This window comes from Lytechinus variegatus, chromosome 19 (assembly GCF_018143015.1).
Source record: "Lytechinus variegatus isolate NC3 chromosome 19, Lvar_3.0, whole genome shotgun sequence".
NCBI classification, from domain to species: Eukaryota; Metazoa; Echinodermata; class Echinoidea; order Temnopleuroida; family Toxopneustidae; genus Lytechinus; species Lytechinus variegatus.
In genome coordinates, this window is record NC_054758.1 from 4,998,860 (window position 1) to 5,070,948 (window position 72,089).

The window sequence follows — 72,089 nt, forward strand, 5'->3', positions numbered from 1 at the left end:
TTTTGTTTTTTCTTGTTTGAATTATACAATATTTCATTTTTTATAGATTTGACCAAAAGGACTAAGTTGACTGAACCATTTAGTATTAAACAATACTAATTCCGCATGTTCAGGAAGGAATTAATCGTTGTATCACTTGACAATGAAGAGAACATTGGAATATTTCTTATATAATAAAATACAAAAAATAGTGAGTGGATGACGTCATAGTCCCCTCATTTGCATACCACACAGGATGTGCATATAACTGTTTCGTGAAATTAAGCGAAACTTAAAAATGTCATAACTTTCTTACATTACATCCGATTTTGATGAATTTTCAGTATTACGCTTGTTGGATTTTTTTCTCTTTTTAATCAAATCAACTATTTGTAGGGGTGGACTTGTCCTTTAAGTACATCACGAAACAGGAGGGGGGGGGGCACACTTGTGTATTTTTTAACGGCAATGTTGCTTAACAAATTTTGATTATGCCTCTCAAAAGGGGGACAGGAGCCGGTTGTACCCCCGTGGATATTTCATATCATTAAATACAAAAGAAATAGTGAGTGGATGACGTCATTATTCTCCTCATTTGCATATCAAACAGCATATGCATATGAATTAATGGTTACAGAACTATATCACCCCTGAACCCCCTAGGGCCCGACGTCGATAAAAATACAACGTTTATGAAAAGGTCCAAGACAAGGAAATCGCAGCAGGTGGGGAGGGGGTATGAACACTCAAACGCAGTTTATTACGGTCAACACGTAGTAAATTTAAGTCTGTGCTTGGAGACTAAAAATTAACGCGCAGCAGGACTAATTCTCGAACGTACGTACGAGAGCGTTTCATGAAAGGAGTTGTCAGACGTTTTATCCGACAGATACCAAAGTAACACTGCTCTTTAGCCAATCAACATCGTTTTTGAGACGAAAAATAATAATCGATTACAAAAAGGTAGGTCATTACTCCTTATTGATTATATTTTTATTTGCAAGTGAAAGAATTTCAACTTATCTATCATGAATTTACATTTTTTAAAAAAATTTCCATACTTTTTTTATGAGAATTTTTTTGGTTGAAAAATATTATAAACACATTTTTTAATCTATATTTTGTATAAACCACTTAATATTAAAGTTTTTAGTGTATAATGATATTGTTTGTTTATTTCTTTACATCACTAGTTGTCCCCCAAACCTGTTCGCTCTACAGCGAAAGGTAGGGAAATTTTGACAGGATTTAATTTCACAAGTAATCCTATAAATCGATTCCATCATAAGATCGAAAACGTGTAAATCTTACCGCGAACAATATTTCAAAAAGTCTTCAAAGATCATTTGCTTCGCCATTAGATATCTATACATTATTCCAAATGCCAATCACATCACTTTCCCGCACTAGTAGCACTTAATAATACATTCCCTACTAAATGGACATTGCATTATATGTTTCACCTCATTTAATGAAATGGTTCAGGGGCGGATTCAGGATTTTCCAAGGGGGGGGGGGCACATTTTCACAGAAAATATTTGACAAGCAAGAATAAAAAAGATTTCGACCAACAATTAAGTACCTCACGAAAAAGGAGGGGGCACAATTGTGTTTTTTAACGGCAATGTTATTCAACAAATATTGATAGTGCCTCTCAAAAGGGGGGCAGGAGTCAGTCGTGCCCCAGTTGATATTTCATATCATGAAATACAAAAGAAATAGTAAGTGGATGACGTCATTAGAATCCTCATTTGCATATAAGAGAAGGGTGGGAGGTAGAACATCACTGTGTTTTTGTTTTTTAGTTTTTATCATTTTTTTCCTCTCTAGTCATTTAATACGTCATATTAATATTTCGTTATGTAATTGTGGAAACGCTATATTGTCCGGTATCTTTGAAGTTTGATGTATATTTGTATAATTATATGGGATATGAATTTATTATATAATTAATATTCGTGATCAAAATAATTTGTACAACTTGTTCATGAAATGTAAATGTTTCTTCTGAGTAAAGAGAATACAATGAAAATATACCGTTTTGTGAAATTAAGCGAAACTTTAGAATGTCATAACTTTCTTAATTAATATCCGATTTTGATGAATTTTTTCAGTGCTGTACTTTTCTCTTTTGATTCAAATCGACTTATGTAGGGTGAACTTGCCCTTTAAACTTCTTTCCACTAAACTACATTCAGGACGTAGATGAGAACAACATGTTCCAGTCGTTCGTAGTGTTACATGTCCAAGTCATAAATATGTAATCGATTATAACAGAGTGGTTTGTTATTTCGTGAATGAAACGGGATTTTTTTCATTCATCGTTTTCATGCTAAAACGACTTGCTTTTTTTTTAACCCAGATTAATTCATGACTGTTGTTTAAATGAAAGAACAATAATTTGATGAATAAACAAAATTATTTCGATCTTTTGATATAAACTAGTTTGAAAGTGAGTAATTGAAAATATAGTTATCTTTAAGGAAGCTTAGATTATTTGCTTCCTCCCCCGTCTCGTCCATTCCAGTGGGAGGTCCCACCCCTGAACGAGATGAAATATATGTCGGGATCAACATGCGCTGAACAAGCCTCATCCCGACGAACAATACCCGCCTTGCCCTCAGAGGTCAACTCCACCCAACACAAATATTGATTTGAATCAACAGAAAATCTAAGAAGCATAAACGCAGAAAAAAATGGCTGTTGTTGGTTTTAAAGATGAATTTTCTTTTTAAAACAATGTCACACCTTGGTACCAATAATGCATATAGCATTTCCATGTATTTGAAAGCAGGATGAAAGAGCATTGTAGATTAAATGCCTTGCTGACGGGCATAGGTGCCGCGGCCGGGGATCGAACCCCGGACTCTTTCATGTATAGCCAGGCGCTTTAGACCACTCGGCCACGGCACCTCCACTTCCTGTTGGCGCTCTTTCATCGATATATCCGATGGTTTACGCGAGAGGGATTCCACCTTCCCCTGTATAGCTCTCGTTATTCGTTTTTTACGCTATTTAATTGCTCTGGGTGTGAGATATACTGGACCACGGGGATGTAGATTTACTTAGGAAAGGCGTAGTGTAGTATTAGACGACTCTACTATTTTATTTAATAATCACCGGTTGTTAGATTTGACAGTTAGTATTTGTGCTTCAAGGACCAAATGTCGGTTGATTTTAATAATGTGTCTAAAGTGAGTGTCTCCGATGTGAAATAAGGAAGTTATATAACATTCTAAAGGTAAATTTTATTTGTTGGGAACGATCTCAAAATGACTTTTTACAGAATTTAATATAATGATCACCAAAGTGTCTGTATGAATGAAAAATATGTGCCAAAGGATTCTGGAAGAAATTGTGTAATTCCTTAGAAATAAGCAAAATAAGCGCAGATTCGGTCACTTCCGTCGGGTCTTTATTCCATCAAATAGTAATTCACTATCCCACGTGTGCCTGTCCCCCCCCCATCTGTGCTTGCGATCTTCAGTGTGATAGTTTTCTAGCTTAGATATTATGATTTCACAAAGTTCAGTTTATGTAACTGTACCAGATCTAGTTCCACGATGATATAGTAATACTTAACCTTGGTTTTACAGACTTTCTCACGAAATCAGTGTTTTACTGCAACTACTTTAATTTAGCGTTAACGTTTCAGTTTTATGCAAAACTGATATAAATGACTGAATCAGTGATGTCCCTCACTCACTATTTCTTTTGTTTTTCTCATTGTTTTTATTATATAATACGTCATGAATGCGTCCCCTCATTTTCACTCTGACTTTATGGACGAGTGATGACCCTTCATATGTGCTACACTGCATATCCATATACTATCATGTGCCAGTTGTTCGTTATGTCACTACATGTATGTGCAGGGTCAGAAACATGTAAACACGCCGTTTAAAAATTCGCGAATTATAGAGAATTTTCAGCCATTGATTCGGAAAAATAAATATGTTTGTTAATTCATTTTGAATTATTTATTATCTTTTAATTCTATTTAAATCAAGATATTGAAAATAAAATACTTTTGACACAAAAGAAACCATTTAATATTTTTTGCATAAACTGTTATTAAAATTTAAATAATTAAATATAAAAATAATTCATTTCTCTCCTTAGAAACTCGGTCCCCGCCCCCAACCGTAAAACACCATCCTTCATTCGTTCAGCGGGAGGTCCCACCCCGGACGCGATGAAGAATTTCTGCAGGGATCACTGCGCTGAACAAGCGTAATCCCAAATTATATTGTCATCAGTCAACCTAAGGAGGAGCGGATCCATGTTTTTCAAAGGGGGAGGCACATTTTCCCGAAAAAATGACAATAATAAGCCAAAAAAAAAAAGAAAAAGAAAGGTTCTCACCTAAAATTAAAGGTAACAATGTCCCACAAAAAATTGACCCCCCCCCCGATTCTCGCTGTCAAAGGGTGGGGGCACATTTGCTATGAATTAAAGATTGTATTTTTTTTTATCAAAAATCTAATCATGCCTTTCATAAATATGTAGTCGATTATAAAGCCTTGGCTTAAAATCTTGCGAATTAAAGAGAAATTTTAGCCATTGACTTGATAACTTAAATTCTGTGTACCAATTCATTTTAGATTAAAAAAATGATTTTGACATCTTTTTTAATTAAAAAGTAAGAAATTAAGTACTTTTGCAAAAAAAAACTAATTCTATCTTTGATTCATAAACTGATTTGTATTTGAGATATTAATAATACTTTTATATTCAAACACTCCCCCAGTTGCTACTACAGTCCCCCGACTTTAAAAGCACCTTTCATCCGTTCAGCGGGAGGTCCCACCCCGAACGAGATGAAGAATTTCTGGAGGGATCAATGCGCTGAACAAGCGTAATCCCAAACAACATCACAACAACGTTTTCAATCAACGTGAGCCAGTCGTTCGTCACGTCAGAAATGTATAATCGATTACACATGTGCGGTTTGTACATAAGCGGCCGACGGAGGATTCCAGCGATAGTTATAAAATAAAAGCTATGAGGAAATTCATTTTACCAAAAGCATTATCGGAAATGTTATTTGAATTGAAAAAATAATCTAAATACATAGACGAACAAAGACGTAATTTCATTTATCATGAATAAACTGATTTTTATTTAGATATTTAAATATAGTTATCAAATTCACGTCAACGCGTTTTCACTGAAGACCCTCTAACACCATAAAAACCCTTCATCCGTTCAGCGGGAGGTCCCACCCCGAACGCGATGAAGAATTATTTGTCCCTAATGTTGTTCCACTTTTATCTTTCCTCGACTCGAAATAGAAAACTCGATGTATCCGTCGCCTCGCACCTGAAAAATTCAATATATGGACATAAAGCCTCTTGTGGCCTCGCCCCTGAAAATCTACTGCTTCAACGCAAGAAGGGACTTCGAGGTAATTTTTAAAATTCTTATCATTTTATGCCCTTTTTAATTTGCCTATAATGTGAGTTTTACTTGAAATTGCGAAATATATTTTTTTCATCTTTGGATAGCCTGCGATGTACTCTTTTAATGTATGAAATAGAATGAAACATAATAATTTCAAAAGTTACCGCAGTCCGTTCCTGAGGCATGCCGCGGAAATAAACGAACACAAAATTTTTTTTTATTCATATCAATATTTTTTTGTCTAGGTGGACTTGACCTTTAAGTTTCAAGTATGATTCCGTGCTTAAACACTTAACTGATGGCGACTGACCTGTGATGCCGCCAGTTTCATATTTTGTGTTCAATAAGGTCGTGTACTAGTATGTCTGTGTGTGTGTTTTGAAGAATGGGGGGGCAAAGACGTTAACGATCAGCGCGCTGAAGCATCGATTATAACGATTATAACAACAAAATTAACAAAACCATCGATTTTATTACTATGATTATAAGAAATTTATGCAAATATTTGCTAAAGAATAAGATTAGATTTTCCAAATTAGTAATAACATTTTTAAAAAGGAAATAAGTAATCGCAAAATCTAAACTTTTAGAGATCTTATAACATTTATCAAATTAACCATTTTGTACGTGTAATTTGAAAAAAATTATAAAATTCGTAGGTTCAAATTTGCGCCAGTCGACTCTTCAAGTTCCTGCTGTCGTTCTAGCGGGGAAACCCCTGAACGAAAAGTAGAATTTCTGTCGGGATGGCACTGAACAAGTGCTATCCCCAATATATTCGGGGTAGAACTGCCACGACAGAGACACCGTAATTATGATGAAGAGTTTAGTTGCAAAAGGGTTTAGGTCCACTTTGGACCATTCCGAGAAAAAAAACGTGTTTTATTATCACTTTTGCAATATTCTTTTGAAAAACTAAATTGCCATGATGTACTACCATATCATGCGAACATAAAAGGGTATAAAAGAAATCTACCCGTCTTCAATTTTTTCTATATATTTAAAAACAATTATCAATGTGGACCTATCTCCTTTTGCAAGCAAATTGAAACGAATCCAATCTGTTTTTATTAAAATAGTGATTTTCTTTGCCACTTTTATTAAATTTTTCTTTTGAATTTCAAATTTTCTTTGGTATCATCAATGCGACTAAAAATTTAGAGGTTTTGAGACAGAAAACATTACAACGTATATAAAAAAAATAGACCTAACCCCTTTTGACAAATGAGCTCTTCAGAAGAGTTTGGTTGCAAAAGGCGTTACGTCCACTCCAAGAAAATCATCTTTTTTTAAAAAAAGGTGATTTTTCTTTGCCATTTTAGTTCATTTTTTTAATGGGAATTTCAACTTTTCTTTGGTATCATATAGAGCTCCTTTAAGGAGAATGAAACCATTGGAACAAGATAGCTTGTGTGAAAACAGAAAAATCAAAGAAACCAACGAAAGCTTGAGAAAAATCGGACAAATAATGAGAAAGTTATGAGCATTTGAATATTGCCATCACTAATGCTATGGAGATAGCAATTGGCAATGCGACAAAGATGTGTGATGTCACTTGTGAACAACTCACCCCATTACTTTAGTATATATTTCACTAGAATTGCCTCTTTTATCACATCTATCCATAAATCGTATGTTTTGTCTACATGAGGGCATGTAATACATATTATTTAAGAATACATCATGGATAAAGAGTTTGTAACATCATAAGAAAAAGCAAAAAGAGACATTTTGAGGGTATTTTAGAGTCCACCAAAGGGAAAGTTGTTCATCAGTGACATCACACATCCTTGTCGCATTGCCAATGTGAGGATCTCCATAGCATTAGTGATTGCAATATTAAAATGCTCATAACTTTCTCACTATTTGTCCGATTTTTCTCAAACTTTCTTTATTCTTATTCTTTGATTTTTCTGTTTCTACACAAGCCTATTTGTTTCAAATGTTTAATTTCCCTTTAAATAAGGAGACTGATGATGCAAACAGTATTAATCATCACCACCACCTCATCATCATCATCATCATCATCATCACCATCATCATCATCACCATCATCACCATCACCATCATCACCACCATCATCATCATCATCATCATCATCATCATCATCACCATCATCACCACCACCACCACCATCATCATCATCATCAATCATCATTTTAATCTTCATGTTTGTTGCCATGATTATCGGAAACTCAAATAAAAGATAAAGAGTGCAATTCATTTTGAAGCACGGAAATCAGACCTGTTTGTGGTAACAGTCACTAGAGGCAGAGGGGAGGGGTCTAGAAAAAGCTCTGTCATCTTACGAACGCAATCGATTGTACGAATGGGGAGATGGCGCTCGTGGCGATCTGGGGAGCTAGGGGGTCCGGTCGGGGCGGCGCGCGCGCGGCCGGCCGGGCCGGCCGGGATCGGAAGTAACACATAGAGATGTATACATCTCTATCGGAAGTAACACCGCTCTCCTGAATTAACCAGCGCAGCATATAAAGATGGGTGTCTTTCGTTGGGGTATATGTTCTGCTGGGAAAATCTCTCAAGATTTCTGCTATGCCGTCCACAATCTCGAAAACCACAGAATCCAGGCAATCGCAGCCAGGTCTCGGGAGGATGCCCAGAATTTAGGAAGCAAAGTAGGAGCTGAAACGATATACGAAGGTTACGCACCGCTTGCTAATGACCCAAATGTTGGTAAGTTAACGAACCTTCAATCTTGCAAACCCCGGCGCCGCCCGCCTGGACGTCCAGCAGCATTCGCTAGTCCTATGTCAGAAAGGTATTGCTTTGCTTTGGTGTGTGTGCATCTCAGCCCTATATACCGGTACTGTCACTTGTTCACTGCTACCACCCTACCTGTGGGGAATCTACAGGTAGGACTATGGTATGCCAATGTTGTACAGAGCACACACTGTAAAAAATCATAAAAATATCACTTTTGTGACCAAAATTACTAATTTCCATACAGTTACAATTTATTTTTCATTAGTAACTTGGGAATAATTTTTGTATTCACCAGAGCGCTCAAAAACTTGAATTTTGGGCATATTTTTGTGTACGCCCTCTATTGATGGAAAGTAATATGGCAAGATAATTTTCATTTTTTGATCTCTGTTTTTAATCAAGAAAAAATGATTTAAAGAATCAAATTTGAATAAGAGTCAAGTAGTATGAATAATAGGTGTATTGGAAACTACTGTCAGTGTAAAATAATCAGGCATTTGCCCCAAAGAAAAAGAGAAAATAAGCCAAACATTGCCACCCTGATTTTGTCACACATGGATTGTCCTTGGATTCGAGATATAACTGAGAACAAGGTTATATCATAACCTTGGGCCTGTTGCATGACGAGATGAGCGATACGTAGGAACGTCCTAGGACCATTCTTCCGAGATAGGAAGATTGGCGACAAATCAGCGCTTTCCGTTTCACGAAGGCAATGTTGTCTTTCAAGTCCGCGACGTCGTTTAATATCGATAGTATCGAAAAAATATTTAGTCTTCATCGTCACCTGAACTTTTTATTTTGGAATGACGACTTTTCATAAATTCATTTATTTCAATAAAAGGAGATGAAATGATGTTTTATTTATTACTGATTGTTGAATTGATGTATGGAGCTTACTTTTATGAGGTAAAAAGAGAAAAAAAATTGAAGATTCACAAACATAACTGAATAAAATCGAAATTGTCATTATTTCCCTTATTTATAACACAGTGTCCTTTCAGAGACACCTTTCATTGATATTTCAACGAAACAGACCCTTGTCCGAAATAAAAAATGATTTAACTAAGTAATTTCGACATTTTATTTGTTCAATATTCTGTATTTTTATAGCATACTTATATATAGTGATAATTTTGCAAATTACGTGTTAATATGTTATTTGTAGAGGTAAAAATAGGGTTCGAATGGAGTAAACAAAATCAACAGTGTCTGATTGTATGAGACTAAAAAGGAAAATATGAGAGGCTGCGTGTGAAAAATCAAATTTATTTATTTTATTTGTTAGATATAACGCAAGAATACAAATGTGAGTATGTAGAGTATAAACATACCTCAGTTGCATGATAACTAACCGAAGACAAGGAACATGAATATTGCTGCAAACATGTCCAAGTGAATAAAGTCCTGCTTTGCAATAATAATTAAAACATAGAAAAGTTGTGCAATCCGCAATGGAATTCAAAAAATACTATTAACAGAAATAATGCTAAAAATTACAACGATCATAAACGTGGTCATATTTAAAGTTGATCACTTAATTTATGGAAGCTTATAATTATAATAATATAAGATTTAAGAATATACAAAATATGTTCAACATTTCAATTATTTTAACATGACATAATACATAGGAGCCGAAAGGGGCCTACCCTACGATTTGAAATGCGCCTATTCGCATGGACTTTCCATAATATTTCATTTGATAAACTTATCTTCATTTGTAATTATTGTAGTATGGATTCGTAAGCTATATGTCTAATCTGTATCTTAAATTAAATTAACTATACTGCAGATTTTGTTTGTTTCACCGTATGACGTATCCCAATCATAATGAAAATGAAATAAAGATAAATAAATGATTTAGCATGTTTAACATCTTAGTTTTGTATTGTTCCTTTTTTTTTAGCTGAACGTTATAAATACTTTTTTCCTTACATAATTTCTTTTAAAGAAATTGTTTTCAAGTTGTTTAATTGTCTACAATGAGAAAGCATGAGCGGTCAGAGAGATAGTGCAGTGCTGCCCATTTCGATAGTTCAAGTTTATTTTTTTAATGGAATAGGGTGGGGATAGGATGGAGGGAGAATAAAAGAAAACATACTAAAAATTGGGCCTACATTGCCCCCGGAGAAGTTAAAATGACATCCGTTTTGGTCGTCTTGTCGACCTGAAATTGATGACAACTAGCCCCCATATAAAAATAACTTGGCGCCATCCCAGATAAAATGTATCATCAACCCCCTAAAAAATATGTTTAGAGGTGATATGTCAGTGTGGCTTGCCGTAAACGCATTTTCTCTCAATGCCGACGGTGGCGGGCGGTGTGCAAAGAAGATCATGCCTACGTAGGACATGTCTGGAGGTGTCTTTCCAAGGACCATTCTTCGTATCGCCCAAATCGGCTTTGTGAAACAGTTGAGCGATATCTCGTTCTTACGTAGAATGGTTCTACGAAAGACCATTTCATGCAACAGGCCCCTGGTTCATTGAATGAGTGCTACCACCCTGCCTGGCTGTGGGGAATCTACAGGTAGGACTATGGTATGCCAATGTTGTCCAGAGCACACACTTTAAAAAGTGATTGAAATATCACTTTTGTGACCAAAATTACTAATTTCCGTAGTTGCAATTTATTCTTCATAAGTAACTTAAGAATAAATTTTGTATTCACCAGACTCCAGAGCGCTCAAAAACTTGAATTTTGGGCATATTTTTGTGTACGGGGCTAAAAAAAGGGGCTAAATTTTAGGTCCCTTTTTTCAAAAATTTCAGCTTGTGCTTGCATTATTATCTAATCCTTACAAAGTAACCAGTCTTGTGAAAATAAAGCCATCATTATACCTCAAACTTCAATCTTGCATACAGACATTTGGGACCCCCCCCCCCAAAAAAAAAATTCATGACCAAGAAATAAAAGGCTGAAATATAACATTGTGTCAAAATCTATCACATAATTAGATTTTGTATGAAAAAGGTGACAATTTGGCTCACTCACTTTGCTCGCTCATTTTTTTAAAATAAAGTTTGTTCCTTTCACCATGTCTACCAACTAAAATTTAAGATACAAAGCCACTGACCCCCCCCCCCCCCTCCTTAAACTGCAGAAAAAAAATTCACAGAGAACAATACTCTGTCAGCCATCCCCCAAACCCAGCAATCGACACCATTTTCTCAGCAACGTGGGCCTAATCTTTAGTCGAAATCAATTAATTTGATACCATACTTCTGATTACTGATATTAGATTGATGTTACATACAACAGACCTAAATTCCCAGCATATTTTAAAAGTTATTGTAAGTAAGGCCAGCATAATTTACTCCCTATGACACCTCTCCTAGGCCGTGTTTATGCTTCCACTTTTCAGGCCAGAATCAGCATATTCAAACGTGATTAGTCCAAAACACGGTTGCATCCATTCTTACTTTCATTTAAACACTGTTTCAAAACGCCGATCGTAAACTCCCAAAAAGGTGCGTTTATAAACGTCGTTTGACCAGAATCAGGCTTTCTGGGGAAGTGTAAAACAGAACCATGATCGTAAACGTGTTTAAATGACGTTATTTGGTACATGCTTCCGGTGAGATAAAAATCCGCGGGCAAATACAGTCGCATTGCTCCACGTTATCTCTACATAATAACAACACTCTGGAAAAAAAATTTCGAAAGAAAGGCGCGCCCAATTTGACCTCGCTTTCCTGCTCTATGAAAATTATGATGTCGCTTCTGAAAAGTTAAGCATAAACAGCACTCCCAGAACTACGTTTACGATCGGCGTTTTGAATCAACGTTTGAAAACACTGATTCTGTCCTCGCAATGGAAGCATAAACACACCCTTAGCCACTTTGAATAGCCATCTTTAAGCCTAAATTAATGAATGCAAGTGAAAATTGTTGCTAGCCTTGAATGATGCATCACTTACCGTCAGTTTGACCAATTTCATCAAAACTTGATAAAATGGAATCCATACCAGTTAATGTGTTAAAAAATACATACATTGATTAAACCTATATCTTCTTTTTATTTAATTGACATTAAAAAAACAAATCAATATAAATGTAGGAATCCCCAGTATGAATCTTTTATCAAACAGAATGGTATAGACTTTAGGCCTAAACGCTAGTTGTGCTGCCTAGTGTAGAGCCGTGTGTAAGACTAGTGCCTGAAATGGGACCCTTTTCTGTTTTTGATACTTATTCTGGTCACGGGTGTGTACATGTAGCAGGCCATGTGGAGTTTGACCCCCCCCACCGGGTCGTAGAGGAACTGGTGATTAGACGAAGTGATGATTGGACCAATGTTTCAATGAAAGTACCCTGTTTAATTCCCCCCTCTCATTTTATCTGCCTTTGTGTCACTCTTTTTTAATTTATTCCAGATATTGTGTACATTGGGTCCATTAACACTGCACACTTTCCCTTATGCAAGCTGTTCTTGGAAGCAAAGAAACATGTCCTGTGTGAAAAGCCCCTTGGAGTGAATGCCAAAGAAGTAGGCCAAATGATAGATCTTGCAAAGAAGAGCGGCGTGTTTTTCATGGAGGTAAATATTGATAAATCCACATTTTAAAACTTAATAGAACCAAAAGTTCAGGTCTATGCCAACATTAAGTCAAGTCAACAAGACCTGTCTGTTTATTCAAGATATGTCAATTGTTGTATCAAGACCAAACTGTTTATCTCTATGTTTTATTTATTCATCCACTATGATAATGATATGATTTTAGGATTGTATTTTTAATTATTTCTTTAAATTGTATTTCATTATCTTTTATCTCATGGGGAGGGAGGGGAGTGTTGGATAAGTAGTGCTATATTTGTAAACTTTGAGTGCTAGATTGTACACAATTCTGTAAAATTGCTGCTGAATTTTTCCTTTATTATATGTATTCTGCATCTTGTTTATTTGTTCTTTCTTTTTTGGGAAAGGTTTTATTAATGTCATTCCAATTTCAAGTTACTCATCATATTTTCGCCACTTATATCATGGAGAGTTTTAATCATAGTCTTATTAAACCACCTTTATTCTTCATCATTACAAAATGATATTTTTTTTCTAGTAACCACTCATGATCTGTTATGTTCTTCATTGTGATTTGAAATAAAATAACCTAGTCTACAGGAAGACCCCTTACTCCATAATTATACTAAACATATCTTATCTTTCATGTTATTATGTTGATCATTCCATATGAGTTGCTGTTTGGGAGCCCTATTATATATTACAAACTATTAGAAATTGTTCACGGCTCCCAATGGACTCCGTAAACATTTGTAATTTTGTGCAGGTCTGTATCATGCTTTGTTGTACATGTATTGTGCACCCTCTCTAGATATTACCGGTATTGTAACAGGTGACCTGACCGAACCACAGAATTTGACCCATTGTCCTGAATGGGTCAATTGTTAAAGGGGAAGTTCACCCTGACAAAAAGTTAATTGTAAAAATAGTAGAAAAAATAATAAAAATACTGCTGAAGGTTTGAGAAAATTAATCAAAGAATTAAAAGTTTATTAGAATTTCAATTACCAGATTTGTGAAGTCATATGCGAGCCGCATTCCGACATAGTGAGTGGTAAAAAATCAATGAAATGCCATTTTCTCAGAAAATTGAAAGTGGTTTCACTGTACCTTTTGTATATCAATAGACAAATCATTTCACACCCGATCATGAATAGAAAACAAAATTAAGTCATCAGGGACCATACCAAATTTGAAATTCATACATTTTATATTACATAACACATGGGGCGGCTGCTCGTTTATGATGTCACAAATCCAAAATTTTGAACTCTAATAACTTTCTTACTCTTTAACGGATTTTCCTCAAACATTCACCAATATTTTTTACTATTTTTTCTGCTATTTTTACAACAAAGTTTTCTTCAGGGTGAACTTCCCTTTTAATATATATTTTAATTCACTCCCAGGCAATATGGAGTCGATTCTTCCCAGCCTATGAAAAGATCAGGTCCCTCGTATCCAGTGGGGAGCTCGGAGAGGTCAAATGCATCACAGGGGATTTCTGCATAGCTGCTAGCCATGTAGAAAGATTGATGAATAAAAGTAAGGTCTCTTGCTTTCTACTCATATATAATATTGTAGCATTGTCTGGGGCTCTGGGGCTTTACGTTCAAAAGAAATATAGAACGGATTTGTTAATTGCAGAAGCGTGGAATTCATATTATAATACATTCCACATATCTCGCCCATAGTCTACCTTTATTAAAAAATGCAGGTTCTACCTATAAATGAACAAATCATTAGATACATCTATTTTTCTGTTTAATCTATCTAATAATTGTCTTCCAAAAATTTATAACTACATCTTTACTGTGACCTGTTCTATTCATAGTCATAATACCAGGAATACTAAAAATATTCATCTTCTTCTTAACCACACATCAATAGCACAAAAGTCAATTTTCTTTAATGGTCCAATGCTTTGGAACAATCTCCCATTTTATTTTAAAAATAGTAAGACTATTTTAAAAAGTAGTAAGACATGTGGAAGCGTTGTGGTGTAGTTGTTCTGACTCTTGCCTTGTAATCTGCGGGTCGTGTGTTCGAATCCCACCATGGCCTAGCGTCCTTTGGCAAGGCGTTAATCCACACTTTGCCACTCTCCACCCAGGTGTTAAATGTCCAGGACGGCACTGCTGTTTTGATTCACCGATAATCGACAAAGGCTGCTTTGTTTTGAAAGTGTCTGTGAAGTGATTCCTAAAAATGCCATTTTATCAAAGAGGTTTTTTTTTAATAATCCTGAACCTTGGAATGGGTTTTTGAAAAAAAACATAAAAAAGCAGAACTTTGCATGCGGATCATGTTCAATTCACAAAACACATCAGTACTAAGTTCACCCTGACAAAAAGTTTATTGAAAAAATAGCAGAATAAATAAGAAAAAATATCGATGAAGGTTTGAGATAAATCCATAGAAGAATTGAAAAGTTATTGGATTTCGATTATTTAATTTGTGACGTCATATGCGAGCAGCTTTCCCTCATAACGAATGGCAAAATATCAATGAAATGTCATTTTCTCTGCAATTTGACAATGTTTTTACTGTACCTTTTGTATATCAATAGATGAATCATTTCACACCTGATCATGAAAAGGAAACAAAGTTAAGTCATCGGGAACTATTAAACCATGGAATTCATGCATTTTATATCATATAACATGGGGCACCTGCTCGTTTTTGAGGTCACAAATACAAAACTTAAAATTCTAATAACTTTTTTGATCTGTGACAGATTTTCCTCAAACCTTAACAAATAATTATTGTTATTTTTTCCCCTTAAATATTTCTGATTTTTCCTGTTTATACAGGTTTAGCTGGTGGGGCCTTAATTGATATTGGGATCTACTTGGTCCAGTTGGTTACCATGGTATTTGGTCCTGACCCTATCCTAGTCCAAGGAGTTGGAGGTCTCACAGAGACTGGTAAGAATTAAGTATAGCCCACCCACCCTGAAGGGTTTATTCACTTTGGCCTGTATTCTGAAGTTTAACTTAGACCATGGTCTAACTCTTTGCTGAAATTATGGGAAGCCAAAAGTGTAAACATTTTTATTTAGCTGTATGTTTCTTATGTTTACTGTGCTCTTTCCTGATTCATCGATGGTGCAGACAATCCTCTATTTTATACTTCCTAGATTATTATGAATGATTTGAGAGTCAAATGAGCTGAAATGTGATATCTCTACTGTTAGTGATTTATGTAACAATTGGCTATCCATACTTAAACCATAACTTTAAACCTGAGTTTAAGTTAAACCCAACTTCAGAATACAGGCCTTTGTCTAGAAGCAGTTGGTATATTTGTCATATAGACTGCAAATGTACCACCTGGGCTAAACCCATTTGGTCTTGCTCTAATTGCTGTTTGGTCTACAGTCTACACTGAACTTAGTCTAATGTCATCTTGATCTTATATAATATAAAAATCTAAATTGTTATATTCTCATTTGGTCACATTTGTACAAATCCCCATTTACTTTTCTACATACTTTTACTTAAATTGTTACTTTAATCAATTCTATAGTATAGATGGTTGGTTTTTTATGACAGGATATGTAATAGAGGTTTTATACAATATCATTTACAAAGAGCTGGAAGTATGATTAGAGTCAACAAAAATTAGATGTTTTGGGGTGTATTTTCAATGTACAACTGGCTTATACAACTCTCCCCTTTGTACATGTACAAAGGGGAGAGTTGTATAAGCCAGTTCGTAGTTCCTTTCTGCGCATGATCAGAGATTCTACGGATGATCAGAGGAAGGTCATTTGTACTTAAGTGACATTGTGGTTTAAAAAACTAATGAGATAAGCACCAACTTTGATGTCTTGATTATTCATATTTTCTTTTGAATTGTGGTTTTCATTTACAGCCACAAAAAAACCAATGCGTCCACAAACGACTGGTATTTCACAGTTTGCCAAGGACATTGTGCAACATGCTATTATATGCATTCAAAGTAGGAATGCAACAAATATCTTCATAAAGTGTTCATTGGCATGATTGGTGTGCTATTCTAGTCAACTGGTCTATTCAATTTCTTCATCCTGCTATGTAAGGCAAGCTTACGTAATATCTTGCTTTGAAATCTGTCTATCATAATGAAAGAAATGAAATGTTTTTTGACTAAAATTGTCCCTGAAGTAACTACGAACTGGTCTATTTCTGTGACATCGCAAATCTTGGTTGCAATGTTATCGGGAGGATCCCCAAAGCATTCATAGTGATATTTTTTATGTATGTTTGTATGACAATTCATACTTAGTGATTTTGACATTCCATTGCTCATAACTTAAATATTCATTCAATTTTTCTCAAACTTTCATTGATTTTTTCCTGTTTTCACACAAGCTAACTTGTTCCTAGGCTTGCATTCTGCTTTGATGAAACAATTGTAAAAAAATTCTACCAGTTAAAGGAAAGTTCACCCTGAAGAAAACTTTGTTGAAAAATAGCAGAAAAAAATAGTAAAATATATTGGTGAAGGTTTGAGGAAAATCTGTTAAAGAGTAAGAAAGTTATTAGAGTTCAAAGTTTTGGATTTGTGACGTCATAAACGAGCAGCTGCCCCATGTGTTATGTAATATAAAATGCATGAATTTCATGTTTTGTATGGTTCCTGATGACTTAATTTTGTTTTCTATTCATGATCGGGTGTGAAATCATTTGTCTATTGATATACAAAAGGTACAGTGAAAACCATTATTAATTTTATGAGAAAATGACATTTCATTGATTTTTTTACCATGCAATATGTAGGAATGCTGCTCGCATATGACGTCACAAATTAAATAATTGAAATTTAATAACTTTTTAATTCTTTGATGAATTTTTCTCAAACTTTCAGCAGTTTTTTTTCTGCTATTTTTACAATTAAACTTTTTGTCAGGGTGAACTTCCCCTTTAATTATCAATATTTTGTTTCCAATATGTTGCAGGTGTTGACGAGACTTGCAGCATCACGTTACAGTATCCAGGAAACAAGGTTGCAAGCTTGTTGACCTCGCTCACTATTCATGGCAACAACGAGGCATCGATCATTGGCACTAAAGGGAGGATAAACGTGAGTTTTTTAATCTTGTTCTTTGCTAAAACTTGTCAGTTGGACCAAAGTTATAGTTTATTTAGAATTGTCGTAAATCATGTACTTTGTAAAAAACTTGTCAGTTGGACCTGTCTTATAGTTTATTGGGAATTGTCGTAAATCATGTATTTTGTAAAAACTTGACAGTTGGACCTATATTATAGTTTATTGGGAATCATAAAAAATTATGTACTTTGTAAAAATTGTCAGTTGGACCTGTATTATAGTTTATTGGGAATAGCCATGTCCACTCCAGTTGAGTTGCATAGATGTTTATATTGTGTCAATGTTTTATTTTTTATTCAATTTTGAATGTAATTATTTCTAATTGTGCATGTGTTCTGTCATGTGGCTTATGTCAGTGTATGTTTTTTTATTATAGTATTGAATCAGGTGACGGTCCACTGTGAAAAAAATGCACATTTAGTCATTCATAGATTAGATAAGATTGAAATGATTTGAATTGAATTTAGTTTGAAATATCAATTTTTTTGGTGCTACATTTAAAAGAGAGAACAAAGTTTCCAAGCTCCCATTACTTTTATCACCATTTCAGCTACGAGACACCTTCCACGCTCCCTCAGTCATTGAGTTGGTACGAGGCTACCCGGCTCCTGGGCTACTCGAGAGAGAAGTAATTGAATTCCCTGTACCTACCACTAGTCACCCCACTAATTTTATCAACTCGGGTGGACTTGGATACCAAGCTGAGGCCATCAGAATAGCTGTCGAGGAGGGTGAGTTGCGAATAATTCAAATATGCTTTTTATTGTTAAAGGACAAGTCCACCCCAACAAAAACTTGATTTGAATAAAGAGAAAAATTCACCAAGCATAACACTGAAAATTTCATCAATATCGGATGTAAAATAAAAAGTTATGACATTTCAAAATTTCACTTCATTTCACAAAAACAGTTATATGAACGAGCCAGCTACATCCAAATGAGAGAGTCGATGATGTCACTCACTCACTATTTTTTTTGTTTTTTGTTGTTTGAATTATACAATATTTCAATTTTTACGAATTTGACGATTAGGACCTCCTTGCCTGAAGCACAAAATGTTAAAATAATGGAATTCCACATGTTCAGGGAGGAATGAAACTTCATTTCACATGACAATGACGAGAAAATCAAAATGGTGTGTCGTCCGTCCACAATTTCAAAATGGTACTTCTTTATTTGTTGACCGATTTTGATTTTTTTATTCCATCTGGTAGAGCTTCATGAGGTTCATCAAATTTCTACACAGAATTTTGAAATTTTGACTAGAACAATTTTTATGCTAATTTATGTGAAATTAATTTATTCATATTTTAAAGAATTCACATAAAATGCTTCTTCTTTATTTGTTGACCGATTTTGATTTTTTTTCTTCCATCTGGTAGAACTTCATGAGGTCCACCAAACTTTTACACAGAATTTTGACATTATCAGTAGAAAATCATTTATGCTAATTTATGCAAAATTTATTCAGAAATCTCAGAAAATGCCTCTTCTTTATTTGTATACTGATTTTGAATTTTTTCTTCCATCTGGTAGAACTTCATGATGTTCACCAAACTTCTACTCAGAAATTAGAAATTTTCAATAGAAAATTATTTATGCTAATTTATGCAAAATTTATTCAGAAATCACAGAAAATGTCTCTTCTCTATTTGTTGACAGATTTTAATTTTTTCTTCGATCTGGTAGAGCTGCATGAAGTTCACCAATCTTGTACACAAAATTTTGAAATTTTGTCTGGAAAATTATTTATGCTAAGTCATTAAAAATTTATTTATATATCACAAAAAATGTTTTTTCTTCATTTGTTGATCAATTTCAATTTTGTTTGCTTTATATGATAGCTTGAGGTGGTGATACAAAATTTCAACACAGAATTTTTAAATTCATTAAATATGCTAATTTATTCATATATTTTCAAAACTCACAAAAATTGCTTATTTATTTGTTGATTGATTTTGATTATTTTTGTTCCATCTGAGAGCTACATGAGGTTCACCAAGGTTCTACACAGAGTTAAGAAATTTTGACTAGAAAGTTATTTATGCTTAATTTATATGAAATTTATTCATAGATCACAAAAAATGCTTCTATGTCATTTCTTCATCAATTTCAATTCTATATCCTCAATTTATGTCACCAATATAATTCACTACAGTGTCAACTGGGCTGAAATTAAAATTGTGTTAAATTTTGTTGCGAGATGCCGGATGAGCTCCACATCATTGATGTACTAGTATTATAATCATTAGCTTAGCTTCTAACATATAGATAACAAGCTTTATAAAACAGGGTTCCGAGGACCGTTTCAGCAATAATTTTGTTTGACAAGTTGTCAGATCTGACATCTTTCCTTGATTCTGTTGGCTGAGAGGCACTGTTACTATGGTAACCGTTGGATGAAATGGGACTTGTCGGATAAAATGTCGGACAAGTGCTGTTTTATCCGACAGTTACTATGGCAACGGTGTGTCTTAGCTATTCATAATCAAGGAAAGTTATCAGACCTGACAACATGTCGGACGAAAATGTTGATGAAACGCTCCTCTCATCTTCACTCTCTTTGTTTTACAGGAAAGACGGAGCATCCCCTAGTGAGTTGGTCAGAGAGTTTAGCCATCCACAGGATCATGGACAAATTGAGGCACGATGTGGGCTACTTCCATCAAGATGAGGAAACAGATAAGGAAACTTCTTGACTCAAGGATGTTTAGAGATGGTGCGGGTTCTGCCCTATAAAGAGTCATGATTGATCAAATCAATACGGAAAGACAGCAATGTTAACATCTAACATGCATGTCTCTTTCAAATATTTTCTTGAATTGCTGTATTTTCATTCGTTCATTGTTTTCTTAAAAATTTAGTGTACTTCTCTTTGTTTACAAAATTTTGTGCAAATTTTCTGTAAGAAAATTCTGACATTGCTGGCTTTCCATACAGTTGACCAGATCGATTAAAATCAATCAAATTGGTAATCACTATACCCATGGAGACTTCAGGTTGGCCACATTTGTGATGTCAAAGCGAAATAAGGCAGTTACTACTCTTCCATGTAATCCAAAACATAAAATGGCTAAAATGTCATTTTTTCAGAAGTTTTACTTCAAATTATATTTTTCTTTATTTGAATTACTGCCCGGAAGGAAATGGGTACTCTTAGAAAGCCACAATTCCCTGATGAGTAGGAACATGGCATATGGGAAAGTTGTCCTTGCCCTTTGTCACAATTTACTCACCCAGTTGCCAATTTGAAATCTACAGAGTCTTAGGGATCTCAATTTTAAAGCAGCCTTAACTTTCTTATTGCTTGTCTGATTTCTTTCAAACTTTCATCATTCTGTTTTATTTATTTTTCTCCTTTCCAACACAACATTTTATGACCAAGGCTGGATTCCCCTTTAATGTATCTCCCTGTAATCTAAAACATATAATCAATTCTGTTAAAAGTCAAACTGTAAGTCTATGACAATCATTGTACAAATAGTATGGCCCGTATTCTGAAGTCAGGTTTAAAGTTGTAGTTTTAGTATGGGAAGCCAAAAGTATCAAAATTTTTATTAAGTTGTATGTTTCCTATGTTTTCTGTGCTCTTTCCTGTTTCATCAATTGTGAAGACAATGATACATTTATACTTCCTAGACAATTATGAATGAATTGAGAGCCAAATGAGCTGAAATATGATATCTCTACTGTTAGTGATTTATGTAACAATTGGCTATCCATACTTAAACCTGACTTCAGAACACGGGCCTATGAATCTAGGATACACCTTAAATATTACAGGGTATTATGTTTTGATATTATTTACATTGTATGATGTATGAAAGAAAAGTAGGTTTATTCTAAACCTGCTTCTTGTGCTACTAGTCACTCAGGAATTCAATCTCAAAAGATAAAATGTGCTTTTATTTTTTTACATGTCCCATATTTATATTGAATGGTTTTGTATTTGGTAGGTTTAAGCTTGCTATTCATAATGTCCATGATGACCATAGCTCATGAAGAACATTACTTTTGCTTTTGACTTCCCGGTCAGAGAATCTGAATTAGGACAATTAATAGCTTTTCTTTTTATGTGATTTCCCCTTTTTGACAGATAAAGCTCATTACACACCCCTAAAGGCCTATGGTGAATTTTGTATGTTCCTACTACCTATTGAAAAACTCATTCAACCATCGTACACTTTTGTTTCACTGCCTTTTTTTGGGGGGGGGGGGGATTTCATCATGTGCGCTTATGGAATACAGGTACAAGAATTTCCATGATTATTCCAATAATCATAAAGCAATTAAAGGTGTTTCTAATAATGATGATAATAATAAGGTATTTTGTATTGTGCACATATCCACTTTGTTAGGTGCTCAAGGCCTTCTCCTGTAATACCCCAATTGTAAAGCCAGGGTACCACAGAGCTCACAGCTTATGCCGGGGGGGGGGGGGATTTTCCCCTTGACAAATTTTTCACTACGCTGCTGCATAAATTTTTTTGACTGCCCCCCTCGCTGACTTTTTGTCTCGCCTGAACGAATTTGGATAGAGACCTGGTTATCACTTTTCCTGTTGGTCTGTTACAAAATTGTTAAAGTTTTTGTTCAACTTACTTTCCTTTCTTTATTTCTTCATCAATTATGTTCATACTCAATTACATAATTCTTGGGTAATACTACATGTTACTTTATGAATTATGAGAATGATTTGGTCAAAGAAGAAACCCTTCTAATAATCTACATTTATTAATTAAAATGATATTTCAATTTTTGTATTGAGATGTATCACAAAATAGCTTAATATCATAATAATTATGATAAAATTAACAATGTGCAACAATAATATAGTTCTTAATGAAATGAGTTGAATATCATCTGCGACAATCACTTTCTTTAAACACTTGAATAACGATACCCAACATCGTTTGATATTAAAATTATCTCCTTTTATATATTTTTTTAATATCCAATCATGCATTATGACCCCTTCTCCCACAGTCACCCCTTCTTCATGATATACTGGGTACCGTAACACAAAGGTTAGCGATTAATCGTATACTTGATTTTCATTATTGATTGTACATTGTAGTCAATGCAATCAATCGTAGGAAAATGTTCTGCAGTCATTGCTAAGGCTAAGCTTTGTGTAACAAGCCCCTGGTGGTGGTTTGGATAGGGAATTGTTGAATAATTAGTGGATTATATTGCCCAATTGGCAAGATGAAAGGTTCTCTATTGGTAAAACTGTTATCAATTATGGCATGACAATTGTGATATATTTTGATACTGCAAGGTTTTAAAGTGGTGAAATTATATTTACTCAAATGATATTGAAACTTTAACGGGAAATTGGTTTTAAATTATATGTTTTCTGTAATTGGAAGGTGCTGGAATGGTAAAGTCTGAAATTATTTTAATTCAACATGTAATGTTATAATGAAAAGTTAAGTATTTTTTGGTCAACTTTAAAGTCTTGCTGTTGTATTTTCAATTGCATGTTTAACTTTTGTTTGGAGTAATAGAGGTATAAGCAATAAATAAGTATATTTTCTGAAATGTGTGTGTACAGTCTTTTGCTTTTGTGTTTATTTCATTTTCCCCATTGCATTACCAGTTAGGGGTGAAGGATTTATTTTTTTATCTGAATAGCATTCAATCAAGAAAAAAAAATCATGTAACTACCATTACACTATGAAAAATGAAAACACATAAGATTTACTTGAATTTCCAATATACCTGTTTTATTGTTCAAAAATTATGTCAATTATCTTTAAGGGGAAGTTCACCCTGACAAAAGATTTTTTTGTACAAATAAAAAAATCCATTAAAGGATGAAAGAGTTAGAATTTTAATGATTTGATTTTGTGACATCATTATGCAAGCAGCTTTCCTACATATCATTTGGTAAAAAAATAAATGAAATGCTATTTTCTCAGAAAATTGAAAATGGTTTAAACTGTAACTTCAGTATATCAATAGGCAAAACATTTCACACCCGTTCCTAACAAGAAAACAAAATTAATTCGTCACAAACCATTAAAAATTTGAAAATTTAAGCCTGTGCATTTTATATTACTTAACATATGGGGCAGCTGCTCGTTTATGGCGTCACAAAACTGAATATTCTAATAAATTTCTTAATTTTCCTCATTTTTTCACCAATGTTCTTATTATTCTGCTATTTTTACAACAAAACTTTCTTCAGGGTGAACTTCCCCTTTAAAGAATAATTGAGCGGGGGGGGGGGGTTGGAAAAGCAGGGGGTGGACAACACTGTACGGGTGTGATATAAAGAGAGGATTAGAAGTGCAGAGAGAGGGAGACAAAAAATAAGGGGGAGACAAAAAATAAGGGGGAGAGAGAAGAGGAGAGGGGTGTCTAGGTTTCGTTCTAATTGACAATAGGAAAGAAAATACGGGGATTTCCTCCTATTATCTGCCACTTTCTTTTCTTTCAGTTTCACAAAATGGAGAGCTGTAGTGTGAAGAACATCTATATCAACATAGTACTAGATTACATAAAACACTTGATTACGAATATATCGGGGAAAATCATTTTAAAAAACGTTTGTATTGATTTGTCATGCTTGATATAAACCCTGTTGATCATGTTTATATTCCTTTGTTTGCCTGCAAATTTAACCCCCGGCCCATTCACTTTACACTTAAACGCCAGCTTCATCACTCCTTCGAAATTTGAAAACTCAGCGAGTGCAATATATTAATACTGTATTTTTTTGTTAAGTTTGAAACATATGCCCCACAGACCACGCCTACCTATACCAAATCGGCCAATGAGAAACGCACCAGGGGCCCGTTTCTCAACACCGTCATAAGTCTAACTTCTTGACTAAATCGGAGATAGTGAGCTACTTGTCCGCTAACCATTTCACGAAGCCCTCTTTACCAAGATCGGGTACAACAACCTCACTAAATATTTATGACACCTCCGAACTTGTCCTAACTTCTTTCTTAATGACGTAGTGGCATCACGTGGGTAAACTATGACATGCAAAAGTGCTTAGAAATTTTAAAATTATAATCTTACGTAATCAATCATAGAGATTGAAATTACATCACCAAACAAGTGGGATAATGCATTCAATGATAATTGCAATACAAATAGACTACAAAAACTGTTGTTAAACGCCACAAACCATTCATTTTGAAATAGTAAAATGATTTAATCGATAAAGGTTCTACCACGTCAGGCCATCCATAACTGAACTCGTATTTGTTGTTTTGAGACCCTTATTAACAATTGGATAAATTCTATCTCTAATTTATGCATATAATTTGTCATTTATCGCATGTTTCAGTATCAATAATTAAAATTTTTTTGTTAAACTATATTTTGATGACGTTTAGAATCATAAAATACCGTATAATTATCATCATTTTACAAAGAAAACCATTATAGGGTTTACTTTCGTAAACTATTAAGATTGGATATCCCGGGGGTACCCATCTCATCGTCCACAAGTGATTTTTAGTCATGAAATGAATTATTCATAATTTAATTTTCTCTGCGATTGAATGCTCCAGTCTTCATTGTCTAAGTATGTATGATGCATAATTCACGTGTGCTATTATTTTGAAAAGATTTATTGTCCAATTTATCACAATATTTGCAATTTTGTCATATTTTTTAATTTTGAAAATTATGATATTTGTGACTAAGGCTACGTCTCGTCTGCTCTTTTTACCGATAGTATCGATATCAAGGTATTCTAGTTAGGAAGCCTTTCGAGAAACAGGTTTAAAGATTGGAACTAACTCCGTGGTTGGTGGATAAAGATATGACTAACTTGTCCATGTGTTGAGAAACGGGCCCCTGGGGAAATTTCACCTGACCTGGGAACAACTAAACACGTGCATGTGACTCAAAATGTAAACAATCGAGTTGTTTTTCATCCAGACTCTATATTACATTTATTTCTTATTAGGCAGTATTGAATATTATTAATTTAGAACATATTTTTGAATATTTTACATATTCCATATAAATTCATGTTTTTTAAAAGTTGATAACAACTATGCAAAATTGTCTATTGTATTATTCGTTGTATTTATGGAAGAAATTATATTTTGCTCCCCAGAGCAAAATGTGTAGGCCTACTCTACGCGCGCACCCAGCAGGTAGAACTTAGTTAGAAGTTCGGTACTTTTTGACTAAAATGGGGAAACTTAGATGGGGTATTTGCACAGCAGGAAAAATTGCTCAAGACTTTTCAAACGCTATTTGTGACCTAAAGGACCATGCAATCCAGGCGATCGCATCACGGTCTCTGGAAAGAGCAGAAGAATTAGCTGAAAAAGTAGGAGCAAAATCGAGCTATGGAAGCTACGACTCTCTCGCCGCTGACCCCAATGTTGGTAAGCTTCGCTGGGGGAACTCCCGGGTTCAAATTCAGAGCACATCCCATGCTCTTGTGTATGCATATATGCATGCATGTATTTACAAGAAAAAAAATAGGCACGACCATTTCAAAACAGAAATATGCTATGTGTATTATGACCATGACGAGTAATCCTTTTATGAGTGATTTATTTTGGTCTTATTAGAAAAAACTGTTTACAGCAATTACTAGACAGGAATAACCGTCGTTTCTGCAATTCTGGGGATTTAATTATTCAACAATTTCTGACATTTTACTGTAATCCCCATTCACCGACGGTAAAGTGTCCTTGTGGGCTCCCATTTGTTATAACACCAGCACCTTTGTCCGACCAGAGTCCAAAGTTTGAGGTTCTATAACACATCGAGGTTACAATCTAAGGATATGTAAAATACAAATTCAAAATAGTTAATTATTCTATTTTAACATTCTTTAAACGATATAGATGAAAATGCATGAAAATTATACTTTACCGATGTTTAGTTGGGTACGACACAGGAAAACAGGTCAAAATGGCAGCCAAACTATGAAATATTTACAAACGAACGGAGAGGGCGTCAACAATGTACGAATGTGATATCGATATTGCATTCCACCAGCACACCTACAAGGCAATAATACGATACGATACACTCACGAAGACAAACGATAATAGTTATAATCGCAATATATCAAGATATTAACGATAATGACGTCATTCAAGATGGCAACTGGCAAGATAAACCGTCAGGTCAGGAGAAAATGGCTTACATGACAGATTTCTCAATCATCCAGTGGATTTTTTTCCAATAAATCCGGTCCAAGGTATGCAATTGTGGTAAAATGTACCACAGTCTGGGGCACGCGCGACTGCTCCCTACATACATGTAGTACTGTGGGATGGGTTAGAGCAACAACCTCCTTGGTTGGAGCATAGAATATACATTACTATATGGGCTAGAGGCTGTGTGCACACAACAATAGACCCAAAGCCCTGTGCATCCATCCATGCTTGGGTGCACAACTCAGCAAGGCTGCATTGTCAGGCCAGCCAAGGGATCTAATCATCACTTGAAGAGTCGACATAGCGAGACGAGGACGTCTGTGAACACAACACAACAACCTTTGCTTCGCCCTTTCGCTCTTCGAGGTTATCTACAACAAGCTACTATATATTACATCTACACCAGGAATACATCACATCCCAGTAATATCACCACAGCAATTGTCTACTAGTTTCTTTGGCCTGCTTTTTGGTTCTACCTGCATTATTGTTTTCACCGTGCTTTCGGTTATTTTCAACGTGCCCTGCACCATCACTTTCTTGGTAAGTATCACTGATACTTTCCTTCCTGTTAACCCCCTTTCCTTCCTTCCCACCAGGAAATCCTATACCCATCATTCCTTTTAATAATTACCACAGTGGCGTTGCGAATCTTACTTTGCGCGAATTGGCATCCCATTAGATTTCAGTTCGTTCTTTTCGTTTATTTGGAGTGTGTTTAGGAGTGTTCTGCTTCCTTCATAAATTTTTGGAAGGGGGTAGATATTGGAGTGTGTTTAAAAGATCGAAAATACATTGTGCTCTTTATTTGTTATTGCTTGTGAGTTGTGATATTAAAGTGATATTCTGATTATTTTTCTGAATGCTTGTTGTCTTGCATGGGAGCGAGACTCCAGAAATAAATTTGTATCTTTGACATTTTGCAAAGCATAAGTCAATCCTTGTATTTAATACGCAATTTGTTTTTTGGATTTAAACTTGTACTAATTTTACTGTCCAATTTTAGTGGGATAATTGTATCAAATTCTCCAGATTATCCCAGCTATCAATTTTGTTATATTTCCCACATTGCGCAAAATTGCGAGATTTTGGAACTTTGATTTTCTAGTCTCTTTCCCATATTTTGTTTGTGTAATTTTTGAGTGATTCTGAATGCTGAATTTTCATGCTCTTTGCAGTGTTCTGTTTGTGAATATTTGCCTTGGGCGTGGCTCAGTTAGTGAATGAACCAAGCTGCATTGTGCTTGTTTTATTTCACTTGTTTGGCTGAGCATTAGTTCAATAGTTTGTTGAAAATTGTATAGTCACCACATTTTCCAATTTGAAATAATTATTGTTTTCTGGATTAAAATGAAATAAGTGGATACTTATTTTCAGCCATTTTCCAAGGAAGTTCCTTGTTTAATAATAAAAAAAGATAGCTTGATTTTAGGAATCAAAATCAGGATATTTGATATTCTTCGGTATATTGTCTTGCTATGAAATCTCAAGGTGGGATTAGGAATTTTGATTTCTGCTTGGAATTCCACATTATCATCGAATTTGACATTGTTCTGCGCTGAATGCAATTTAGCAGGAAGGTATTTTTAGCCTGGAATTTTATATTCTACTTATATTCCTTCACTGTGATTGGTTTAAATCTTTGAACTAAGCAAATTTGCAAAGAATTTTCTGTTAATAGGTCCAATTGGGTTTCATGTTTTTGAAATATGGTTGTTTGAAATACTTTTGATCAAACTGTGGAGGATACCACATGTTTTCTAGAAGTCAATGGCAGACCTCTTCCACTTGGTTTAATAAAGAAAAAGTTTCTGTTTTAGACAAACCAATTTATGATGGCATTAATGGTAGTTGGAAAGTTTTTCTTCAACAATTTTCTCGGTATGCCGATAAAGCAGGTTGGACCGCCAGGCAGAGAATCAATAATTTGTGTTTGCAGGGGCAAGCTGCTGAATTTTGTGCAGCTATATTTGAAAGCAACCCCAGAATTGATTACTTTGATTTAGTTTTTGAATTGGGACATAGGTTTGGAAACGATTCACCTAATACATACCCTAAAAATGTCCAAACTCACCGAGGGCATCCTGCTTTTGTTTATAGCCAATTTTCTTCACATTATTTTCCCAACCCCAGAACACAATGTCCAGTTCAGGCTACCCCTGATATTTTGCGGGATTCTACCCCAAAGTCATGTAACTATAATTCAAGGGACTCTGATGGAGTTGGAAAGTCTCAATGGAAGGCTGAGATGGCCTGTATTAATAACAAGTTAGACAATCTCATTAGTACCCTTGCTTCATGTAAACGTTCAAAATCTAATAATTACCCAAACTGGGAAGGGTTGAAGATAGAGGCCGACCTTCAACCCCAATAACAGGCCAGGGTTCCAAAAAGAAATCAGATCCACCCAAGTCTGGTAGTCTGATCTCTGGCAATGGGGAGGGCTTTGACCCAACAGTTGAAATAAATGTGGCTTTGACCACAGCTCTTGAAACTGAGGGCTCCCAATCCAATGGGGAGGGCTTTGACCCAACAGTTGAAATAAATGTGGCTTTGACCACAGCTTTTGAAACTGAGGGCTCCCAATCCAGTGGGGAGGATTCTGACCCGAAAGTTGAATCAGAAGTGGCTTTGACCACAACTTTTGAAACTGAGGGCTCCCAATCCATACCTGACCAGGGACTGACTTCAACAGTAAGGGGGAAGTTTGATTTCAGTAACAAATTAGATGAAGGTGTTTCCTCATTTTCTAGTAAGGGTCCATCCTTATTTGTTAATACTTCTATTATTTCTGAATCTGCAAAGGAGCAGTGTGAAGATATTATTTCTGATCCTTTATTTTTAAGTCCTAAAGTGGTAGAAAGAGAAGCCACTCAAGCCAAAACAGAGTTGAGAGCTAACACTGTAAATAATAAGACTGTCAACTCTGATGACATTTCTGATACTTCAGAAATTGTCTTTCAATCCATGTCAGAAGTGTTTGATGAAAGTCAATGTAAGAGCAGGTTGAATTTGTTAGGATTAAATCCTAACCCACAGAACCATACAATCTATGGTGATAATGCTGCAGTCACTTGGCATCTAGATCTCAGGCGGAATTCCCCTTCAATACATTTTGGTTTTGCGCGAGATCACCGTTGCTATCCCTTTAGGTTGTACGGTACAACCTTGGTACCACCATGGAATTGTGTAAAATAGTTTTGCCTGCATACTTTCAAGAAATTGTATTTTGGCATTGATGATTTTCCTTTACTATAATTTGAAAATACCTTGTTATTAATTTGCTCAAATTTGATAAGGTATTCACTGAAGAGAATTCTCTTAACATTCTTTGTGTATTTATTACTCAGAGACAACTTGTCTTGTATTCTTTGATTTTGTTCAATTTTTGACTTGGGAATTTACACCTATTGCTTGGTATTCATATTTTGTACCAAAATTGATTTAGATTCAAAAGCATGGTGTTCTAAATATCCAAATCTGAAGATAGTCTTTCATTTGTGATTAGGAATCAAAATCCTACACTCGTCATTTGCACAGGTGTCTCGAACACAATTAACTCAAAGTGTTGAGAACACAACCCCCAAATATCAGTTCCAGGGGAACGAAACCCAAGAACTCTGGGTTCACTTAAACCTAAAATAAATAAAAAGGAGGGGGTAGGGAATAATGAAAATTTCATTAAATATTATTTATTGATTTATAATAAACCCATGTCTGTGAACATTGTTACTTTATCCCTTTAAAGTTAAAATAATTATATTTAGGAATGCTTTGGAAGTTAGGTTTCTTCTATCCAGGCTTAACATGCGCATATTACATACAGCACTCTTTTAGGTTTTATCAAACGGGGTAAAATGCTTTTGAATTCAAATGATTCAAAGTTATTTCAATTGATAATGTTTGTAACTAGATTCCTTAGGCCATTGTGTTCAAAGCTTTTATACAAAACTACTCCCCTATTAATTAAGCAGATGCTTTAGATAATTTCTTTAAGTGCTTTCTATAGAAAGCTATTTCCATTGATCAAGGGTTCTTCAGTCAGTTGGAGGATTTGCAGAAAGCCTCCGAAAATAAGCTATTGATCAATTTCAATCAAATAATACAAATGTATTTCTTTTGTTTAGTTTCTTAAGCAGACCCTCTGAATATTTGAGAGCAGACTTGAGAAACGCCCAAATATGTTGTCTTCAACCGTGATTGCAGAACATACCGTACATAATAGGTTGGAATTGCTATTGTCTGTAGAAAGTAGGGCAATCTATTAAACTCTTTAAGGGTGACACAAACTTTTCAGACTATAGGTGAAAACATTGTAAATAGTTCACCTTTGGAGTAATTCCTCTTCCAGGGCAATGCGTTATGTAATTTGCATTCTTTCTCTAAGAATCTTCCAGGGCTGGGTGTTATTTATATCTAAATTGTTCAGACAAGTTTGTCTGAATTAATCTTAATTGTTAATCAGGGGTGTTACTAGGGAGTTCCAATTCAGTTGGTTTATTCAGCACATATTTATTTTGAGAGTACTTGCTATTTCCCATGTGCTTGTCCATGGTCAAAATAGTTACCTTGGAATATTTTTTGTGCTGATGAATAACAATGTCTTTGTTGAGTAGCTGCAAAATTGACATTTTCTAAAGTCTGACATTTTTACTATCACTCAGAATGTCATTGACACCATTGAATACAATTCTTCTTTAACATTGACATAAAGTCACTTAAAATAATGGGAAATATTATTTATCATTATGCTATGAATCATTAATTAACTTGAAAAGCTGACACTGTTTTGATATTTTTATGTAATTGGAGACAAGAATTACACAAATGTAAACACTTGTCAATAATTTCAATCTATATCTTTTTGATAGATGGGAGATTAATTTGTGGTCTTTTCTTAAATTAGTAAATGAATAGAACTTTACCTTGAGCAGATTAGTTTCCAGTCCATTGCTTCCAAAATGTTTCAGTACTTTACAAATCAGGTGAAAAATATAATGCTACCAACATTTGGGGCACAATATTCCTGGGATTATTTAATGCAGTTTACATGTGTGAGGTCTTGAATTTTATGACTTTCAGACTTCATCATTGTGCAGAGCTATTCATTTTTAAACTTCACAACAACCAGAATGTGTTTTTCTTTATTCTGGTTACACCCTCCTTGGGAATCTGTTAACTTATAGATTTCTGCAAGGAAGATATAAACATCGTTAAAACCAAGCAAATTGATAGAGTTCAATAAGGTTCTCTTTTACTGGATAGATGACAAATATTAACAGATTCTCCTGAATATGATTGCTCGTCTCTTGGCAATAAGGGCGGAGATCCATCAAAGGACTCCAGACCAAATCCTGCCCAAGGACTAGCCTCAGAAATTGAGATTTGTATTCAGTAATAATAATCAAGCCCCAAATCCTTACAAGTCTAAGAATTTATCTTTATGGAAGGGGTTAAGAGTAAAACAAAGTTTATAGAAATTTTGTCAAACCTTTGGGTCAACTATTTTTCTTGCTGCTGCAAGCATGCGTTCATATGTACAATTACAAATTTTAGAAATTCCAGTATTTCTGGATGAGGTTAAGCTTGTCAAGTGAAGGGTTCAATAATCAATTAAAGGATCCTTTCATAAATTCACATTGATGAGCTACACCATTAACCATCTGCTCAAAAAGCTTAACCTTTTTCTGGTTTAAAGGGAAAATGTACATATCGGCTTCTGTAGACAATGGTTCAGGTGTCATTCCCTTACAGGAGTAAAGATTTCTAGATCTTGACTTGTGGGATGATAACCACCAACAAAGTCTTCATAAGCATTTCAATGAATATATGCATTCATGTATTCTCCTTTCCCTTGCGGGCATAAGGTTTGACCTTCGCTCTTCTGGTAGTCCATTTCCCTTGCGGGCGTAAGGCTTGACCTTAGCTCTTCTGGTTGTCCATTTCCCTTGTGGGCGTAAGGCTTGACCTTAGCTCTTCTGGCAGTCCATTTTGATATTAATATATTTTTGCAAAACTTTAGAAATCCCTCTTGTAGTCTCGGTATTAGCATCAAGTTTATCATGTGGCAGCGTTTGTTTGATTAAAATACTTGTATCCAAAAGTCACATTGATAAGTCCCCCCTTGACCTTTTACCTGAGAAGTTGGATAGTTGTTTTATTTAAAATAAATTTGGGCATATAAATATACCGACTAAATGGCATGTTCATCCTCTGACCCTTGCGACTCCAGACAGTTTCTTGCAAATTTCTGAGAGCGGCAGTGGATTAACATTTATCGTTCCCTCCTTTCACTGAGGACTGCTTAGATCCACATGTGTACATATGACATATGGCCGGACGACAACAGTCCAAAAATAAGGGAAGTAACGATGTTCTAAAGTCGGGGGGAGTGTGGTAAAATGTACCACAGTCTGGGGCACGCGCGACTGCTCCCTACATACATGTAGTACTGTGGGATGGGTTAGAGCAACAACCTCCTTGGTTGGAGCATAGAATATACATTACTATATGGGCTAGAGGCTGTGTGCACACAACAATAGACCCAAAGCCCTGTGCATCCATCCATGCTTGGGTGCACAACTCAGCAAGGCTGCATTGTCAGGCCAGCCAAGGGATCTAATCATCACTTGAAGAGTCGACATAGCGAGACGAGGACGTCTGTGAACACAACACAACAACCTTTGCTTCGCCCTTTCGCTCTTCGAGGTTATCTACAACAAGCTACTATATATTACATCTACACCAGGAATACATCACATCCCAGTAATATCACCACAGCAATTGTCTACTAGTTTCTTTGGCCTGCTTTTTGGTTCTACCTGCATTATTGTTTTCACCGTGCTTTCGGTTATTTTCAACGTGCCCTGCACCATCACTTTCTTGGTAAGTATCACTGATACTTCCCTCCTGTTAACCCCCTTTCCTTCCTTCCCAACAGGTTAATCCCATAACCAATATTCCTATTATTTTACCACACAATTACTTAAATTATTGTATTTCCCTGAATGTATATCATTAAATTTCGCTCAAAAAACAGTATTTAAATCGCGATCTATAAAATGCTAGTTCACTATACGTTGTCTGTAGCTATGGACCCCCAACCACTTCAGTCTATGTATGGTGAGTGGAGCCAACGCAGTTCAGCGGAACAACCAAAATACAGAGACTGAAGCTTTTGGTCTAAGCAATTACGTGCCATATGTTCATGTGTTATTCAATTTATGTATTCAATACGTGAAAATGGAATAACATATAGGGGGAGTAAACTAAATTAACTTGAGATAAGCCATGTAAGTAAAGATAGAGAGTTACATATATAGTCGTAATAAGATAGAGAGTTTCAGTTAGGTTTAAGTTACAAATACAAGCCAATGTTTAATCTTCTACATCAATATATTTATCCTATATCATATATGGGGAGGTAATTTAAGTAAATACTCCATTTAAAATTTTAAGTCACTTGTAAGGACTGATTTATTTTCCACTTTTTCCCTCTTAAATTTGTTAAAAGTGAAATTTTACACATATCATGTAAAGAGCTGTCTAACTTCAGCTTTTTATTATTTACGTTGTTGTTTTTTTTTATTTAGAGCTAAAAGTTAGGCCTAACCTTATTTCAGCTTTCCTCTTTCAATTTCAGCTTTTTCAACACTCTTCAGCCTTTTTCATATATTTTTATTTACCTGCACCTCTGGATGTTCTAAGACAATCTTTGACTTCTAATTAAATAACTGAAAAGCTCAATCATTATTTGCTTGGAATTGATGGAGACAGATTAAGCTCCAGTCTCTGTATTTTGGTTGTTACGCTGAACTGCCTTGGCTCCACTCACGAATACACCAATAGGGATGATAGTAAAATGTCAGAAATTGTTAAATAAATCCCCAGAAACGACGGTTATTCTTGTCTACCAAGACAGAGCCTTGCTCACCTTGCTTGTTTTACCAACTGGGCACATTGTAGGCCTACTTGAAGGCAAGCATTTAAAATTGATTACTGATATTTTTATGCTCTTTTACAGATATCGTGTACATTGGGAGCGTTAACATTGCTCATATCCCTCTTTGCAAGCTGTTCCTGAATGCCAAGAAACATGTCCTGTGTGAAAAGCCCCTTGGTGTACATTCTAAAGAAGTTGGTGAAGCAATTGATGTTGCAAGACAGAATGGTGTGTTTTTCATGGAGGTAAGTTATAGAAGTTATCTTATTTTATCAACTAAAAAAAGGACCCCATAAAGCTTAGAAATTGAAATTTAGGCTGATTTCTATGTTTGATTTTACACAAGAATCAATCGTTGAAATCAGCCCATGATCGATTGCTACTAAGCTTTATTCCTTTTGTTGGAAGTCGGCCACTGGTGTACAGATGGGGGCGGAGGCTTGGGTTGCCATGGCCCCCACCCCAAAGTTTCATGACTAAGAAAAAAAAAGAGAGCAAGCTTAAAAAAGGGAAAAGTGAAATACAATAACATTATCTGAATAGTATGCAGTAACTTTCGGTGTTATGAATTACCCCCCCCCCCCCCCCCCCCGACCACTCAATGTAAAACATATCTGGGAAATGGTGGTATTCTCATTTTAAATTGGTATTTTATAAACATTCAAAGGTGTCAATAATTATGATGAAATGCTTAATTCTCTTCTGTAGTTTAGAGCTGCCCCCAAGTGATCATTAAGGGGGAATGGGAGGGGGGGGGGGGGAACCTAAAGATTTAAGATTTTGGAATGAGATAATATGGTGTCACAGTCAGACCATACATATTACCATACTAACAGCAATTTTGCCTTCTTTTATTTGATTATGTATAGGGTTTATGGAGCAGATTCTTCCCCGCATATGACAAGATCAGAAAGCTACTTTCAGATGGAGAGATTGGAGATGTTAGATTCATCACAGCGGATTTCTGTTTGAATGGGACTAGTAGCGGAATCTGCCATGATAAAAGTAAGCGTTCACATAATATGCTTCCAAGGGTGTATCGGGGATGCTTTTTCTCTGCGTGACACTTTCCTGGGAGGCTAAGACGTGTGAAGAGGGATGAAAGGGGAATTTAACCTTGTTCATAAAATGTTCTGTAGGAAAGGTGAAAATAATTGAAACAGATTGGTGAAAGTTTGAAGGAAATCGGACAAGCAATAAGAAGTTATGGCTGCTCACAATTGAGACCCCCAAGACTTTTTCCAAATGACCTTTCCAATTTTTCATTAGGATGAGCAACACCTTTGACTGGAGGTGTTGCGTAAGCTTTCAAATTCTAAGAAAGAAAGGCATAGTATAGACTAGAATAGTACATTGGTAACCAAAGTTTGGAAATCATTTGTTTCATTGTCCAATTTGGCACATTGAATATTATTTGACCTACTATCAAATACCCATGATTATAAACACTTTGTTCAGGGTGCAATTCCCGCCCATGGCATCTAGGGAAATTAAGACATATACTACTCTTTTATACATGAAATAAATGAAAATGATAAGAATATTCAGTTCTTGTATAGCGCATAACACATAATGTCTCTATGCGCTTCTAAAGGACTTGGATATTATTACCCTAGCTGTAGCTCAAGCAGCTTTTACACGCTCAGCATTTCAAGGAATAAATTCCTGCCAGGTACCCATTGAGTACAACACAATGTGGATTAATTTCTTGCTGAAGGAAACAACACCATGGCTGGGATTTGAACCCATGACCTTCTGTTTCAGAGTCCAGAGTCTAATCCACTGGGCCACAACGCTCCACAAAATGCTATAAGCATTACAGGTATTTGTCTCATTGTGTGCATTTTTTTCTAAAAAAGGTCATTATTGTGATTTGCCCTTGATGTAGGTGTGGGTGATGGAGCCCTATATAATGTAGGGATCTACCCAATCCAACTGGTGACCATGGTATTAGGACCAAACCCAACCTTGGTTCAAGGGGTTGGAGGCATGACACGAACAGGTGAGTACATACAGACTTGACACGTTAGGGGCCTGTTTCATAATATAAGGACTTGTTATAATGATGGATGCAATTTTTTTATAAACAGGTTTACTATCGGCCAACCAAATTAAATGGCCCCTATTCTGAAGTCAGTTTTAACTTGAACCATATGGTCTAAAATTATGGGAAGCCAAAAACTAAAAAATTCTGCTTAAATTGTATATTCATTATATTTACTATTCTGTTTCCTTTTGCTTTCATAATGAAGAAAAATACTTAAGTTATCATTCGGAGACAATTTTGGCGTCATGTGAGTTAAAAAATTGGATGTGTACTGTTAGGGATTTGTACCCCAATTGGCTCTCCATAGTTAAACCAGGGTTTAATTTAAACCCGAGTTCAGAATACGAGCCAGTGACATGAAAAGTTATGACTAGAGTCTGAGGCTTGGTAAGGGTTCAATACTGAATTGTCTTTCATAATATTCTAGGAATATTGCTTCTTTGTAAAACAATGTGATACAGTCAATATGAAGAGGGCTATATAAATTCTGCTATTTTATTGTATTGTAGGTGTTGATGAGATTTGCGGTATCACCTTGAAGTATCCGGACCACAAGATCGCTACCATGGTAACCAGTATTGCAGCCGACAGTAACAATGTCGCCAGTATTGTCGGCACCACAGGGAGAATAAATGTAAGTTGTACTTGATTAAGTGTATCCCAAAGACTCCCAATATAATTGATTTAAAGCACTGACGAGTCGCAGCCCATGCAATTCAATTCAATTCAAAAGTTTATTGATATAAAATCCTGAAATTTAAGGATCATCATCAAAAACAAAGAAACATGAGAAAAAATAATACAACATAAACATAACATAGTAACAATTAGAGGACATATCCCTGCCTCGCCCTGACCTTTTTGCCCCCCCCCCCCGTGGAAAATCCTTGGTATGCTACTGATTTAAAGACATTTATTTAGAATAAGCACAACCCTTGTAATTTTAGTATCAGTGGGGGTGTTTCACAAACATTTAACTATGTCTTAAGTCACACTTATACGCCGACGCATACATGATATACAACGTAAGATCTTATTGATAAATACGTAGTAGTGCACTTTCATACCGTACGCAACTCTGTATTTAAGTGCGACTCTAGGTCATACTTAAATTAAATCTTTGTTAAACACACCCCTGATGTAGTATAACAGGGTTGGTAATTCTCAAGTTCTGCAATGGTGTGCTGATGAGTGAGCTGACGATGTCACACACATCCTATTAAGTATGTATGTGGTTTTATGCAATTGAAATTAGTGGTCAAAGTGCTGAAAAAATTTAAGATACTTGAAGTGTTTGGCTTTATTATTGTGGGAGGTTTTCTTTAAAGGCAGCAGTATTCACAAGGCCAAATATCAAGAAGATAATTCAGGATATTTGCTGTATTTCTTTTCTTTCAGTTAACAGACAGCTTCCACGCCCTCAGTAAAGTGGAGTTAGTCCGAGGGTTTCCTGCACCAGGCATGTTTGAAAAAGAAGTCTTTGATTTCCCTCTCCCTACCTCTGAACGATCTTTCAATTACCCTGGATCCGTTGGGTTTCAATACCAAGCAAATGCAGTCAAGGAAGCAATAGATGAAGGTACTTTTAACACAATTTTTGTCTCACCTGCGAAGCAGATTGAGACTATAGGCGCTGCTTTTCCGACGGCGACGCGTCAACATCAAATCTTAACCTGAGGTTAAGTTTTTGAAATGACGTCATAACTTAGAAAGTATATGGACCTAGTTAATGAAACTTGGCCATAAGGTTAATCAAGTATTACTGAACATCCTATTAGAGTTTCATGTCACATGACCAAGGTCAAAGGTCATTTAGGGTCAATGAACTTAGACCATGTTGCAGGAATCAACATCGAAATCTTAACCTGAGGTTAAGTTTTTGAAATGTCATCATAACTTAGAAAATATATGGACCTAGTTCATGAAACTTGGACATAAGGTTAATCAAGTATCACTGAACATCCTGTGCGCGTTTCAGGTCACATGACCAAGGTCAAAGGTCAATGAACTTTGGCCGAATTGGGTGTATCTGTTGAATTACCATCATAACTTTGAAAGTTTATGGATCTGATTCATGAAACTTGTACATAAGAGTAATCAAGTATCACTGAACATCCTGTGTGAGTTTCAGGTCACATGATCAAGGTCAAAGGTCATGTAAATAAACTAACCTTCATTGTATTGTGAAGAGAAATAAAAACATGGATGTTGAATAAAAACAAGAAGAATTTAACTTGGGTTAAACCTGTGATTAATCTTTTACCAAATTAAAAAAAAGTGGTAGGTCAATTGGTTGAATTTTGTGAGTTTGAAAGGAAATGATGATATTTCCACAACACCTTTTTGCCATGAGATACAAAGGGCTTGGAGATATTATCCCTGGTCAGCATAGGGGCTAACATACAATCAAGAAAGAATAACAGTCCTTTTCCGGACTACATACATGATGTTTACCGTAAAAAAAAAAAAAAACCTTCAACATGATCAGGATATCAGAAAAGGTAGGTCTTCCAAATTTCGTTCGAATTGGTCCAATGATGGTGACAATTTAAGGAGAGGAGGGAGTTCATTCCACAGCCTTGGAGTAGTAGAGGAAAAAGCTGCACTGCTAGCTAATTTGTAGATACGTGGTGCAGTAATAGTCTCTGACGATGAAAGATGAGTGTGTCTTGAATGAGAATTAAGCAAAAGGCATTCCTTTACATACACTGAAGCAGGCTCTGTCATGGACTACTTTAAAGACCAGCAGAAGAATCTTGAAGGATACCATTTTTTTGTTCCTCTTTTTCGTTTCTTTCTTCTCTCCCTATTACCCTTATTCCTCTTTGGTCTGCCATATTTTCATCAATTCTTATCCAGTAATGGAATGGACTACTTGACTTTGGCAGTATTCTATCTATTTTCAAAATTTATCTCGATATTTTACTTATAATGGTAATAATGATGCTATCCCACATTAATTAATCAGTAATATGTCTGTAAGTGATTGTTTACATTGCTGTGACCCCAGTCATTGGGGTATAATGAGGAATGACAATTCCTAAATGTATTATGTAAACATGTAAAATTAAATGGATTCAGAGAAACTTTCATTGCTATCTGTATGACAGTTTGATGTCTTTATGAAACTCAGTTTTAGGGCAGAGTGGGCCTCGTTCGAGTTAAAAACTCAGTTTGAGAGTGTGGGCTCTTAAATTTGATATTCGTTCCATTTGGAGGTCTTTTAGAGAATATAAACAATATCAATAACAGTACTTTGTCAAGTCATTTATCAACATTTGCCACTATCTACCCAGGTGTTGTAATTTCCTTGAATGCTCGAGCACCCAATCTGGGTACCCATGCTTAAGCTAGGGTAATAAATTGTGCCATTTGAAATGTTGGTTTAAACTGTTTTAATGAATATTATAATTGATCTTGGTCAGTTAAAAATTAAATTGATTTTCTAATTTCCATTGTCTTAAGGAAGGACAGAGCATCCCCTCCTGACTTGGTCAGAAACCTTAGCCATCCACAAGATCATGGACAAACTTAGACATGACGTTGGATATTACAGACCAGAAGAGGAGAATGGAAAGGAGGGATCGGTGTAAACTAAATCTTCCTCATATTGTGATTGAATTCCTCTGTAATCTAGAAAACAGTAAGTGCACCAACCAAATGTGTCGTCAGTCCTACTGATAAATATTGTCTTGATGCTAGCCTTGGCACTTTTATTTAAGGGGATTCTAACCCAAATATAAACTAGTTTTAGAAGGGAAAAAATCAGTTAAGTAGGCCTACATAGGTGAAGGTTTGAACTATGCAAGAGGAATATGAATTGTTAAAATTTATAAAAAAACTTATGATCTCTTTGCCCATGGGGATTTCAAATTGGCCGCATATGTGATGTCACAGCGACGTAAGGAAAGTACTTCTTTTCCTTGTACTCCAATACATAAAATGGCTCAAATTTCATTTTTTTTCAAAAGTTTTACTTCAAATTTTATTTTTCTTTCATGAGGACATAAACAAAATACAAGTACTACCTGGGTTATATTTAGATTACTGCCCCAAGGGAATGGGTATTTTGTAGAAAACCTGAAATCCATGATGATAAAGAATATGGCCTATAAGAAAGTTGTCCTTGCCCCATGTCATAATTTACTCTACATAGTCTTAGGGATCTCAATTTTAATACAGCCATATCTTTCTTCTTTCAAGCTTTCACCATTATGTTTTATTTATTTCTCCTCTTTACAACACAGCAGTTTATGACCAAGGCTGGATTCCCCTTTAACTATTATTATTGCGAATATTTTTTTACTAACTTGGGGGGGATCTCCTTATTCTACGACACATGTCATAGAACAAAAAGCACCCCCGTCATAATTTTTCAAGTAGAGTTAAAACAAAAGAAAAGAAAGAGAGGAAAAAAAGGGAAGATGTAAACTCTAAAAACAACTCAATCAAATTGACTAGACCACTAGTCAGCTTGGTGAAACTGATATGTCTAGTCACACTTCTGAATTATATTCCAGTCAGAAATAACTCTGGTCTAGTAACATTTGACTAGAAAATAGTCAAACATGACTAGAGTAACACTTGCACCCAGCTGACCCTATTACCTAGTCATTTTTGACTGATTTATTTTTAGAGTGTAGGAAAGTAGAGTATAATAAAAAGAGGTCTCAATCATATAACCCTAACCGTGTTGTTCAGTTGACAAGAAAAATGATGTTAACCTTCTAAAGGTCATCTTGCCTCCTCCCCCCACGCCTGTAATCAAATTTCCTTGGAATTACTACTATTGTATCATGTATATATGGCCTTAATTTTCAGAGTATTTCATTTCATGTCTATTTCAAACAATAAAATATGGATTTTCATTTTTAAGTTGTTTTCGTGTACATACAGGTGTAAAAATGATATGTCATAATTTTCCATAATTTGATTCTATACTTACATGCAGGTTTGAAGCTTTCACAAAAAGACTGTGAATACCATGAAAATTATGTGAGAGTTGAAAGGGAGGTGAGCTGAAATTAATTATATGAAGCAAAATATTGTATTTTTGTAATTAATGGTATATATATTTTTTTCTTATATATTTCATATCTAACAAATATATAACTTGAATTTAAATGCCTTCTCTGAAATATCTATTCATTCCAGCTTTGTACTTGACAGCAATCTGTAAAGGTTTGCTGCAGAAATTGAATACTTGTTTAAAAATTTGATTTTGAAACTTATAAAAAAGTCTATTGCATTGGAAAATATTTATGTGAAAATACTGAATTGGTTTTGAATCATTTTTGTAGAATTGATTCCGAACAAGGAATATGGATTATTCAAGTATTTGTGTCTATGAATGGTATACCAATAGCTGTTAGAATAGAAAATATTTGAATCATCTTGAATAACTCTTACTTTTGATTCTTGAATGATTGTGATATCATACATGTTGCTGTGATATTTTACAATCTAGTTATTACAATACTACCCTGTACTTGGTTACCATTATTGACTAACTCTTGTACTAATTATGTAATTGTATGTAATTTTGTTTAATTGCATGTATATTTGTGCAATGTAATACTGGAGATTTTTTTTATGAACTTTTCCAAACAATCCTGAATAAGGGTCCTGTGTGGGTAAGTAAGTCCTTGAGGTCCAGGCAAATGGCACTCTAACTTAATTTAGGGTGTTACTTATTTTACTGGCTTCCCATGCCAAAATCCTACAGATCTTAAGGGCTCAAAACCCTACCCCATGCTTAAAGAATTGAGTATATGAATACAAAAAAGTTCCAAGTCCGTTGGAGGTCATTTCAAGAAAAAACTTTAAAAAATTGACATTTTTTAAAATTGGGCAATTAAGGTATATATGGCCAAAAAGACATCAGATAACATCATAAAACAAATTTAAGTGTACATTTTTTATGAACATTTTATTTATATTCATGGAACTTGTGGGTGGTGGACATGGGTCATTTTTAGAATAATATGGACTTGGGTCATTACATTCATATACATGGTAGACTTCTGTAGAAAGTAATAGAAGAAATGAGAAAGGGTGCTATAATATGAATGTAAGAAAAGCCTAAGTCCTGGACTTGGGCTTTTCTTACACTCATACCAGATTTTCCTCATTTATTTAAGGCATTTCTTAGACGATTTCAAATTTATCATTTATACACAAGATGCGTAATTGTATAAGGAACAATTTCTCATATTTAACTCAATTTTGCCAAAAATTGGACTTGGGCCGTTTTTGTCTCACCTGCAAAGCAGAGTGAGACTATAGGCGCCGCTTTTCCGACGGCGGCGGCGACGGCGGCTGCGGCGTCAACATCAAATCTTAACCTGAGGTTAAGTTTTTGAAATGACATCATTACTTAGAAAGTATATGGACCTAGTTCATGAAACTTTGCCATAAGGTTAATCAAGTATTACTGAACATCCTATTAGAGTTTCATGTCACATGACCAAGGTCAAAGGTCATTTAGGGTCAATGAACTTAGACCATGTTGGGGGAATCAACCTCTTAATCTGAGGTTAAGTTTTTGAAATGTCATCATAACTTAGAAAATATATGGACCTAGTTCATTAAACTTGGACATAAGGTTAATCAAGTATCACCAAACATCCTGCATGAGTTTCACGTCAAATGACCAAGGTCAAAGGTCATTTAGGGTCAATGAACTTTGGCCGAATTGGGGGTATTTGTTGAATTACCATCATAACTTTAAAAGTATGTTGGTCTAGTTCATAAAACTTGGACATAAGAGTAATCAAGTATCACTGAACATCCTGTGCACATTTTAGGTCACATGACCAAGATCAAAGGTCAATGAACTTTGGCCATAATGGGGGTATCTGTTGAATTACCATCATAACTTCGCAAGTTTATTGATCTGACTTTTGAAACTTGGACATAAGAGTAATCAAGAATCATTGAATATCCTGTGCAAGTTTCAGGTCACATGATCAAGGTCAAAGGTCATGTGAGGTCAATGAACTTTGGCCACATTGGGGGTATTTGTTGAATTACCATCCTATCTCTGTAAAGTGTATTGGTCTAGTTCATAAAAGGTGGAAATAAGAGTAACCAAGTATCACTGAACATCTTGTGCGAGTTATAGTAGTTTTCAAAGTCAGCACTGCTGCTATGTTGAATCTTGTGATGCAGGTGAGACGGCCAGAGGCATTCCACTTGTTATATTCAGATACTCAAAGGTCTATACTCTGAAGCCTGGTTTAACTACTGTGGTATTAGTAAAGTCTGCACTGGAAGTACCAAAAATATTTTACAATGCATGCTCTTGTGTTTTCTGGATGCTTTTCAACAGCTTGTGAAATATCTTAAGTTTTAATTTGTTTTTAAAAGAGTTTATGATTTTGTGATGAATAATCATTTATCTACAGAAATAAAGAATTCTGTACCATTTGCATGACTGCCTGTATTCAAAACATAAAGCTGAATTATGTTTTTAAGTTAAAATCTGAGTTCAGAATACAAGCCTAAGAATGAGAACAAGCACATTTCGTCCCTTGCATGAGTGGGTGTTTGGGCCTAAAACTCAGTTATGATCCTTTGAATATTTATGATGAAATAATTATGCTGCAAATACTATGTTAGTGATTTTATGATTTTAAATTATGTGTTCCTAAAAGCTCAAATTTCTATGCACAGGAAAATGTTAAATGATCCTGTCCCTCAAACGAGCAATAATGACATTTTGAAATAAATTGCCTTCAAATATCTTTCTAATTATCAATAATTGTGGTGCATTTCCAATGGTTTATTTTTGTGTAGCATTTATCATTTGCTTTCTGAAAATACATAAATTGTCTTAAGCTCACAAAAATTTAATAACAATAATAATTGTGTTTTATTGTTTAAGATTTTTGAAATAAAATATCCTATCCCAATTATTTGAAAAAAAAGTTCACTATTAAAGAAATGTGAATAAATAATTCGCACACATGCCCACATTTATATATCCTCACTCTGTCCGCATTTTCTCCATGATGTTTATATTAGATTCACTCATTCACACACACACACTCACAAACACACCCACAAACACACCAAAACCCACTCACCCTCACACCTGCCAATATATACACTCAGCAAAAAAAGTTCTTAGACACTTATAAAAGTTGAAATATTCCATGTAGATATTTGATTAAAGGCAAATTATTGTATGTCAACATGACCAAACCATATTCCTCTTCCAGTATAACATGACATTTTCATGTGAACAGTCATGCATGGGTGGTTAAATGCTTTAAACAATAGCAATGTCAGGAAAAGAAAATTACAAGAAATTGACCATTCAAATGCTGATGATCACGGCCATCCTGTAGGCATACATTCAACAATTTCAACAGGTTGTTATCATTTGAATTGAATGCTTAGGGATGCATCATGGGATGCATAATGAGATGGATCATTTGGACACTTATTTTCAAGATGAAGCTTTCCAACCAAGAGCGTGCAAGAGCAATAGGAATGTTGCAGTCTGGGTAGTCATTTTAAAGACAAGTGGCTAGATATTTCTAAGTTTCACCAACAACGATTTTCACATTTTTTGAACCAGATGAAGTTAGAGACAGCGACGTTGATGTGCTGCACTCATTCAGAAGCAGGGTGGACAAATGAAATATTGAATTTTCTTTTGCTTATGCCAAGATACTGAAATTTGACATTTTTTTTCATCGACTAACTTTGACTTAAAATTCCAGTGGAATAGTGATGCATCCAAGGTGGATAACTTTCTCTTCTCTTTTAGAGTGGTATTTGACTTTAAGTTTGCTTTTATCGTTTAATGGATATTTATGCCACCTAAACATTCACAACTGAAAGAATGACTGATCGTTTTCTTGCAATTTTCTTTTACTGACATTGCTATTGTTTAATGCCTGTAACCAGCCATGCAATGACTGATCCATTTCTTGCAATTTTCTTTTCCTGACATTGTTATTGTTTAAAGCATTTAACCACCCATGCATGACTGTTCACATGAAAATGTCATGTTATACTGGAAGAGGAATATTGTCTGGTCATGTTGACATACAATCATTTGGCTCTAATCAAATATCTATATGGAATGTTTTAACTTTTATAAGTGTCCAAGAACTTTTTTGCCGAGTGTATATATATATATATAATATATATATATATACACACACATACAGACGTGTTTTCAGGACTGTTTCAGAAACAGATTTTGAATTCGCTTTTTTGTCACATCATGGGCATTGACGAAGAGTGTGACTTAACCTTTCAGTTTTGAGAGCTATGCTCCTTTTAAAATCTACGATTTTATTTCTACAGCATTTTCTAAACCATATGTGATTATTTTTTATTCCATATGCCGAAGCAGACTATTTCATATATATATATATATATATATATATATATAATATATATATATATATATATATATATATATATATATATGTATATACACCCATATACACCCATGCATATACCATGTATACGTAAACAAACATAATATATACAAATCTGCATAATGAACGTTTAACATTTTGGCGCAATAGGATACAGAAAGAAAAAAAACCCTGCAAATCATATTGATACAAGAGAAAGGGAAATTGAAAAGAACTAGTAAAAAGAAATTCAGTTCATCCCATTTCTGTAAATGTAAACTTAACTTGCCTGGCTTCGTTGCCAGGCGTCTTTCTTCCTCTATACAACCCGTAATATATTTGTGTATTTTAATAAATGACGGTACCCGGCCTTCAGCTCTGGAATTAAAAATTGCATATTTAATAAAAAGAATAACAGAATTGACACATTTAATTTTAAAAGAATTTCCAGGTAATCTTAAGAATATTTCCCTCCAATTTAAAGTTCTTAATTCAGTTAAACCAAAATGAACAATACAAAATTGCCAAAGAGGTTTAACTTTTATGCAATCCATGAGTATATGAAAGTATGTTTCAGTTTTTGTACAACAAAACGAACAATAATTATCTCCCACGAAACCAAATCTCATCAAATGTTCTTTTGTATATATTGCTCCATGTAAAAGCATAAACTGAAATTCCCTTTGTTTTCTTATAAGAGTTGTACTCCTGATATATTCAAATAATTTACAAATTTCTATATCAGTAAAATCAAAATCACTGTGACCATCCTTGAGTGTTAATTTGTATAGCTCTTGTAGCTTAGTAATAAACAAGTTATAAATTGTTTTTGATTTAATTACTTCAAAAGCTGTTTCCTGTTTTCCTATATATTCATACTTATCCCAAAGTCTAAGAAATCATATTTTAAAACTTTATTGAACTATTAAAATTTTTCCAGCTTGCTGGTATAACGTGCACAATATATGTTTGGGGAAGTTGATTTGCGGTAATACCGAGATTTTGAAAAAAAAGTCACATGCTTCAAGTGGCCATTATCAAAGATTTGATCAACGCTAAATATTCCTTTATTGAAAAGATCATTGTCAAAACTTGTTTTACCTTTTATACAAATATGTTGATTATTGAATATAATAGGGTTAACCTCCTCTTCAGAATAACGAAATTTCCTTAAGTCTTGCCAAGCCTTCTCATTTCTGAATAAAATGGGGGCATTTTTATATTTAATTTTACACGCACCCTCACACCCACTCCCACACGCCTGCCCATATTATATCCTTATTCTGTCCGCACTTTTTACATGTTTTAATAGATGCACACACACACGCAAACTCTCCTGCATATACAACCTCCACCCACACACGCACACACCCGTACACACCTACAATACAAAGGTGACATTAGCCATTTATTTCAATTAACTTGAAAACAAACTTTAAATAAGGCAATGATAGAATTGCAAGAAAACGAAATTAAACGCAAAATACATATCGATTTTTCACACGATCCATGGCTATTGTTGGTTAATTAAAATGCATAACCCCAAAGTCAACATGTACAATAATATTCGAAAGCGTTAACAGTAAATAATTAGAAAATGAAAATTTAATTAAATGCCCTAGCTTGTGGGTCAACTCATTTTGCCGCTGCACCAAACTACGGGAAAATGTTGAATATGATGTATCGGCAAACGCACTAAATTCCCTATAGAATACACTTGATACTTAAAATGTATGTATGCAATTTATTTAACCCTCCAGCATATTAATAGTTGAATATAATTATGTAACGGAAGAGTATGTGGAGTCAGTACCTTCCATGTTTCCACTGATATCTTTTTTAATCTGATAGAAAGGGATCAACTTCGATTATTATAATGGATGGTTCCGAAATCTGAGAGGATTATAGTCACTAACGTAATGAATTAGAATGAGATAATCATTTATTATTTTACCATTAATCTAAATCGTATATTAATAAGGTCTAGTAGTAATATATGCATGCCTTTTGTCTATTCTTGAATGGGCCTATGTTTGCGAGCGAAAGTCATCTCTACTAACGCCTATTTAGTTGGCCATCAATTCTGCCAATTTCGCAACACATTACCACTGTTTATTCTTCTCTTCAGAACGTTCCTCTATTCTTGTTTTGATATTTCACACACCGACACGCAACCCATCATTCTCATTTCTAATTTCCTGTAGTCACCACCTCCCACCATCCCATCAACCTGATAATTACTCTCAATTTTTATTCTCCAGCATCGCAGTGTAATTAAACCCTCCTGTCTAACAAACGACAATATATGTCTCGTAATGAATAGATAATTGTTTCTGCCCAGGGTGATCTTTCATAAAGCTGTTTGCTAGTTGGTCATGAATATACGGACGACTGGTGACCCTTTCTTGTGGTATATGATTTACCTTAAATTATCATTGGTGTTGGTTGAATCCCCAAGAAAGTGTCACCAGTCGTAAAAACCATGCGTAACTTTCTTTATACTGCTTTATGAAACTGTATCCATGACAGAAAAATGACGCACATGACTGAGGTGACTTAATTGTTCAGAAATAATGAAACTGTAACATTTTGCTCTTAATGATGCAAGGAGTCGACATTTGACATCCGCAATAAGTTACAATCTCCAAAAAGGATTAAAACCGGCGGTGTTTGCCCAGCCGTTTCAAAGCATATGCTTAAACTTTATTCCAGGAGCCTACGTCATGTCTCTATCAGTTTCCATGCGGAATGAACAGGGTGGCTCCAAATGACGTCTTCACGAATACAATCGATGACTTCAGATGCATTTTCATCGTCACTTTAGATTCAAATTGTGTTTGTTCCAGGTAGACCTAGTCCTCGGACTTCAAAGGAAAACGTGAGATTTATCAGAACGTTAAGAAAAAAAGTTGAGAAAAATGAATTCATCCGTGTATCTTGATCAGGAGAATGACTCAATTAGAGTAGAAACAAGAGCCATTGTCATCAGCCTGTCCTTCGGTTTACTGGCATTTCTTACGCTAATTTCTAACGTTTTAGTGCTGTTGGTACTTCACCGGGGTCGCAACCATTTCGATGAAGTCATGCGAATTCTGATCCAAATATTAGCGATAACAGACCTAATGGGCGGCATCCCTGGTTGCCTGTTACAGAGTCTACACCATTCTTTGAAGCAGTCCGCACCTTCGTCTGTGATCTGCAAACTGGTTCCATTTATGACAGTATACCTGGTGCTCCAGTCGCTCTACATCGTGTGCTTGATCAATCTTTACAGACTATTTTCCGTCTTGCGACCCTTGACGCATCTGCGTTTCTTGACTCCTAAAACAGTACGCATCTGTGCAATAATCATGAAGTTTGCTGTGTTCGGATTCGTTCTCCCTCTTGTTCCCCTAAAAGGAATGCCTCTGAATAGAGGTTTAGACACGCTTTGCGATCAAACCCTGAACGTCTGGCACCCACCTTCGGACATGCTCCCGAAATTAACCGCAGCAGTCGCGGTCACTGTCATTGCATTTGCAATCCCGCTTCTCATACTCACCTATACCAACGCGAGGTTGTTGTATATCGCTTGTCGGGTTGTGCGGAGGAACTCGAACGTCAAACGATCCCAAACGCTATCCACAGACCAAAGCCAAACCATAAACCTGGAATCTGGGAACAGTCGGTCAAATCAACAGAATAATCGCATCAAGAATAAGAGCACTGTCCTCCCTGCTTCCTCTGGCTTCAAAGGACTGAAGACCGTCATCGTTGTCACAGGATTATTCTATATATCCTGTATCCCTTTTTGCTTTTTTGCCACCTATGCTTTGAACAACAAGGACCACTCGGAATATGATGTTGTCTCTATCTTTTTCCTCATGAGTAATACATGGTGGAATGGACCCATCTTTATATACACATCTAAGACGTTTAGAAAAGAGGCGTTCAAACTAAGGAAAGACTTGAAACTTTGGTTGCAGGGAAAGTTTATTGGGGTCGGTCATGACTGATTTACGTTGGTTCAAGGAGGTGGAGGTGAAATATGGAGTAACAGCAAACAAAATTCATGGACCCATCTTTATATACACATCTAAGACGTTTAGAAAAGAGGCGTTCAAACTAAGGAAAGACTTGAAACTTTGGTTGCAGGGAAAGTTTATTGGGGTCGGTCATGACTGATTTACGTTGGTTCAAGGAGGTGGAGGTGAAATATGGAGTAACAGCAAACAAAATTCATTGAACAAGGTTCAAAGCGGCCAGCAGAAAGTATGTCAGGCATGCAGTCACAACATATATTCATTGCAAATGTGTCGACAAAAGATCCCCGCATGACTTCGTACGTATAAGGGAAATATGCTATCGTTATGATGATTACTTCTTCGCTGCATCTAGGTCTCGTTATATGTGCAGTTCATTATTCGGAGGCATGCGAAAAGAAATTATGCAATATTTCTTGAAATATGACTCAAATTTACTCTGAGATATATATTACAATGAACATCAATATTCGACCGCATTTTAAATTTCCATTAGCCGCAATCGATCGGAAAAGTGTCAAAATCTGGTTTCTTTAAAGATCAAATTCTTACTTTTGTCACTGATTAAAGGTTGATTTATAGAATATGGCCATAGTTTTCGGCGTAATATTGCTTAGGTATTGGTGTCTTGTCATGCGTTCAAATTCCAGTTTATTGATGTAAAAGACGGAATATCGATACAATATCGATATTTGCAAAGGTTCACTCCTTGGACATGTTGGACTAATATCCCCATAGAGGCTTCGAACGGCGGAAAACAAAAAGTTACTTACTTCCTTACTTTCTTTTGTTCTTCTTTGAAAATGAACAGCTGCTTGGATAAATTAGTTGCCCGTTGGAACTCCAGTCATAGAAACTAAAGGCATGGTTACACCGCCCGAGCGTTGTTGGTGCGGTCGTGGAGCGTTATAGGGAGAGGGGGTCGAATTTCGCTCACAAAATTGGGGAAAAAATCAAAAACAAAAATCGAAAATGGTGAACGGGAGCGAGCGGTGATGATTTTCCTCTCTCCGCTCCACGACCGCCCGAGCGTTGTTGGAGCGGTCGTGGAGCGGTAGGAAAGAGGGCCGAAATTCGCTCACAAAATTGGGGAAAAATCAAAAACATAAATCGAAAACAAAAAAAACATTCGAAATCGAAAATGGTGAACGGTAGCGAGCGGTGAGGATTTTTTTCTCTCCGTTCCACGACCGCTCCAACAACGCTCGGGCGGTGTGACTGCATGCCCTTATTTTACAATAAACTTTGCAAGGTGAAATTCCCATTTAGCATCGTGATATATGACTTTAAACCTATACTTGGGTGACTCCAACAAACGGCCACGTTCTTTTAATCGGCTTTCGAAAATAGTTTTATAAAAATTTCACCCATCTTTTATTGACATGCTAATAATTCCGAAGTATATAGGCGTATTTTATTGTGAATTCAGTATTGCAATATACAGTGTACAGTTTTGGGAGTTAATTATTTATTTCTGTTTTATTACACAGGATAGCACTTTCAGTCGTAAAACTAATGGGGTGCTTTTATGCGTTTCGTCGCAGAAAAAAATGATTTCAGCAATGGAAACTTATCATTTCCAATCTTATTTTTATGTGTTTGTTTTATATTCGCGTGAACAAAAGTATATGAATATAAGCTTCTCAGCAATAAATGTACATAACCTTAATATTTTGTTAATTTTTAACTAAAGTCAAAGAAATAAGGCTCCATTTAATACAGTGGTATTGTTAGAAATCTAAAGACGCCATAAGCGGTTCCAGGGTTTCATGACGAGTCAATATTAAGTGCGTCTGCAGAAGTCCGAACCACCAGCAAGTTTGTATTCAACTGCTTTAATTGCCAATTAAATATTTCAAAGATCATTAGTTAATCCCTTTGAGTTTCTGCCTTTTTCAGAAATACAATATAATGGTTTAGTTCCTTGAATCAATATATGCTGGTAAAACATACACATTACACAGAACATGTATGTATTGCTTAAAGTTGTACAGAGAACATCGCTTAGACGGAGCTGGAGATCCATTTCTAATTAGATTTGCCTGTATTCAAAACTGTGACGGTATAAGCACTGTACAGTCCTGGAGTGAACAGTAAAGTGGGTTCTTGATTCAAAATAAAATTCTGTTCACTGGTTTAGTGCCAAGTACTTCGACGCTTGGATGATGTCAGGCGAGGTCTCGTCCAAACTCAGTCTGCCGATCCCAGATCTTGTCAATTGTGATTAACGTTTTACATGGTGAATGACATTACATCAAGATGAATAATACGACTGCCACGTTTCCAAATGTTGGGGTGTATGGAGAAGCAAGGACCATGGACATTGTGGCTGGTATATGCTTCAGCCTCACAGCCCTACTCGCTTTAGTTTGCAACCTTTTTGTCCTTGTGGTGCTTCATCGAAGCCGTCGACGCTTTGACGATATCATGCGATATCTTATCCAAACTCTGGCGGTCTCAGACTTAGTCGGAGGCTTTGCGTGTTGTCTTTTCCAAGTGCTTCGTATCACGCTCAAGACCTTTCCATTTTCAATAATGATCTGCAAAGCCATTCCTTTTATGTCATTCTACATGGTTCTGAGGTCCCTGTATTTAATGTGCATCATCAACCTGTACAGATGCGTATCTGTAGTGTATCCTTTGGCTCACCGAAGATACATTAATATGAGGAGGATGCGCATCTCCGTCTTTACAGTATGCGGTTGTTTGTGTTCTTTTGTTGTGCCTTTGCTATTGTTCAGAAATGAATTACGCAGTGGAATATTGAACACTTTGTGCGAATTTAGATCTTCGAGGGAACTAGGCGATCACGAACCAGGCAATCACGAACCAGGCGATCACGAACCAGGCAATCACGAACCAGGCGATCACGAACCAGGTGATCACGAACCAGGCGATCACGAACCAGAATATCACGAACCAGAATTTTACAGCCGGGTGGCCAACACGAGGGGTCTCTTTGCTATCGTGTCCTTGGTCATTCCACTCGCCATTATTACTATCACAAATATCAAGCTATTGATAATTGCTTGCAAGGTTGCACAGAAGAACAAACACGTACGGGACCAAGCAGTGTCTTCTTCGTCATCCTTCGGGCAGGACAATCAACAAGGCAACACCCCCAGCGCACATCACAACGCCCTCTACGTCAGAAGTTCTGACAACGATCCTAGGCGCAATAGGGGTAACTTTTACGCGAAAGTTCGAGCCATTCTTGGGTTTAAGGGCCTTAGAACCCTTCTCGCCATAACATTAATGTTCTATGTGTCTTGTGTTCCCGCTTGCGTCTTAATTGGAATATCAGTAGAGCACCACGACACCATTAGCTCACCCTTATTTATGGCATCTTCCTTGTTGCTTTTAGGAAACTCATGGTGGAACGCTCTCATATTTCTATTCCTCTCCAAAACCTTTAGAGAACATGCAGTAAAGTTGAAGGAAATGTTCGTGTTACATTGTACCTTAAAGTGTGACGCAGTGTAATTACTAACGTTTGACCTGGAAAGTACCATTAACCGCGTTCAAAGTAAAAGTGGCCGGGAGAGATAATATATTCTCCTTCTTGTGGTTCTTACCTATGTTGTGTTCATTTTGCCACTAGTTGGTCAAACGTATAAAAAAAACTTATGTCAATCAACACTTAAGTTGATAGTTGATCCCGTGATAAAATATTGAGATGTATACATACATGTACATACTACTATTACAAAAGTTTGACCTTTACCCAAGGGCCGAGTTTTAATGTCTCTTACTGCGTCGTACCTAATCATTTTCTATTCTTTCAAATCTTGCTTTAATTATGGTAACCAATTCCTTGAGGAAAAAAGTTGAATAGGTTCACGCGCGTGCACTTACCACAAGCACCTCGTACTCGCCATGATTTCTGCTGTTGGAGAATGATGTCTATACACTGCAAAACCTCTGGTGTTGATTTAACACCAGCCCGGAATCTATATTTTTGTTCACACCGGAGAAGTGTTAAACAACACCAGTTTATAATAAAAACAGCATCGGTTTGATTAAAAACTGGTGTTATTTCAGTTATTCTCTCGCGTGGACATATAGAGATACCGGGATGTTAAATCCACACCGGAGTTTTTGCAGTGTACGAAATATAGAGTGCATACGACATGAAACAGATATAAATTGAATCCGGCATGAATCTGTTTTAATATCAGGACACTAAAAAAAAAAGCTTGAAAAGTATGATTTCATCACTCTAGATGTTGTTTTGGATGACCAGGAAGAAATAGGTCTGTTTCGTATATCAATAACGAGCATTACAAGAAAATGTCATTGTCCCAAACCATTTACGTAAATCATATTTTCTGTAAATATTTCTCAAATTTGATGAAAAAGTGGTTCTATAATTTCCTTACAGTATCTTGAAATCAATATATATATATATATATGTATGTATGTTTTATCTTTATATCTTTCCTGTTTCAATTTTGCCTGATTTAGGGCTGACAATGCTTTGACTTTTACCATCATCGTTAATCATCATCAACCATTCTTATGAATAAATTTATTGCAGTGGCCATGAACGTTCAAACTTCATGTATCACATTTATTAATTGAAATGGGGGCAAGGCAAGATTTGACACTTCATTTGATATTTTTTACGATGTTTATTTCACGGGATTTCATACTCTGTTCACTAGCTATATGGGAAGCCCTAAGTATCAACACTTTTATTAAGTTGTACGTTTCTTATGTTTGCTGTGCTCTTTCCTGATTCATCGATGGTGAAGACAATCAGCTATTTATACTTCCTACACAATGATTTGAGAGCCGAGTGAGCTGAAGTATGATATCTCTACTGTTAGTGATTATGTAACAATTGGATGTCCATACTTAACCACAACTTTAAACCTGAGTTTATATTAAACCTGACTTCAGAATACAGGCCATAGAGTGCATACGACATGAAACAGATACATCATGAAGACATATGTATTTTGATGTCAGGTCAAGACTAAAAGGAAAGCTTGAAAAGTATGATTTAATCAGTCGAGATGTTTAATGGGTGACCAGGAAGAAATAGATCTGTTTCGTAAATCAATTGACAATTACGAGCAGTACAAGAAAATGTCATTGTCCCAAACCATTTATGTAAAAAAAAAACAGACATGGCTTGTCCCATTGGTAATGGGCATTATCATTTTATATCTATGCTCTATGTATCCAGAGGCTATACGATATCATTTTCTGTATATATATATATATATATAATATATAAATGTGTGAGAATCTATACATGTACAACAGCTTTGGCAACTCTTTTATTTTAAATATTGTGTAAAGAAATGCATGAAGAGAACAATGGTAGGCGTAGCATAAATAAGGTTTTTTTCCAAAGGGTAGATAGCTCTGGGGAACCTTGATTTAAGCTATACGCCTGCCACTGTTTTCTTCATACATTTCTTTACACTATATATATGTGTGTGTGTTTGATCTTTATATCTTTTCTGTTTCAATTTTGATTGATTTAGGGCTGACAATGCTTTGACTTTTACCATCATCGTTAATCATTATCAACCATTCGTATGAATAAATTTATTGCAGTGGCCATGAAGGTTCAGACTTTATGTATCACATTTATTAAAGTGATTGGTTAACATTGGTTTGACTTTTAAAATATCTGAGCTAGAAGGACACACTTGTCACCTGTGACCAGCATATGTTCCAAAAATAAAGCCCTGAAAAAATTGCGTTCAAAAATGATTATTTAGTGCTTCAAAAATTGAAATATAAAGTGACCGGAAACACCATCTTAATTTCATCCCATACACTTATGTGTACTATTTAGGCATCTATAAGACACCTACTTACAAAATCGGGGTTTGCCTTGTAGTTTTAGCTCTTCATTCTCAATAATGGTTGTTTTCAGGGTTTATTAGTTTTAATACATGCACTTGTACACATGTTTCATCTTGGTTTGAGTATTTTTTAAATCGGCTGCTCACAAAGTTAAACAATACCTTTAATTGAAATGGGGACAAGGCAAGATTTGACACTTCATTTGATTTTTTACGATGTTTACTTGGATTTCATTCTCTGTACACAAGGTTCGAATCTTTTGACTTGAATATCATTGCATGATTGCAATTTTACTTGTTTCATTCCCCCACTTCGCATTTTATATCTTACTGTGTTGACTTTTAAGGAAATTTGTTTCCACGCATTCTAGTTGACATTATTTTTCGACTGATTGCCAAAGTTGGTAATTTTCGCTTAGTCCATTGATTTGTTATATTATAAAACAAAATTAATAGTATTGTATATTTCTTGATAACTTTTTCCGTGTAGTAACATTTATAATTCAGCCATTGGCTGCTAAAATGTTTTGATGCCTAATAAAGACCATTATTAATTAATCTGTAGATTGCTCATCGGCTATCTGTCTACAAACTTGTTTTCTGGAGTTTTTCAATAGGAATACAACTAGGCATACTGTGGATTAACAACAAGATGCTGTGATTTGTATCACGAAGCGACTTAATTGAGAAGCTTTTAGGAAGAAGACAAAAAAAAATCAGTCATGCGTTTGCGTTTGATTCGTTAATGGCAATTCTGTAGTATTTTTTTTATCTTTGCAATGTACTTAGATAGCCTAATTATGATGAGAGGTTTTTGCTGTAAACCATTACGAAGTACTGGACATAAAATTTCGCTCTCTTTAAAAAGCCAAGACAAAAACAAAAATCTACCCATTTTGTTAAAAGTGAATCATTTTGAAATAATACTCGTCAGTGGCAGTCTAAAAAGGGAGTAGATGGAGAAAACAAATGCTTCAGCCGGAACCGCCTTTTTTCCGTGTAGAAACATTTATAATTCAGCCATTGGCTGCCAAAATGTTTTGATGCCTAATAAAGACCATTATTAATTAATCTGTAGATTGCCCATTGGCTATCTGTCTACAAGCTTGTTTTCTGGAGTTTTTCCAATATGAATACAACTAGGCATACTGTGGATTAACACCAAGATGTGGAATGCTGTTTTTTTAACATGGAAAATATATAGGCCTACTAATACAAAGATCAGCATGAGTTGATAAATAATTATTTAGGGGAATTCTGAACAAAATTTCGTCATATTTTTTTTTCAAAAAGAGTTGTATACATCACCGCGCTTAATATATCCCACTAATTATTGGTGGTGTTGAAAACTTAAGTTGAATTTCCTTTTTATATGAGATGCTCTGATTTGTATCACGAAGCGACTTAATTGAGAAGCTTTTAGGAAGAAGACAAAAAAAAATCCGTCATGCGTTTGCGTTTGATTCGTTAATGGCCATTCTGTAGTATTTTTTTGTACTTAGCCTAATTATGATGAGAGGTTTTTGCTGTAAACCATTGCGAAGTACTGGACATGAAATTTCACTCTCTTTAAAAAGCCATTTCAGACAAAAACAAAAATCTACCCATTTTGTTAAAAGTGAATCATTTGGAAATAATACTAGTCAGTGGCAGTCTAAAAAGGAGTAGATGGAGAAAACAAATGCTTCAGCCGGAACCACCTTAGAAGGAATGCTTGTGGCTGATTCTGGTACGGATGTTACAGCCATCGCCATTTTGATCTCCATGGCGTTTCTAGTATTTGTGAGCAACATCTTAGTTTTACTCGTTCTTCAGAAAGGAAGAGGACTCTTTGATGAGGTCATGGCTCTCCTGCTTCAGATACTCGCTTTGTCGGATCTCCTAGGAGGTACGGTTGCATCGCTTCTAACAGCTACTCTTCTTCTCCTGGAGGTGACACCTACCTCCCGTGCTATCTGCAGAATGGCCCCTCTGGTGAACAACTTCATGCTCCTCCAGTCATTGTACATCGTTTGCCTTGTGAGTTTCTGTCGCTATCTTTCAGTCACGCATCCATTGTTTTATCTTGGGAGCGTGACGATATCTCGTGTACGCATCGCTGCCTTGTCCGTCAAGGCGTACGTCTTGCTTAACACGTGCGTCTTTCTACCAATACAGGGGTTTCCTTTCTGGGATGTCCTTGATGAGATGTGTAGTGCACAGACTGAGAGGTTGGATGTCCTACATCACAGGCCATCCGAATCCATCTTATCTTGGAACTTTACACCTGCTGTGGTATTCGTATCTGTTTCCTTCGTACTGCCTCTCTGTCTACTAACATTTGTGAATTCTCGACTCCTTTGCATTGCCTGTCGTATCAGCCGCCGCGAGAAAAGCCAGCATCGGGTTGTCCAAAGAAACCCAAAGAGCAGTGGTTCTTCGAACAGTGAATACCCACATCAGGAGTATCACTCACGGATTGGGAGACGACATGAGCGGAAGGGTCTTCGAGGATTCCTCACGGTATTTCTAATGACCGCGTCCTTCTATGTATCTTGTCTGCCTTATGTAGTCGTTGTCATATCCATTCTGACGGTAACGGCAACGGATGTTCGACAATATCTGAGCAAGTATGGGTGGATGGTGGCCCTCATGATCATGATTAGCAATGCTTGGTGGAATGCACCCATTTACCTTTTAACATGCCGGACTTTCCGGAAGAAGGCACTGGAGATCGTGACATGCAGGAAGTCGAGGGCAATGACAGCTTTCCAAGGTAGCGGACCCTCGCACGTTTCCCATGTATTTCAGTTGCAACCTCAAGCCTCTCATCAAATAGAAACCACTGGATAGATTCATATTAATCAGTTTGCACTTTGACTATCGACTAAGATCACAGAGAGTTGAAGGAAAATTATTTTTGAAAGCATAGCATAGTGAACCATTATTCGAGCTATTAGTTTATTGTTGATAAATCCCGTTAATCTGGTTACATCTGAACTTGCTCTTTGTCTCGCCCACCAGAGGTGAAGGCGAGACTTAGGGATCCAAATGTCCGTCCGTCACAAACCTCATGACACATGTTTCCACAACCGTAATTGACTTTTCAACCAAACTTGGATGGTAGATGGACTCGAGGGACTTGCATGTTATGCTGCAGGCGGAGGTCACATTGTTAGGTCAAAGGTCATTTTCAGGTCAACGTTAAAGTTTACATCCAGGACTCTTATGATACCTAACTCCACAACTGTAAGTCGCTTTTCAACCAAACTTGGATGGTAGATGGACTCGAGGGACTTGCATGTTATGCTGCAGTCGGAGGTCACATGGTAAGGTCAAAGGTCATTTTCAGGTCAACATTAAAGATTACGTACAAGGCTCTTGTGTTATTACATCCCAGTCATTTCACAATAAAGTTTCGATACAATTCTGTTGAGTGCCCTCGCAAATCACGATATTTCTGGTTATTTTCATAAGTGGGCGAGACACAAAATCGCTTTTGCCTTGTGTGGCCTACTTTTCCCTCATTTTATCTGATACCTATTTTGTTTTAACTGTGAATGTCGAAATATCTATCATCTGCCTTCATTCGTTAATGTGAGTTTATCATCTTTGCATTGTAAACACCGATATGACTTGTGCAAATGTCACCTTTTGTCGAATAAAATTTATTCATTTTTTTCAAAAAGAGTCGTGCTTCACTACGCTTGTTATAGCCCACTGATTATTGGTGGCCGGTGTTGAAAGCTTAAGTTGAATTTCCTTTCAATATGAGATGATGGATTTGTATCACGAAGCGACTTAATTAAGAAGCTATTAGGAAGAAGAAAAAAGTGCCCGTCATTGCGTTCGCGTTTCATTCGTTAATTGCTCATTTTGTTAGCTATTCAATGTACTCAGATTACCTAATTATGATGAGAGGTTTTTGCTATGAACCATTATGAAGTACCCGACATAAAATGTCGCTCTCTTTAAAAAGCCATTTCAGACAAAAAGCAAGAATCTACCCCTTTTGTTATAAGTGAATCATTTGGAAATAATACTCGTCAGTGGCAGTTCGTATGAAAAGGGAGTAGATGGAGAAAACAAATGCTTCAGCCAGAACCGCCTTAGAAGACATGCTTGTGGCTAATTCTGGTACGGATGTTACAGCCATCGCCATTTTAATCTCCATGGCGTTTCTAGTCATTGTGAGCAACATCTTAGTTTTACTCGTTCTTCGGAAAGGACGACGTCTCTTTGATGAGGTCATGGCTCTCCTGCTTCAGATACTCGCTTTGTCGGATCTCCTAGGAGGTGTGGTTGCATCGCTTCTTACAGCTACTGTCTGGTTGGAACTTAGGTTATATAAATCAAAAGTCCAGTAGGCAGTTCTTTAAACGTATATACAACAGACATTTATTAGTTGAGATGCAACAACAATGATCACTACTGCGTCATCTTGGTAGCAGCCATAACTTTCTCTATGCAAGTAGTCACGTGTAATAACAAAGTATAGTCTACGCTTGCAGACCTTTATCAGTTATCACCACACCTCCCTTTCTTTAAAGAGGTTTATATACACATATATAATACTTCTTAAACTACAGAGTGACAGGGTGGACTACCTGTACACTTACAACAGTACTAGGGGATTATTCTGCCCCTTAAAGCTGGAGTACTGTCGCTGTCAAATATTTTAACATGCAACATTACATTTCATATATATTTCATTTTTGCTGTTTGTATGATGCGACAATTCGTTGAACCGGTAGAGACATCTGTTGAGTTGAGTTTTGTGATAGCGATAAATTCAATCCCGTATTGCTGATTAACTATAACATGCAAATTGATATCATGCACATGCAATCATGCATTTATCATGGGGTTGTATTAGAGTTCAAACCATTTACAGTTTCAAAGTTATTTTTGAACTCATGTGGCTATTTACAAAACGAAACGCGAAAGTTTTTCTGTTTAGTTCGCTTTCCATCCATTTACAAGTTTAAACGATCTGGCGGTTTAACGACTCGTCCGCTTCTGGTTGTTCGGGATGGTGACGAAGATGCGCGAACATCAGATGCTGGTTCCGCTTCTGCGCTGTCATCTAGCTCGAAGTCATCCTGTACTGGTAATGGAATAGACTCGGCTTGGTGTCTGGGATCTGGCCTGAGGTGACGTCTGTTTCTGCGACGTATCTCGCCTGCAGCTGTTTCAATTTGGTATGATCTGTTATGATTATTGACAGACTTTATGATACCATGTTGTGACCAGGTATTAGTTTTCATGTCTTGGAGTATCACATGATCTCCAGGTTTTAGCTTTGGCAAGTCTTGAGCATGTTTATCGAATCGCTCTTTTTGTTTCACCTTCTGCTCATCCTTTCTTCCCCTCACAGATTTAGTATCAATCTGTTGGTTGTTGAGCAAAGTATCAAGCATGGGAAGGTTTGACCTAATCTGACGATTGTACAGAAGTTCTGCTGGAGATTTTCCGCATGCTATTGGTGAACTTCGATAGACTTGTAAAGCTCTGTGGATATCTTGTCCACTGTGTTGTGACTTCAGTATGAGATTTTTGACAATCTTCACAGCATTTTCTGCGAGGCCATTTGATTGTGGATAATGTGGACTCGATGTGGTATGGTGAAAATCCCATTCTTTTGCAAAGCTTTTGAATTCTTGGCTTGCAAATTGAGGACCATTATCCGACATCAGTTCACATGGTGTACCATGACGAGCAAATATTGCTTTCATGTGATTAATCACGGCCTTGCTTGTAGTTGAAGTCAAAGTACATACTTCAATGAATTGTGAGTAGTAGTCGACGACGACCATATATTCTCTTTTGTTCAAAGTGAATACATCTACGGCAATTTTTTCCCAAGGACGATTAGGCAATGCATGAGGATTTAGGCTTTCAGCCTGTTGTTTTGGTTTGTACATTAGGCATGAAGTACAATTTTGGACCATTTCAGTGATGTCTGCATTGATTCTTGGCCAATAGATTACTTCCCTAGCACGTTTCTTACATTTCTCAATGCCTAAGTGACCTTCGTGTACTTGGTTAGTATGTATCGTCTCATGGAAGTTGGAATTACTATTTTAGAACCTTTGAATATGATTCCATCTGCTTCAGAGAGTTCACTTCTAATGTTCCAGTACTGTTTTATTCTAGCTGGACATTGTTGCTTACTTTCTGGCCAACCATTTCTGATGGTGGCTAGCAACTCTTGAAGCTCTACATCTTTTTTGGTCTCTTCAACAATTTCTTGTCTTTTGTTTGATGTTACTGGCATTGCTTGTACTATCATATCTACATAGACTCTGATATCTTCTTCAGTTTCAACATTCAATTCTGCTTTTGGATCTACTGCTCGTGACAGTGTATCGGCAGTGAACATGTACTTTCCAGGTGTATATGACATTTGGAGATCATATCTCTGTACTCTGATTAGTAATCTTTGAATGCGTAAAGGACAATCTGCCAATGACTTAACAAACAATGGGATAAGTGGCTTGTGATCTGTTTCAACTTCTATCTTTTGACCATAGATATATTGATGAAATTTTTCACATCCGTAAGTGATAGCTAAGAGTTCTTTTTCTATCTGAGCGTAACGTGTTTCTGCATCAGTCATAGCTCTTGATGCGTAAGCTATTGGATGCCAATTTTGTTCATGTTGTTGTAGGAGAACTGCTCCTAGTCCATTTTTTGAAGCATCAGCTGATATCTTTGTGGGTTTTGTGCAGTCATAGAAATGAAGCACTGGTTGACTCATTAGAGCTTCTTTCAACTCGCACCATGCTTTTTCTTGTTCATTTTCCCACATCCACTCTACTTTCTTGTCAAGCAAAATACGTAGAGGTGCTGACCTTGTTGATAGGTTTGGAATGAATTTTGCTTGGTAGTTTATCATCCCCAAGAACCTTTGTATGTCCTGTTTACAGGTTGGTCTTGCCATGTTTCTGATGGCAGCCACCTTTTTAGGATCTGGTCTGACTCCATCTTGGCTGATCAAGTCACCAATGAAAGTCATCTGGTTCACATTGAACTCACACTTGTCTCGATTGAGTTTCAGGTTTGATTTTTGTGCGATGTCTAGAACTATTCTCAGACGATCGTCATGCTCTTCTTGAGTGCTTCCCCATACCACTATGTCATCCATCATGGTATTGACACCAGTTATATCTACGAACAAGTTATGTATTATCTTGTGAAATACTTCAGGAGCACTGCAGATACCAAAAGGTAGTCTCAAGAATCTATATCTTCCGTACGGAGTGATAAATGTACAAAGCTTGGAACTATCTTCATCTAGTTGGATTTGCCAAAAACCACTTGATGCATCTAATTTACTGAAATACTTGGCTCCAGCAAACTGAGAGGTTATTTCAGCTCTAGAAGGCAATTTATAGTGTTCTCGTTTGATTGCACGATTAAGATCACGCGGATCTAGACAGACTCTGAGTTGACCATTCTTTTTCTTGACTACAACAAGAGAAGACACCCAATCTGTCGGTTCATCAACCTGTTTGATTACATCCATGTTTTCCATCTTATCTAGTTCCTCTTTTAGTTTCTTTTGAAGTGGAAATGGAACTTTGCGACATGCATGTTGAACTGGTTGTGCATTGTCTTTCAATGTAATGTGATGTTTGCCTGGAAGACATCCTAATCCTACAAATACATTGTCATAATCTTGCACTACAGTTTTGCCTGTTTTTATCTCTGTTTGTTTATCAACATGATAGACGCGTTTTACTAGATACAAGTCTTCACTCGTTCTGAGACCTAGCAATGGTTGACGATTTCCAGGAATGATGAAACATTGAACACTGTGTTTAATTCCTTTGTACTCCATTTGGACATAACAACGACCTTTTACTGGAATGTTAGTCTCATAGTAACCTGTTAACTTCACTTTGGCTTTTTGTAGTTTTGGTTTCGGTTTCAATTTGTGATAGATTGTTTCAGGGAGAGTGTTAGCTTGAGCTCCAGTATCTATCTTGAACTCAACTAGCTCATTATTGACTCTCAAATTGACTTTCCACTCTTCTTTTGATTCATGTTCCTGTGAATCAACTGAACAAATCATGAAACCATCTGAATCTACCTTTAAGTGTTGCAATTCATTGACTTTTGCTACTGGGGTACGACAACACTTAGCAAAATGATTTTGCTTACCGCACTTTTTACATGTTTTACCTTGTGCAGGACATTTTTCTTTGGTATGTCTATTACCACATCTTGTACATGTTTTATTGTTAGTACGATCTTGAGGTTTTGTTTGTCTTGTTTGGTTTGACTTTTTACCAGAAGATTTCTTATTCTTGCTGAGAGAATCAACCGGAATTGAGGCATTTTCCCCGGTGGAACTCAACGCTTGGGCCTGCGTTCGAGTTTGTTCAGCAACCCGACAAACTTGCAACGTTTTATCCAATGTGAGATCATCTAGCCTCAACAAATGCTCTCTTAGACCATCATCTAAGATACCACAGATAATTCTGTCCCGTATAAGACTCTCTTTCAACGAAGAAAACTCACACGACTGTGCACGACTTCGCAATTCAGTTGCATATTGATCAACACTCTCATGCTCTAATTGTGATCTTGTGAAAAATCTATGTCTCTCATACGTTAGATTACGTTTTGGCATGCAATATTCCTCAAATTTGTCCAACACTTTCTCAAGCTTCATGCTCTCATCCTCGGCAAATACAAATGTATTATACAATTCCAAGGCAGCATCACCAATTACGTGTAGAAGCATTGATGTTTGTGACTTGTCATCTTTTTCTGACATTCCTGAGGCAACATTGTATAGAGTGAATTTTTGTTTGAATCTTTTCCAATTCTCGGAAATATTTCCCTTTAAGTCAAGTGGAGGAGGTTGACTTAGATTTGTCATTGTGTCTGTTGTTGTCTTTGTTTCTGTGTATCGTTAATGTTAGTAACTTTGTCTTACTTTTTAGTTTAGTAACTTTAACATACCAATATCACTTGTGCATATACTCATGAACAGTATAATAATTAGCAAGTATTTGTATCTTTCCAACAATTACGTTTGCTCAATTATTACTACTTTCACTGAGATATAATGTTCATGTCCCATAAACGTCACGCTAACTGTCCGTCATACTGTAATTTGGCCAGGCACATTTATGCACTCCAAATCCATACAACGACATAGCCAACTTCTATGGACATAACATCACACATACAGCAATGGTCATTCACTGATACACATGAATACAATAAGCTCTTTGTCTTTCACCATCTCTCTCCTCACGGGGGTTAGGGAGAAAATGGAATGAACTGGCCTGATTTCAATGATTCCTCCATCTCAAAGCTCGGTGGGTTACTCAGCATAATAATGCAGGATCTGACACCATGGTTGGAACTTAGGTTATATAAATCAAAAGTCCAGTAGGCAGTTCTTTAAACGTATATACAACAGACATTTATTAGTTGAGATGCAACAACAATGATCACTACTGCGTCATCTTGGTAGCAGCCATAACTTTCTCTATGCAAGTAGTCACGTGTAATAACAAAGTATAGTCTACGCTTGCAGACCTTTATCAGTTATCACCACACTGTCAACCTCCTAAAGGTGACCCCCACCTCTCGTGCTATCTGCAGAATGGCCCCTCTGGTGAACAACTTCATGCTCATGCAGTCATTGTACGTCGTTTGCCTTGTGAGTTTCTGTCGTTATCTTTCAGTCACGCATCCATTGTTTTATCTTCGGAGCGTGACGATTTCTCGTGTACGCATCGCTGCCTTGTCCGTCAAGGCCTACGTCTTGCTTAACACGTGCGTCTTTCTACCCATACAGGGTTTTCCATTCTGGGATGTCCTTGATGAGATGTGTAGTGTAAAGACTGAGAGGTTGGATGTCTTACATCACAGGCCATCCGAATCCATTCTATCTGGGAACTTTACACCTGCGGTGGCATTTGTATCTGTTTCCTTCGTACTGCCTCTGTGTCTACTAACATTTCTCAATTTTCGACTCCTTTGCATTGCCTGTCGTATCAGCCGACGCGAGAAAAGCCAGCATCGGGTTGTCCAAAGAAACCCAAAGAGCAGTCACTCTGATGGCAGTGGTTCTTCGAACAATGAATACCTACATCAGGAGTATCACTCACGGATTAGGAGACGACATGAGCGGAAGGGTCTTCGAGGATTCCTCACGGTGTTTCTAATGACCGCGTCCTTCTATGTATCTTGTCTACCTTATGTTGTCATATCCGTTCTGACGTCAACGGCACCGGATGTTAGACAATATCTGAGCGAGTATGGGTGGATGGTAGCCCTCATGATCATGATTAGCAATGCTTGGTGGAATGCACCCATTTACCTTTTAACATGCCGGACTTTCCGGAAGAAGGCACTGGAGATCGTGACATGCAGGAAGTCGAGGGCAATGACAGCTTTCCAAGGTAGCGGACCCTCGTACGTTTCCCATGCATTTCAGTTGCAGTCTCAAGCCTCTCATCGAATAGAAACCACTGGATAGATTCATATTCATCAGTTTGCACTTTGACTATCGACCAAGATCACCCAGAGTTGAAGAAGGAAAATTATTTTTAAAAGCATAGCATAGTGAACCCCAATTCCGTTGTGACTGGTTTGCATCATTCGCCCATCAGAGACAAGCCATTAGTATATTGTTGATAAATACCGTTAAAGTGATGGGCTAACATTGGTTTGACTTTTAAAAAATCTGAGCTAGAAGGTCACACTTGTCACCTGTGTCTGTGATATGTTACAAAAATGAAGCCCATAAAAAATTGCGTTCGAAAATAATTATTTAGTGCTTCAAAAATTTAAATATAAAGTGACCGGAAACACCATCTTAATTTCATCCTATACACTTATGTGTAGTATTAAGGCGTCTATAAGACACCTATTTACAAAATCGGGGCTTGCCTTGTAGTTTTAGCTTTTCATTCTCAATGATAGTTGTTTTCAGGGTTTATTAGTTCTAATACATGCACTTGTACACATGTCTCATCTTGGTTTGAGAATTTTTTTAAATCGGCTGCTCACAAAGTTAAACAATACCTTTAATGTGGCTACATCTGAACTTGCTTTTGTGACCTTCTTTGTTTCCTCATCATCTGATACCTATTTTGTTTTGACTGTGAATGTCGAAATATATATCATCTGCCTTCATTCGCTTACTCGCTAATGTGAGTTTATCATCTTTGCATTGTAAACACTGGTATGTGGATACTGGAGATGTCACCTATGGAAGCTTAAAAGTGCCACCAAGATGTTGAGATAATTATCTCGGGAAGTCGACATCTTGATAGCAAAATATAAAATGACGAGATCCTGGATCTCATCATGTTGACATCTTTTAGAAGAGATGATGAGATGACGAGATCCTGGATCTCATCATGTCAACATCTTTTAGAAGAGATGTTGAGATGACGAGATCCTGGATCTCATCATGTCAACATCTTTTAGAAGAGATGTTGAGATGACGAGATCCTGGATCTCATCATGTCGACATCTTTTAGAAGAGATGATGAGATGACAAGATCCTGGATCTCATCATGTCAACATCTTTTAGAAGAGATGATGAGATGACAAGATCCCGGATCTCATCATGTCAACATCTTTTAGAAGAGATGTTGAGATGACAAGATCCCGGATCTCATCATGTTGACATCTTGTAGAAAAGATGATGAGATGATGAGATGATCTTGTCATCTCAACATCTCTTCTTAAGATGTTGACATGATGAGATCCAGGATCTTGTCATCTCATCATCTCTTCTACAAGATGTCAACATGATGAGATCCAGGATCTTGTCATCTCATCATCTCTTCTACAAGATGTCAACATGATGAGATCCGGGATCTTGTCATCTCATCATCTCTTCCAAAAGATGTCAACATGATGAGATCCCGGATCTTGTCATCTCATCATCTCTTCTAAAAGATGTCAACATGATGAGATCCGGGATCTTGTCATCTCAACATCTCTTCTAAAAGATGTTGACATGATGAGATCCGGGATCTTGTCATCTCATCATCTCTTCTAAAAGATGTCGACATGATGAGATCCAGGATCTCGTCATCTTATCTTTTGCTATCAAGATGTCGACTTCCCGAGATAATTATCTCAACACCTCGGTGGCACTTTTAAGCTTCCATAGGAGACAGTAGCGGACCGTGACCCGGAGGAGACAAAGCATTGGGGGGGGGGCACTGCATTGTTTTTGAACAATGCCGTGCCCCCCCCCCCCCCAATGCTTTGTCTCCTCGGGGTCACGGTCCGCCACTGACTGGAGATGTCACCTTTTGTCTTGTAGTGTTTTTGTTCATAACTTTAATGAATCGACAAAAGAGCAATATGTCTCCTGTGATATCAGTAAGTATCATATATCCACAATGTACTCACAAGAGTAGGCGACATTGATTATGTCTAATTTCGTCAATCTCATTGTTATTTACCCCTCCTTTAGAAATAACGGATAAATAACGTATGTATGGATTCATTTTGGGAACAATGTACATTTTTATTTAAAATCTTCATAACTTCTTAATTCATTTATGCGTGTATCATGGGTATCGAGTTCGTATTTTGTGAGTTTGCTGTCGGCCTAGTGCCAATTTCCATCTTCATGTGCAAAATTCGAAGTGAAATTTAAAAAACATTTCACGAAAGTGTTAATTTATAGGAGCAATCATTTTCTTGAATCTACTTTGGTTATATGAGCATTGCATAATTATATTTCTGTGCTTTGTGATGGTGTCATTGCATAAAACGAAACTCTAAATCGATATATAGACACAGCTTAAAGTTAATGCTAGAATGTTTGTCATAAAACATAAAAAATAAAGACTTGAATGAAGGCCTTTGTCCATAGATCTCACAACTGTTCTGACAATCGGCTTTGGTAATCTGGAGCCCGTTGCAGAAAGAGTTGCAAATAATCGCAACTCTAAAAATCATGCGCAACTTGATTTTCAACCAATCAACTGCGCGCATTTGGGACTTGCGATTGATTTTTTGACTTGCGTTTAAACGCAACTCTTTCTGCAACGGACCCCTGGAATTGTTAAAATCGATCGCCATCTTCAGCGTGAAATAGCCAAACCTATCCCCCTTGACTTTGTCCATACCAGAACTTAAAAAAGGCGGATATGCCATGCACCCCGTCCTCATTAACATGATTGCTACTCCATTTTGTGCCCTAAATAATCCTACGACCTTTTCATTAATATTTTGTTACACATTTATTACGCCATATATAGTTTTTAATTTGTTACATCTTCGCTTCATTTCCTTCCTCTCTATCATGATCCGTCTATGGGTGTTTCACAAAGAAAAGATAAGTTTGTGTTAAAGTTATGCTGCTTTTAATGTGTATTATCTTTGATTGAGAGCGGCCCTCAGTTGTACAACTTTCAAGGATGCAAAGCGGAAGGTAAGCATAATAGTCGTGATTGAAGATGACTGCTCTTTATTGGAAAGCTGGTGGGATTATGAAACTTTTAATGGTGTAATGGGATGTTCTAGTTTCGTATACAAGTATATTTTCATCCGCTCTCACCCGTTGATGGGCTGTCTTAGATAATTATTTACGGCAGAGGGACATTTATTGCGACTCGTTTATCCACTCTTCGAAGATTAATGGTCGTGTCATGGACATCTCGCTTCGCTGTTTAATGGCTGATATTGAAAGACACCGAAATAGCACGTCGCACATCTGATTTCAGTTCGGTCAATAAAGTTGAGGCTTTATTATTTTGCCATAGATTTAAAAAGAAAATCATGTAACCGGGGGGAAATTCGAGGGTTGTTCCAAGAATGAATTAATGCTTAATTGCGAGCATGGTTATAAGGGGCCAATCCTCTTGCATTCTATTATGCCACTGTCAATATTACTTTCATTCATTCAAATGATGGTTTATTGAATTATGCTCAGCGGCTCTACACTTTACCCACACGCACACACACACACACACTCTCTCTCCCACACACACACACACACACACATGCCACATATTGTACACAAAACAGACATCAAAGGTGGATAAATCAAAATAACCACAATTAATTGGATTGATTGGTATGACTTATAGAGATTTTTCTTATTAAACGGAGGCCAAAATACGAATTGAGATTCCAAGAAAGCCAGTGAGAACATTCGATGATAAAACCTGGAAGATACCTTTGAATAATGGCTGCTAATGGTAATAGAGTGACACGTGCCTTTGAAAGAAAGGTTACCCGTCACGATTCTGTAAAATTGGCATTTCACTACTTATACCTTGATGCGCCAATGTACAACATGACAAAGATGCATTACCCGAAAAATCTAGAGCGAATCTCTCCACTGCTCTCATAATGACCATGGTCGATCTAAAAACTAGTTTGCAATAGTTTGACAGCCCAATGACGTCACTGATTACATGCTTAATGAGAGGAGGAGTGAGTTACTACAGCAACTACATCTCCGAGGACCTCTCTTGAAGATAGGAGTGCCATACAAATACTTCCTGTGATTGCGTTATCCTGTGACTTTGGCTCCCATGAATACGGACAGCCTTAGCCTTTTCTCTTAGATTACTCAATTCTTTGTGATCTTACATCAGCAATAGCTGTTAAGTGCTTTTTGGTTGAGATAGACATTTGGCGTCATTTATGATGCTGATCATTGTCTACATTCATTATTTTTCAGCATCAACATTAGAGAGCGAATAATATCTGAATGATGATTCAGAATGCTTTTTGGATCATTCACATACTGACATATAGCTTCTGAAAGCAGAAACTTTGGACGATTCTTCGATAAGTGAACATTTTTTCGAATCTTTCTATCCTCTTCCCTCTGAATGATAACACTCATTCTTGGCTTTGTGCATTGCAAGAAGTGAATTATGGTAGGAACGTGCAACGTTGTGTGAGAGTTCGTCATTTTTACAACGCTTTGAAGCATTCATCATCAGCATGGCAGAAACAAGCTTTGGTCAACTAGAGACGTCAACCGATGTATTGGTTGTCACAAGGGTGGACTATGACTTTGACCTTGTCCACGTTGCGTTCTGTTCCACCATGTCTGTTTTAATCTTGATATCGAACGCATTCATAGTCTGTGTCCTCAAGAAAGGATCATCCTGCTTTGATGAAGTAACAAGTTTCCTGTTCAAAATCCTGGCATACACAGACATCATTGGAGGTGCTGTCGGAGCTCTGATCCACGGTCTCTACTTCATCTCAATGCGGAATCAAATTGCCGATACTGTCTGCCGGTATGTGCCGTTTTGCATCTCATTCTGCGCCCTGAATTCGCTCTATCTCGTCTGCCTGATCAACGTCCAGCGTTACGTTGCTGTTACGCGTCCCTTCAAGTACATTCGCCTCGCCACCACCAAGCGGTTTAAGGTTGTTGTCTGCATTTCCAATGCCTTTGTCATATGTCTAACCGTCATTGTATTACCGATTGAGGGATTCCCCTTTACGCCGATATTTTTATTGATGTGCCGAGACCAGTATAGAGTTGGAGACATCATCTCAAGGGTTGAAACTACTGTAGGACTGAGCATTTTGGTCATAGCGATTGCCATCCCCCTGATTCTGCTGTCTATCCTCAACTTGCGTCTGCTGGCGATCGCGTACCGTGCCTCACATCGGCTACACACCGTCTCAAGTCGGAGCCATCGGGATCAAGAGAAGAGCGGTTCAGGCTCGAAGAGCGTCTTCGAGATCACAGAAGCTAATGTTGCGAATGCTGTCCAACGTCGACGAGGTTTGAAAGGACTCAAGACAGTGATCGCAATTTCTGTCTTGTTCTACGTTTCATGCCTGCCCTACGCTGTAGCTCTGATCCTGACGATGGCGAACGGTGAACAGTCATACTATCTCTACTTTGTGGCACTTGCCCTCTTGCTCTGCAATTGTTGGTGGAATGGTCCGGTGTATTTCTTTACCAGTAGGACATTCAGGAAGAAGTCTCTAGAAGTCCTTGGATTTAAGAAGACCGGGATGAAACGAGCCGAAGTATCTACGAATGAACATAGCTT

General features: G+C 36.4%; 7 protein-coding genes across 7 annotated transcripts in view; all 7 read left to right on the forward strand.

Moving 5' to 3' along the window:
• Positions 1 to 7,835: 7,835 nt before the first annotated feature.
• LOC121406139 (trans-1,2-dihydrobenzene-1,2-diol dehydrogenase-like) lies at positions 7,836 to 20,582 on the forward strand. Its single transcript, XM_041597157.1, has 7 exons — positions 7,836 to 8,076; positions 12,487 to 12,650; positions 14,039 to 14,174; positions 15,443 to 15,556; positions 17,572 to 17,696; positions 18,274 to 18,454; positions 20,298 to 20,582. The coding sequence occupies exons 1-7, from the start codon at positions 7,878 to 7,880 to the stop codon at positions 20,420 to 20,422; spliced, it is 1,044 nt and encodes a 347-aa protein (XP_041453091.1). The 5' UTR covers positions 7,836 to 7,877; the 3' UTR covers positions 20,423 to 20,582.
• Positions 20,583 to 25,864: 5,282 nt separating this feature from the next.
• LOC121405981 (trans-1,2-dihydrobenzene-1,2-diol dehydrogenase-like) lies at positions 25,865 to 40,509 on the forward strand. Its single transcript, XM_041596975.1, has 7 exons — positions 25,865 to 26,086; positions 34,896 to 35,059; positions 35,684 to 35,819; positions 36,703 to 36,816; positions 37,371 to 37,495; positions 38,260 to 38,440; positions 40,327 to 40,509. Exons 1-7 carry the CDS (start codon positions 25,888 to 25,890, stop codon positions 40,452 to 40,454), a joined length of 1,047 nt encoding a protein of 348 aa, XP_041452909.1. The 5' UTR covers positions 25,865 to 25,887; the 3' UTR covers positions 40,455 to 40,509.
• Positions 40,510 to 49,156: 8,647 nt separating this feature from the next.
• Positions 49,157 to 50,233, forward strand: LOC121406230 (galanin receptor type 2-like). Its single transcript, XM_041597251.1, has one exon. It carries the CDS (start codon positions 49,157 to 49,159, stop codon positions 50,231 to 50,233), a length of 1,077 nt encoding a protein of 358 aa, XP_041453185.1.
• A 2,286-nt stretch (positions 50,234 to 52,519) lies between these two features.
• On the forward strand, positions 52,520 to 53,743 carry LOC121406232. Its single transcript, XM_041597252.1, has one exon. It carries the CDS (start codon positions 52,520 to 52,522, stop codon positions 53,741 to 53,743), a length of 1,224 nt encoding a protein of 407 aa, XP_041453186.1.
• Positions 53,744 to 57,750: 4,007 nt separating this feature from the next.
• Positions 57,751 to 58,914, forward strand: LOC121406233 (beta-1 adrenergic receptor-like). Its single transcript, XM_041597253.1, has one exon. The coding sequence runs from the start codon at positions 57,751 to 57,753 to the stop codon at positions 58,912 to 58,914; it is 1,164 nt and encodes a 387-aa protein (XP_041453187.1).
• Positions 58,915 to 65,686: 6,772 nt separating this feature from the next.
• LOC121406234 (beta-1 adrenergic receptor-like) lies at positions 65,687 to 66,565 on the forward strand. Its single transcript, XM_041597254.1, has one exon. It carries the CDS (start codon positions 65,687 to 65,689, stop codon positions 66,563 to 66,565), a length of 879 nt encoding a protein of 292 aa, XP_041453188.1.
• Positions 66,566 to 71,016: 4,451 nt separating this feature from the next.
• LOC121406236 (probable G-protein coupled receptor 21) overlaps positions 71,017 to 72,089 on the forward strand; it is a 1,083-nt gene continuing 10 nt past the window's right edge. The window contains exon 1 of the mRNA XM_041597255.1: positions 71,017 to 72,089. This exon is cut by the window's right edge and continues 10 nt beyond it. Within this exon, the coding sequence (XP_041453189.1) occupies positions 71,017 to 72,089 (1,073 nt within the window).

Bases quoted from the DNA above. Each gene is read 5' to 3' on its own strand.
- LOC121406232 (XM_041597252.1), top strand. From the start codon at position 52,520: ATGAATAATACGACTGCCACGTTTCCAAATGTTGGGGTGTATGGAGAA.
- LOC121406139 (XM_041597157.1), top strand. From the start codon at position 7,878: ATGGGTGTCTTTCGTTGGGGTATATGTTCTGCTGGGAAAATCTCTCAA. The intron at 8,077-12,486 runs GTAAGTTAACGA...AATTTATTCCAG, and splicing joins TGCTAATGACCCAAATGTTG to ATATTGTGTACATTGGGTCC. The intron at 18,455-20,297 runs GTGAGTTGCGAA...TTTGTTTTACAG, and splicing joins CAGAATAGCTGTCGAGGAGG to GAAAGACGGAGCATCCCCTA.
- LOC121405981 (XM_041596975.1), top strand. From the start codon at position 25,888: ATGGGGAAACTTAGATGGGGTATTTGCACAGCAGGAAAAATTGCTCAA. The intron at 35,820-36,702 runs GTAAGCGTTCAC...CCCTTGATGTAG, and splicing joins CGGAATCTGCCATGATAAAA to GTGTGGGTGATGGAGCCCTA. The intron at 38,441-40,326 runs GTACTTTTAACA...CATTGTCTTAAG, and splicing joins CAAGGAAGCAATAGATGAAG to GAAGGACAGAGCATCCCCTC.
- LOC121406234 (XM_041597254.1), top strand. From the start codon at position 65,687: ATGGCCCCTCTGGTGAACAACTTCATGCTCATGCAGTCATTGTACGTC.
- LOC121406233 (XM_041597253.1), top strand. From the start codon at position 57,751: ATGGAGAAAACAAATGCTTCAGCCGGAACCACCTTAGAAGGAATGCTT.
- LOC121406230 (XM_041597251.1), top strand. From the start codon at position 49,157: ATGAATTCATCCGTGTATCTTGATCAGGAGAATGACTCAATTAGAGTA.